The sequence below is a fragment of the Benincasa hispida genome, chromosome 12 (genome assembly GCF_027475165.1).
Source record: "Benincasa hispida cultivar pf3 chromosome 12, pf3_genome.v1.1, whole genome shotgun sequence".
NCBI lineage: Eukaryota > Viridiplantae > Streptophyta > Magnoliopsida > Cucurbitales > Cucurbitaceae > Benincasa > Benincasa hispida.
In genome coordinates this window covers 45,888,543-45,960,631 of record NC_143489.1, presented here as the reverse complement: position 1 = coordinate 45,960,631, position 72,089 = coordinate 45,888,543, and the positions used below count along the sequence as shown (strand labels likewise).

Genomic DNA, 72,089 nt, shown 5'->3' with positions numbered 1-72,089 from the left:
GTTGATACATTGCTTTAATATACGTGTGAAAGTTCTGGGGAAAAATGTATGATCATGCCAGGAATAACCAACGGTAAAGCTGGGGATGTTTACTTTAGGTGATGACCAGCGGTCAAGCTGGGGTTGTTTGTTTTAACCATCAGTTGAGTTGGGGATAATCCAGCGGTCTAGCTGGAGAAATAATTGTGAACTTGTGGTAATGTTCTTGTTGACTATGCATTGATTTCCAAAAGTATATTTCTGTAGTCAAAATTATTTGTTATCTAAAGGCACCACTCACTAGGCTTTATAGCTCATGCTTTCCAAATGTTTTTCTTCCCCCCTCCCTCACCCCCCTTCCCGGTAGCGGAAGGTGAGGAGTTCCAGGGTGCTGCTAAGGTTAAGGTCTGTCACAAGCCACAATTACACTTCTAGAGGGTTTTAAAGAGCTGTTGATTGTAAACTTTGTTATTAAGTCGAGTTGTATAAACGTTTCATTGTTATAATAGAAAATGGGCCTACCTAATCAGCCGTTGTTTGCCTCTTTGACTTAATCAGTTGATTGTTGAATTTTTTTTCATTGGTATCAGAGTTATTTCCGCAAGAGTTATTAGGCAGTAAGTGTCAACAAAAGGGTCGATAACTGCTGCAGTCACATCCTTTCCTAGGCTCAAAGAGTAGTCTGGGGCGGGGTGTGACAATTTTATCTTGCACCCTATGTCCCTAGCTATCTATTCGGTCTTATCCCCAAAATGGGAGGCTTATTGAGTAGAGACGTTGGTCTACTCTCACCGTTTGCAAATCAAAGGATAATCCCAAACAAACAGGAGTTCATAGTTAGCTTAGGATTAAGGTCAAGTTACCTAGGTCATCGCTTTGAAATATTTAGTCTTAAATAGTAAACAACGTTATAAAGTAAGAGTGACTAGTTTCGTGGTCCGATCTTGTACAAAACTCATTTGTACAAGACGCCCCCACTCCTTATGTCATAACATGCACGAATTAGGATCACTTCATACGTAGTAGTTTACAACTCTTTATAACAACTACAGAGTAGGCCGCATCCAATAGCGTTACCAGAATAAGGCACCCCATCTTATACATATACTATAGATCATTTTTTACTATTTACTCGAACCTGATCCACTTGTATGTCCCTACATAAAGTTCAAGTTAGTCAAGGGACTTTTAGGTTTATTGGATTTCTAAAAAACAATATATTCAATAACATCTTATTGAATTTTCAGAAGAAGTTCTATTGTTTACAAACCACGAATTTTAGGACATAAAACCCAACACTCGAGGCTCGGCGGGAAGGGGTGGCAATATACTAATATCTAGTCTAGGGGGCACAACAGTTTAATTTAGGTACAAATTGAAACTTGATTAAGGTTCTCTCATTCTCACGTATAGATCTGTTTGTTGGGATGAAATGTAGGTAGTGCATGGCATGACATTGAAATATAAGGAAGAGATCACTTCCCTGCGTAGAGTATGAATCTACCGCACATTAGGCATGCTAAAAAAGTGTTGAAGGAGAAGCTTCCTTGTCACAATTGAGCATGGAAGCACCATCTTCAGACATTTGGTTGAAATATACATGGTGTTCAATATAAAGGGATTGAATCCTTATGCGGAAGCGTCTTATCGCATTTGTCTTTGAATTAGAATAAAGAATTCTGATCGAGACTGAAAGGACGTCGTAAACCTTTCGATCCAAATCAAATAAAAATTTATAATCTCACAAACCGAAAGCACAAGTGGTAAGTTCAGGTCAAACCACAGGTAAGCACAAAGATTAGTTCTTCAAAGTCCTTTTTTAGTTAAAGTGGTAAATCGGGGGAGGAGGGTTGGTGTGGATTGTGTTCAGAGCTAAGTAGGTGTCGTTAGTTCTACCTAACTCGAAACAAACAATATTTGTAAAGCTCGAACAAAAACCTAACTAACTCGTAGTTAAAGTGGAAGTAAGAGGTTGATCCACAAGGAAATGTTATTTAATCTTTTCTTTAACCAAGCTTAACTATAAAAGCTATAAAATGGGATTTTTTTCTATTAAGACAAGAAACATGCAAAAAATCAAAAGATAAATTTAATCCAAGTTAGACGTTCATTGCAATTCTCATCATTGAATTCAATAAATTTAATTCACAATCGGATTAAGCACGCAACTACTTACTTAACGAGATTAAACTAGTCTCTACAAAGGCAAACAACTAGCAATAACCTAGTCAAGAAAGTGTCCTAAAATCAACTATTAAGGTAGGATAGCCCTAACCCTAATCTATCTACATGCTACTACCTCTATTAGGTTTGATAGCAGCCATATAGAAGAGAAAACACATGCATTAATTTCTAGGATTCATTTGCGTCGATTAATTGTTAAGATAGCTTACTCAATTAACCGAATTTTCCCCAAATCTAGTAATTATTATGTCCTAGGATAGCCATTCAACACACAATTACTATTGCATCTTGGAGATTTTGGCTAGACATTCTATCGAACACATTAAAAGCAACGTATTCAATCATGAGTGCATGTGACAAAATCAAGCATCTAGGCTAAACATGCTAAAGATATAGATCATTCAACATGCACCAAGAATTAAAATCGGATTCAAGAATGCCCAAATTCATATTGCTAATGATAAAGAAAAGTAGAAAACTCAAAAGAATTTGCAAGAACTTTCAAAATAGAAACAAGATTGAATTACTAAATCCATAGACAAATTCATGAAGAATTGCAAGTTATTGATTACAATCCAAAAAGAAATTAAAATCTAACACCCTAGGTACGAAACAAAATTACCATAGAGACTAATTGATATAGAGAGAAATTCTAGCCTCTATGGAAATCGTGCTTCCTTTCTTTAGCAAAAATGAAAGAAAACTATTTATACTTGCAGACATAGCGTTGCGGCGCCAAGGTCAGCGTTGCAATGCTAAATCATAAAAAAGTCAAGAAGCGTCGAGCTAAAGTTGCAATGTTGCCCTAATGCTTGGTTGAGCAAGGCGCGCAGGATGAATCACGTCAAAATCTGGAGCGTTGCAGTACTATAAGGAGCGTTGCAATGCATCGAGTTTTGCAACAAAAGCAAGCATTTTTTCTTCAAGCATTTCTCGATGCTTTTCCTAGGGTCGTGATGCTAAAACTTGATGGTGAAACTCGATACTCGATGCACGATGGACTTTACTCGATACTTGATACTCGATGGCATTTACTCGATGGCCTTTTTGGTAATTACTCGATGGTACTTGATGCTCGATTATACTCGATAGTATTTTGGTAATTACTCGATGCATTACTAGATGAAAAAACAATAAGAAGAAACTCGATAGTACTCGATGGGGCTTGATTACTCGATGGTTAATTATACTTGATTATAAAATTATCATTTAAAGCAAATAATCAATACTATTTTGGGGGAATTAATATAGAAAATATACATCCTTTAAAGGCCTAACGGAACACCACCAACTTAACTCTTGGTTGTCTCAATCAAGTTTAAACTAGAAATATGCATACATTCATGCAAAACCATGAATATCAAATGTGCATTCATTCAGAGAAGTCATTCAAAAATGTTAATATGTTCATGTGGTTTACTAAAAAATTTGATTAATATCTCTCTTTTCAACAATTAAGCAATACAAATGGGCATTTAAACCCTTAAAATTTTTCTAACAAAGAATTGAAGTCTATTTTTGAAAAGAAAATGTCTTTTTCTTGTAAAGCCATAAAAGAAAAGACTACTCAGTTTTTGTTTATTTAAAGGCTAAAACTAGTAAAAAGGCTATATCCAACTCTTAATTCCTCTTCTCCCTACACTGACTCAATTATCGATCTAAAGTATACCTATCTTGCAAAAACAGAGAGACAATTCTAGGACAAAAGTGCCTTTTTAAACTCACGCACACAAAATGTAAATGACATTTCTTTTACCTAGAGGGATAGCTTTCACACTCACGTCGCAAGGATCCTATTGCTCTTTTCTCGCAGGCCCTAACTAACATGATAGAGGTAGCTCTTTTCACCTTTATCCATGCACACACACACACGTTAGTGAAGGTTAAGAGAATTAAGCAAAAGCAAGCTTGCTCTTTTTTTTTTGTGCTAGCCATATTTTTCTTTTATAAATATTTTTTTATTACTTAAAACACTAGGCCCTTTTTTATCCTCTTTGTCTAGACTTATCTCTAAAATAAGATGGTTGTTCTTAGACCAAAATTTGTCCTATCAGGGTAACAAGAAAATTAAGTAGATATGACGTTTCTAAGAGTTTTGAGATTCTAAATAAATCTAAAGACTAAGTATTCAATTTTAAATGAAGTTAAAAGGAAAATAAAGCTTCTTTTGAAAAATGAATTTCAAATTTAAAAAATTTTAAGAAGTTTAAAATTTGATTTGTATCATTGCTTGAGAGAATGTGTCATCAAAATTCATTGATAAGAATCAAAAGATTAATAAAAACAAATGATCATGACAAACGAAGTGAATGTTATTCTTGAATGAATGAACATGCTTAGTAATGAATCATGCATTGAAAGCAAAAAATGAGTCATATAAAAAGGAAAAATGATGCCAAATGATGATATTCTGTTTCTTAAGAGAATAAAAAAGAATGCCATAGAAATGTAATAGAGCTTAATCAAGATAAATTTCATCAAGATCATAAAATCCACATAACCTAAGCTCAGGTGCTTAGGGGATTCAGACATGCAAAGATGACGGAGATAATGGAGCAAAAATTTTTGTAAGGCTCATTTTTACGACCCCCCCCCCCTCTAAAGACTAAACATTGTCCTCAATATTTATAAAACTAAGATCCAGGATCTAGAAGCTTGTTTTAATCCATAAATGGATCGATTATGTTAGGATTGGTGTCCTAATTCTCCCGGAGTCTCGTTGTTTTGTAAAGATAGACATTGTTCAATGAAGTGTTATTTAATTCTGGCATTTACTCATATTCAATAAACAAAGCTCCTTAGTTATCTTATGTGAACTTAAGCATGTATATGTGATATACAAGTGGATCATGTCTTAAGTGATAACCTAAATTGGTCTGTAGTATAAGGATTAAGGTGGGATACCTGATCTTGGTGACACTACAGATACGACCCGCTTTGTAGAGGTTTGTAAGTGTTGTAAACTACTACAGATGGTTGATTCGGACCATTCGTGTGGAGCCGTAGAGTGGTGGTGTTCTATACAAAAAGTTTGTATAAGACCTAGACCACGAGATGACTAGACTCTGTATATAACGCCATTGATACTAGAGACTTGCATCTCACCTAAACGACCATAGGTGACACGACCTCAATCCTGAGTGTTTTGTGAACTTCTGCCTTTGAGGGCGGTCCTTTGATTAGTGATGCGTGGAAATTGGAAGTCAATTTTACTCGACAACCAACTTCCCTTGGACGCGGTATGCGATGCATGTTCCTAAAATACGCGTTGATAGTCATGCGTTGGAATGAAAAATGCGTTAATCGAATGTATACGATGACCATGCGTCCTGCCACAAGTTTTCTTACATTCACGCCAAGTATAACATGTACGCAAATTTCTCGGGTAATCCGAGGTCGAACACAGGGGCTTATACTATATGTTTGCGGTGATTGTGCATGCGGCGGTTGAATAAAAGAATGGAGGGGATGTTGCTATGTTAATTCTACTCCTACTCCTATCTATCAGACAACGCAATGAGAATATGCATGAAAGGTAGAGATACGACAAACCTTGACATGAAATAAATGTATGGGAAAGTAGATAAAATGCGGAGATGTTTTCATTGCAACCCTTAAGAGTGACCGCAAGGGCAACCCTAGTCAACGCAAACTAATGCGATCATGCAACACTCATACAATAGTAAACCACCTCTCGGTGCGAATGCTACAGCTTCTAATGCTAGAACACATGCGATGTATGTGCAGGGGTGTCTATAGGGCCTACACATAAGGCTCTAATTCTTGTCTATGCGATGATACACAAACAAGGCGACCACATATCATCATTCATATTCCTAGGGTGCATGCAATGCAGTGTTGACAAATAGAGCTTATCTCTAAGTCCTTATCTCTTGCTTATGCCGATCTAATCTCGCTCTCTCGAGTCTAGATTCTAACCTAGCTCTCTCGAGTCATTAGGTTCTTTCTTTAGACTCTCTCTTGAGTAGCTCTAAAGGGGTGTTGGGCACAACATAAGACAAGACAAACGCATGAACTTGGTTGATGCAAGGTTGTTACTATCCCTAGTGAACAACGCACACATTGCTTAATGCGACCAACCACTTACCCTCCCGGGCAGTTGGTTGTTACTGACTTTACTTATAGACAAGCATTGCGTTAGCCTATAGACAGGCATTACCGCAGCTTTACACTAAGCAAATAAGGTTACTCACGCACTCACGCAACGCATACCTCTCGGTAGGTTGCTACATGCTTCATATCTATAATCCACATGACTAAGTATGTAATACCCAAGCAATCTCACTAAGTGTTGCAATGAAAGTAAAGATGCTAAGCAAAGAAGATGGAGATGGAGTCGAAGGAACAGAGAAATGCATTGTATTAATTTCTTAGATCAAAATGTCATACAATATAATATAGGAAAAGAAAGGAAAAAGAAATGATCGGCTGGAAGCAAAACTTTGCTTCCAGCGGATGCGCGTCAAGGCTGCCGGTGGTGCCATGGATGGGCGGAGGAGCTGACTCTCTCGAGATCTAGCTCTGATTGTCACTCGGAATGGATGAAGGAGGTGAAGAACTCTTAGCGTCTTCTCACGCATTTTGTCTGGATCATAAGGATCCGCCCTAAACGAACCTTAGGCGAAAACCTTGGATTCAACCTTGGGCGAAAACTCTGGATAAAATGAATTTCAACTCATCGGCTTATATTTATAGAGCTTGGATCGCCGACAGCATTAATTGGACTGCTCTAAGTCTGACGTTCGACTTGTCCTTTTTGAACCTCTGCCACTAACGCCGTGGTAGGTGAAATGTCAACCTCAGCTTTGGATTTTCTCGAGGTAGATGCGTTGATGCGTTCATTCCACCTACCTTGTGTTGATCCCATTAGAATGCATTGTCGGTTGCCGCAATCATTCAATGGTCGCATTCTCTTAACACCGCAACTCTACATGATGACCGCAATCGCTTGATGAGCGCAACTCCCATACGATGGACGCATACGGCTGATTACCGCAACATCCATGCGTTGATCGATGCATTTGGCTTGCGATGGAGTGTTTCTTCGCATGCAGTCGTCTTTGCGATGGTCCGGTTTTCGCGTTTGCGTTCATTTTTTGCATTGGCTACAAAAATAGAATATTGAACACATAATTAACGCAAAGTAATGGGTTAGCTGAGATTCGACATGCTGATCGACGTAAACTCTTTTTCTCATGAATTCGTAGCACGATCGATGCAATTTTAGCCTAACAACCTTCATAATTCTAAGTCAAAGGACTAAGATGGCATGCATTTTTGCATGTCATCAATTAGCATGGGTGAGAGTGGCCAGATTGCCAACTCAACATGCCTACCTTTTTGGGGACTTGTCTGATATGGGAGATGGGAACTTAATTCACAATATGGAATTCACTCCTTTCCCGAAGCAGGGATAAGTAGAGAGATTGCTCCCTTAAGGGCTGATTCCGGGGCTTGAACATAGTGACCACAGTTTTTCATTGGAAGAGAAGACTCAGTCATAGTAGGACTATGATTTATGTTCATTAGAGGGATCGGCGGTACTTAAGGAGACAGATGTAACTATAGGGGCATAACAGTTATTGGCCCAGCTATACTTATGAGCGATCTATGAAGGATTGTCGCACTGTTGATTGGTTAAGATGGACACTTAATATATCTGTAATGAGGAGGGTTCAACTATCGGTCTTTAGTGGAGTGCTGGCAGTTAACGGATGGTGGACCCCATGACTAAAGAGTTTAGTCAGTTATTCACGTACCGTTGGAGCTTCGGATCTACAGGTCTATGAGGTCCCCTTGGTAGCTTGGATTCATGTTGAAGTATCAGTTTTTGGTGTTGATTTGAAATGTTCAAATTGACAAGAGGTATTTTCATTATATATGATATAATCGGTATGATGTATAAGATACATCTAGTGGAGGATTGATGTAAATGAGATTTACATTAAGTACCATGGAATAGAAAAAGAACTATGGTTTATATGTTTCATGAGATGAAATATTAAAACAATAGGTTATAAATATAGTATGTTAAGTTGGTTATCATTTATATTTATAATAATATTAATTATTAGATAATTAATACTTTTTCTTTTTAAATAACCAAATGTAGAGGGTGGTTATTGCATCATGGTAACCGTGAGTATAAAGGAAAGTGGTTTCCTATTTTGAAAGAAGAAGTTTTTACAAAAGTTTGAAAAAGAATTTTGAGTTCTCTCTCCAGCGAAAAGAAACTCATGGAAGTCGTCAAGTAATTACAGATTTACTAAATGACGGCTGGACTAGGTAAACGATCGTGCAGGTGCTAGCTAAACGATCGTGTAGTGTTTACTAAATGATCGCATAGCTTTGTTAGACGATCGCTGGCCCAAGGTAAATGATCGTGTAGATAGTCCAAGCTAAATAATCGCATAACTTTTGCTAGATGATCGCATAGTTTTATCTAAACGATTGGGCATCGACCTATACGATAGGTCTCTGACTTCTCCCATTTGCCCAGTCATATACGCAATCGTTGTTTCCTTCCTACGTCTGCCTCACACCAAGTCTGAACAAAGCCCACCCTCTAGATTCTCACACCAAGAATACCAAGGTTGCCTTATTGGTGGTACCAGACTTAACTCGACACCGTCGAGGTTTTCTGGAGGTTGTTCCTGGTGCTTTAGAGGAGTCCGTTCATGGTGTTGTGGAGGAGTTCATGTTGCGGAGGAGATCGTGACCAAGGAGATCTTTGAGGACGAGCGCGAAGAGTTCGTGCTGTGTTCGTACGGTGTTGCGATCGTGTAGATTGAGCACTCGTGGTTGTTGTTGTTCGATCAGAGTGCACATCAGAGCATGGAGACGCTTCTGTCATTGTTAGTACAGTTTTTCCCTCTGTACATTTGATGTTTCATGCTGTAATTTCTCTGTAAATTGTATAACTGCTTGTATTGAAGTTGACTATAAATGTTTGTTGATTCATGATTGTAATTTGGAATAGTCTTGTTCCGCTGCTCACGAAAATCATCGTTTCGATTTTCTTCAATTGGTATCAGAGCCAGGTTCTCTGATATTCCAAATTACAGATCTGAATCGAACGGTTTTTACAGTCGCGGTGGGTTTCTGCATTTGTAGTTAACCGTTTTCTGCATTTGTGGATGAATGTGATGAATGTTTCGGGTTTAAATTGCCTTTTTATTAAAGCTTTCGGTATTACATAATATTAATTTTAAAGGCCCCTGTGTTTTTGGGCGAAATTAACTTAGCAATTGAGTCTGTAATTCGAAAAGTTGAGTTCATCGAGTCGTTCGTGATGAAGCTTCGGCGCATGGTGATGCAGTTCTCAATGAAGAAGAAGATCAAGCGTTGATCAGGTCATGTAGCCTTAGGTAAACGATCGTAGGGATTTTACTAAGCGATCGTTTAGATATTTTATTCTAGATGATCGTGTAGTATTTTCTAATCGATCGTTTAGCTAATTCTAAGCGATGGGGTAAACCGTTTACCATATCGCGTGGCATTGGTTGCGCGATCGCGTAAGCGCTGGGTAGACAATCGTAGTGGGAGCATGTGATGCTCGTCGTTTAGTAGAAGGTGCGCACTAGATGATCGTGTAGTTAGAAAGCTTCATCGCTTAGTTACTACCTATGTGATTGCACGTATGCGATATGGATACGCTAGCTAAGCGATTGCTTAGGCGGTGGTGATTCACGCATCGTAGTCGCTTAGACAATCGCAGAAGGTGGGTGTCGTGCAGAGCGCACTAAGCGATCGTGTACTTTAAGCTTCATCGCTTAGTTAGAGTACATGATCATGTTATAATAACTAAACGATCGTTTGGATTTGTCTAAATGATGGTATAGTAATGCTAAACGATCGTTTAACTCTGGGAGTGTTAGTAAGCGATAGAATGAAGGGTTTGTTTTATCGTGTAGACGATCGCGGGGTGCTTAGTACACGGTGGATGGTTGAAGAAGCGATGCTTTGTCGAGCGGTTCAAGACCAGGTTCGCTTGTTTGAACCGAAGACTCCTTGTCTTTGTAACAGTTAGCTTTCCTTTTGTGTTTAAGGTAATTTTACCCGGTTCATCAATTTTTATTGCTTATACATGTGATGTATGGTGCTTTTATGCCAAAGTGTTTGTCATATAGTTAAAAACCCACCTTAGGTTGTGCAATTACTCATGCATCATGTATTATAAATGTTACAATATTGCAAGAAATTACTTGAAAGCATGCACATGCATCATGAAATATAGGAGTTATATTTTGCATGCATTGAGCATTATCATGCATCATCCTTTTATTATAAGTGTTATAGTCTAAGGGTGAATGGAAGCATGTCTTGCTTGTTTCATTGTGTTTTTTGTATAAGTGTTATATAAAAGAACTAGTAATGAATGGGCAATGCATTGAGCATGAAACTTAGGCTATTTATAGTCGTTATGAATGCCTTGCATGTGTTAGCTTTGCATTGTGGTTGTTTCCGTTTATAAGTGTTATAAAGGAAATTAGACCTAAAAATCGATAATTCAGAGTTTCATGCGGACTTAAGGTGAACTCAAGTTTTTTAAAAGGGTTTTAAAATTAGATTGAGATAGACTTAAGTTCAAGTGGTTCTAAAGAGTTTAATAACCTAGATTAATCTTTTAAAATCGGATTAATAGGATTAAATTGGTTGGAATAAAATATTAAATTTGTTGTAAACCTATCTATAAGGGACCTTTTGTCTAAGGCGGGTTCTGGCTAGGCTGGGGTTCTTAAGTTGACGGAAACGTAACATCCCTACCTTGGAACCTACCTGGATAGGTGAATTAGATAGATTTTCAACAATCATGTGACGATTTGGTCAAAGACTTCGTTAAAGAGTTTAATGGATGATGATCAAAAGTTGTTCAACTATCCAAGGTAAAAGTTACTCTTGGGAAAACCTAAAGTCACTTAGTTAAAATCCTTAGTCGTGCTTTTCCTAAGTAAACTAAACCCTAGGTTATAGATACTCAGTGGGAGGAGGAGGCATATCATATATGTCTATGATTCCATTCATGTTTCTCCCTGTATGTTCACACTGTGAGATTCATGCTTGGCCTCGAGATGCCACAGAATGCATCCCCCTTCGGATGGTGTTTGCATGAGTCAATATCAAGGTGGACGGAGAGAGTGTTTATAATAAGTGTGTAAAGGGTGTGTGCCAACACGTCCTATGGTCTCTATCATTGGTTCACACCGTGAGATCATTCTGTACGCCCTCGTGCGCCTTCGATGCGGCCCTCTTCGGTTGGGTTTTGTGCAGTTGGTCAATATCAAGGTAAACTCCATAAATGGATAGGGTCACTTTAGGTTTTTCCCCAATCGGATTTTTTCTTTCGGATTGGCCTTTTGGGACGGACCTTTAGGGCTTAAAATGGCGGGTCACACTTACGGGAGATTGTTAAGTAAGTTAATGATCTCTTGGCCAAATCAATGATGGCTAGTCGTTATAGGAACAAGAGTTGTCCTAGTATTAATGACTAGTGAGTTCTTCTCAATTCAGAGGAGGGATAATTGACCTCCCTTCTACGGCTTTTGTCCTAAACCTTTAAAACATCATTGCGAAACTAGATGTCACATGGGGTTCATGTTAGTTTTGCTAAAACCTTATTGGATGTTTTTGTTTTACAACGAGTATTTGCTTAAAACCTAACGTAGGTCAATGTGTTTTTATTTTCAACAACTCGTTAGTATTTCCATTTAAAGCTTTTAAAAATGACCGATTTATTACAGTGGAAAGAATCGTGTGAAACAAATTTCGTGGCAAACAACCTCCATCCCACTATTCTCCAAAAGAGGAGACAAGATAGTAAATATGATTTATTGGTCTTGGAGACATGTCTGGTAGAGAATGATGATTTTGCCTGGATCCTTGATTCAGGTGCTACCAATCATGTTAGTTCCTCTTACCAAGGATTTAGTTCCTAGCAAACGTTGCCACAGGGAGAAATGACTCTTCGAGTCGGTAATGGTGAGGTTGTTTCAGTTGTTGCTGTAGGCAGGCTGAAGTTATTTGTTGACAAGAAACGTTATCTGTTACTGGATAATGTTTTTGTAGTTCCTCATATTAAAAGGAACTTAATCTCAGTTTCTTATCTCATTGAACAAGGCTATACCGTCTTCTTTTCCAAGAATAAAGTGTTTATTTTCAAGAATGGAATGGAGATTGGTTATGGTTCAATGGAAAATAACTTATATGTACTAAGGTCGTTAGTCATAAAAGCCTTGTTTAACATTGAAATGTTCAGTACGGCAACAACAACTAAAAGACCAAAGGTTTTTCCAAAGGAAAATGCCCATCTTTGGCATCTAAGGTTAAGTCACATCAACCTCAATAGGATTGAGAAGTCGGTAAAAAGTGGACTTCTAAAGAGTTTAGAAGAAAACTCCTTGCCGATATGTGAATCATGCCTTGAAGGCAAGATGACCAAACGACCTTTTACTGGAAAAGGTTACAGAGCCAAGGAAGCTTTAGAGCTTGTACATTCAGACCTTTGTGGTCCGATGAATGTTAAAGCTCGAGGTGGGTATGAATATTTCATCACTTTCATAAATGATTATTCAAGGTTTGGGTATCTCTTCCTAATGCAACGTAAGTCTGAAGCTCTTGACAAGTTCAAGGAGTATAAGGCTGAAGTTGAAACTTGTTAGGTAAGAAGATAAAAACACTACGATCTGATCATAGTGAAGAGTATATGAACCTCCAATTCTAGAACTATATGATAGAACATGGGATTACGTCCCAACTCTTGGCCCCAGGTACACCTCAGCAAAATGGTGTATCAGAAAGGAAAAACAGACCTTTTGGACATGGTTCGGTCTATGATGAGTTATGCTCATCTTCCAGACTCGTTTGGGTTATGCAATGCAGATTGCATGTTATATCCTGAACAACTTTCCCTCAAAAAGTGTTTTTGAAACACCTATTTAGTTATTAAGAGGTCGTAAAAGTAGTTTACACCACTTCAGGATTTGGGGTTGTCCGGTACATGTGGTAGTGACTAACCCAAAGAATTTGAGACCGCGTTCGAAGGTTTGCCTCTTTGTGGGCTACCCCAAGAAAACGAGAGGAGGATACTTCTATGATCCAAGTGAGAACAAAGTGTTTGTTTCCACTAATGCTATCTTCTTAGAAGAAGATCACATGAGGGATCATAAGCCATGAAGTAAGCTCGTTTTACATGAGATCTCTAGTGAGATTGAGACTGCTGAGGGTTCAACAAGAGTTGTTGAACAGGCCGACAGATCAACAAGAGTTTTTGAAGTTGGGATGTCTAGTTAACCAACTCAAGATAAGAGACTACCTCGACGTAGTGGGAGGGTTTTAAACCCACCAGATCGTTACATGGGTTTGACTAAAGCCCAAGTCTATCAGGATTCTCCTGTCCATAGCCACATTTTATGATTATAAAATATGGCAAATAGACGTCAAGACTGCCTTTCTGAATGGTAATCTTGAGGAGACCATCTATATGACTCAACCAGAGGGGTTCATAGTTCCAGATCAAGAGCAAAGAGTTTGGAAGCTTAATAAGTCCATTTATGGGCTGAAACAAGCATCTCAATTTTGGAACATCAGATTTGACACTGCTGTCAAGTCGTTTGGCTTTGACCAGAATGTTGATGAGCCTTGTGTTTACAAGAAGATCATCAACAACTCAGTAGCTTTCCTGGTACTGTATGTGGATGATATCCTACTCATTGGGAATGATGTAGGATATCCCAATGATGTAGGATATCTAACTGACAGTAAGAGTTGGCTAGTTGCCCAATTCCAAATGAAAGATTTGGGTGAGGCACAGTATGTTCTCGGGATCCAAATCATTCGGGATTGCAAGAAAAAATGGTTAGCCCTGTCTCAGGCATCGTAAATTGATCAAATGTTGATCAGGTACAGGATGCAGGATTCCAAGAGGGGTTTGTTACCTTTCAGGCATGGAATCGTATTGTCTAAGGATCAATGTCCTAAGACACCTCAAGAGGTTGAAAAGATGAGATAGATTCCCTATGCTTCTGCTGTAGGAAGCTTGATGTATGCAATGTTGTGTACTAGACCCGACATTTACTATGCAGTAGGGATTATCAGTCAGTATCAGTCTAATCCAGGATTTGATCACTGGACGGCGGTCAAGACAATCCTCAAGTATCTTCGGAGAACGAGGGACTACATGCTTGTGTATGGAGATAAGGATCTGATCCTTATAGGATACACGGACTTTGACTTCCAGACCGATTGAGATTCTCGCAAATTGACATAGGGGTCAATGTTTACTCTGAATACAGGGGCTGTAGTTTGGCTAAGCATCAAGGAAGGATGCATCGCAGACTCCACTATGGAATCCGAATATGTAGCGGCTTGTGAAGTAACTAAAGGGGCTGTTTGGCTGAGGAATTTCCTTACAGATTTGAAAGTTGTTCCAAATATGGATTTTCCTATCACTCTTTATTGTGATAATAGTAGGGCTGTGGCAAATTCGAAGGAGCCTCGGAGTCATCATTGGGGTAAGCACATTGAACAAAAATATCACCTGATCAAGGAGATTGTGCGTCGCGGTGATGTGATAGTCGAGTAGATCGCATCGGAGCACAATGTTGTTGATCCCTTTACAAAGGCCCTCACGACTAAAGTGATCGAGGGTCACCTAGAGAGTCTGAGTCTGCGAGACATGCGACATCTTGTCTAGGGCAAGTGGGAGATGATATTGGGGTATGCCATAATTTATTGTATATTGTACATTTTTATTGTATTGTACATTAGTCTCCCGAGTCATTAGGACAAGTGGGAGATTGTTGGGATTGGTGTCTTAATTCTCCCAGAGTCTCGTTGTTTTGTAAAGATACACATTGTTCAATGAATAAAATAAGTGTTATTTAATTCTGGCATTTACTCATATCCAATAAACAAAGCTCCTTGGTTATCTTATGTGAACTTAAGCATGTATATGTGATATACAAGTGGATCGTGTCTTAAGTGATAACCTAAATCGGTCTGTAGTATAAGGATTAAGGTGGGATACCTGATCTTGGTGACACTACAGATACGGCTCGCTTTGTAGAGGTTTGCAAGTTTGTAAACTACTACAGATGGTTGATTCGAACCATTCGTGTGCAGACGTGGAACGGGGGTGTCCTATACTGTGAACCCTGAATCCTAATTTCTCTACTTGAGTATGTTCCCTACTAAGACTAGTGTGATGAGTAGGTTGATGTGGAAACTAGTGTGGAATGGTAGAGGAAAAAGTGGAGATTTGAAGAAAAGAGGAAATTTGGAAGTTTAACTTTTGGGGAAAATTTGGAAATTTGGCTAAGTATAGAATTTTGTGTGTTGATGCGTTGGAAGAATGGTTGGTGTAGGCATGCGGCTGAAGAAGGGAAAAAGAGATGATGCGTTAGAAGGCACACAAGTAGGCGAGGCATGCATGGAAAGGCAGCCCATGAATCGAGCAGCCTCGGTCAGACGCCCTGCCAATGCATCGAGCGGGCACGCCAATGCGTTGAGTGCCCTGCCAAACAGCCATGTCGTGCGTCGAGGTGCCCTGCCATGTAGCCAAGCGCGCAACCCATGCGGCCGAGCAAGCGAGCGATGGCCAGCATATGCCGCACGCTCATGTATCAAAGCAGAACGCCTATGCGTCGAAGCACCTAGCCAAGCATCAAGGCGTTGCACGCAGCCCATGCGACCAAGCACGCCCAATACATCGAGCGGCCGGCACACCCATGCGTCGAGCGACTAGCCTATGCAGCGCACCTATGCGTTGATGGCCAGCACCATGCGCCCATGCCAAGCAAGCCGTGCGATGCTACCTAGTGAGCCATGCGTCAAGGATGGACGGTCACCCTATGCGTTGGCGATGGTTAGCTTCTTGCGATGGCTAAGTTGAATTGTAATGAGAGTGAATTGGCTTAGTATGCGTTGATGATAGGCTATGCATTGAGTATGGATTATGTGTTGAACATCCAAGAGTTGGACGCATACAAAGGATGAGATCAGCAGAAAAACATCATCAAAACCATGTGTCTTCTTAGGAGGAAATCCTTAAGCCTTAAGGATTTGAGATAGTGGCATCAGATTGGAGCCTCATGCATTGGCAATGTGGAGGAAGACATTTAGCTTGCGATGATCACAACATTGCGTTGATGGGGTGAGAATGAGACACTTGGCCATGCGACCAAGTAGGTGGTGTCAACTCTAGAGAAGGTTTGAATGCTTATAAATAAGGCCAAAAGACTTCCTTTTTAGATCACAATTCAGAAATACAATAAAAAGAGTGGGAGAGTTGAGCAAACATTGCGTTGGAGCCAAATCCATGCGTTAGTCATAGAGGACGCATTGGACAGTGATGTCTTGAAAAGGATGCATGAACTTGGGATGAAGAGTTCTCCCAATTTACTCGTGCGTTTGGAGTGATTATAAAGCCACCTAAAATCTCTGAAAGTCTAGTTTTCAGGGTAGGGTTACCAAAGGAAAAGCTCGAAGGGATCGGGCTGGAAACTGAGAAGAAGACAGAAGGGTCAGGCTGTCGGATTAGCTTGGGCTAGTCTTGAAGATTCTGTGATTCCGGCCAAACCATGAGAATTCCTGAGCTCAAATGTTAGGGTAAGCTTTCTGAGAAATTTTAGAATATGTTTGTAGAAGGAAGTATCTCAAAATAAGGTCTATAACTATGAGTAATCTAAGCTAAAATTTGAATCTAGATTCTAGGGGTGAAAAGGGAGCCCGAGGTAGAGAAGGGAGCTACTAAAGTGAAAAGCTCCTAAGCAATCAAGGTGAGTGGCTAAAACGTTTTGACTAAAACATTTGCTTAAAATGTTTGATTACAACATGTTATAGAAAGCATGTTTAAAAGAAGATTATTCTCATGCCAGCTAGTTTTACAAAGTAATTCCAAGCAAACCATGAGTTATGTTTTAAACGCATGCATGTGTGAGAAATTGTTGAAAAGCAATTTATATGTGTTAAATATACTCAGCATGCGTTAGTACCTTTAAAGCCATGTTTTTATATGTGTTATACTTTACATGCTTTAAAGAGAAAGTCATTTATGACTAGTTTTACTTAAAACACGATACAAAATGACATTTGAGAAGGTATCTGCCCAACTAGGTACTGAAGGATATTTGAGAAGGTATCTATTGGTACTGAAGGACGTTTGAGAAGGTACCAAACCAACCAAATACTGAAGGATGTTTGAGAAGGTATTTGAACAGAAGTACCTAAGGTATGACGGTACTTAGTATGGCCACATGCACGTAGGTAGTTAGAGTCAGAGATTGAGCAAAAGGGTTCTCTCTTGACTAGTTGGTGTTGGGATTGTTTTATCCACAGTAAGGGTTATTCTCAAATGAGAAATAGTTTTACTGTTATATGATTAAAATAGTTTTATATGTTTTATGCTTGGAAAATGTTTATACTATAGTACAAGTACTGTAGAAGCTTATATTTCAGTTAAACTCTTTATTGAGATTTTGCATGAGAATCAATTATCTTTCTTAAGTCACTCACTTGGTGCAAGCTTACCCCATTTTCAAATGTTCCCCCCCGCCCCCCCACAGGTAGCGGTCAAATCCTTTGAAGATAGCTCTATATCTGCTCTGCCACTAAAGGAATAAGAGATTTGTGACCCGTCGGTTTAGGTGGTTACTGTTAATATTGTACACATGTTACTGTTGTTCATATAAGGACTAAGGTTTTTGGGTTTTGGGACTTGTGAATCTAATGTTGTAATGACTCTAAATATGTTATGTTTCTGAATTAATAAATTTTGGCCTAAAGACATTCCACTGTATATAGTTTATATTTTGGTATCAGAGTTATTCCGCAAGAGTTATTAGGCAGTAAGTGTCAGCCAAAGGGTTGATAACTGATACAGTCATGCCTTTTCTCAGGCTTAGAGGTTAGTCTGGGGCGGGGTGTGACATATACAAAGAGTATGTATAAGACCTGGACCACGAGATGACTAGACTCTATATATAACATCGTTGATACTAGAGACTTGCATCTCACCTAAACGACCATAGGTGACACAACCTCAATCCTAAGTGTTTTGTGAACTCATGCCTTTGAAGGAAGTCCTTTGATTAGTATGGGTGAGAGTGGCCAGATTGTCAATTCAACATGCCTACCTTTTTGGGGACTTGTCTGATCTGGGAGCTAGGAACTCAATTCACAATATGGAATTCACTCATTTCCCGAAGCAGGGATAAGTAAAGAGATTGCTCCCATAAGGGCTGATTCTAGGGCTTGAACATAGTGGCCAAAGCTTCTCTTTAGAAGAGAAGACTCAGTCATTGTAGGACTATGATTTATGTTCATGAGAGGGATCAGCGGTACTTAAGGAGACAGATGTAACTATAGGGGCATAACGGTTATTGGCCCAGCTGTACTTACGAGCGATCTGTGATGGGTTGTCGCACTGCTGATTGGTTAAGATGGACACATAATATATCTATAGTGAGGAGAGTTCAACTGTCGGTCTTTAGTGGAGTGCCTGGAAGTTAACGGATGGTGGATCCCGTGACTAAAGAGTTTAGTCAGTTATTCACGTACCATTAGAGCTTCGGATCTATAGGTCCATGAGGTTTCCCTTAGTAGCTTGAATTCATGTTGAAGGATCAGTTCTTGGTGTTGATTTGAAATGTTCAAATTGACAAGAGGTATTTTGATTATATATGATATAATCGGTATGATGTATAAGATACATCTAATGGAGGATTGATGTAAATGAGATTTACATTAAATACCATGGAATAGAAAAAGAACTATGGTTTATATGTTTCATGAGATGAAATATTAAAACTATATGTTATAAATATAGTGTGATAATTTGGTTATCATTTATATTTATAATAATATTAATTATTAAATAATTAATACTTTTTCTTTTTAAATAACCAAATATAGTGGGTGGTTATTGCATCATGGTAACCGTGAGTATAAATGAAGTGGTTTCCTATTTTGAAAAAGAATTTTGAGTTTTCTCTCCGGCGAAAAGAAACTTACAGAAGTCGTCAAGTAATTACAGATTTACTAAACGACGGCTGGGCTAAGTAAACAATCATGTAGGTGCTAGCTAAACGATCGTTTAGTATTTACTAAACGATCGCATAGCTTTGCTAGACAATCGCTGGCCCAAGGTAAACAATCGTGTAGATAGACCAAGCTAAACGATCGCATAGCTTTTGTTAGACGATCGCATAGTTTTATCTAAATGATTGGGCATCGACCTATACGATAGATCTCCAACTTCTCCCACTAGCCTAGTCATATATGCGATCATTTTTTCCTCCCTGCATCTGCCTCACACCAAGTCCGAATAGAGCCCACCCTCTGAATTCTCACACCGAGAATACCAAGGTCGCCTTATTGGTGGTCAGACTCAACTTGACACCGTCGAGATTTTCTGGAGGTCGTTCGTGGTGCTTTGGAGGAGTCCGTTTGTGGTGTTGTGGAGGAGTTCATGTTGCAGAGGAGATCGTGACCGAGGAGATCGTTGAGGACAAGCGCGAAGAGATCGTGTTGTGTTCGTGCGGTGTTGCAGTCGTGTAGATCGAGTGCTCATGGTTGCTATTGTTCGATCAGAGTGCACATCGGGCCGTGGAGACGCTTTTATTATTGTTAGTACAGTTTTTCCCTATGTATATTTGATGTTTCATGCTGTAATTTCTCTGTAAATTGTATAACTGCTTGTATTGAAGTCGACTGTAAATGATTTGTTGATTCATGATTGTAATTTGGAATAGTCTTGTTCTGCTACTCACGGAAATCATCGTTCCGATTTCCTTCAGATTAAGCTTGCAAACTTTTTCTCTTGACCCTGTTGTATAAACCCTTCTGGTTGAGATATATAGATACTCTCTTCAAGATATCCATTTGGAAAAGCTGTCTTGACATCCATTTGCCATATTTCATAATAAAAAAATGTGGCTATGGATAAGAGTATTCTAATAGACTTTATCAGGGCAACTGGAGAGAAAGTTTCTTCGAAATCTAACCCCTCTCTTTGGTAAACCCTTTTGCCACTAGTCTAGCTTTATAGGTCTATACCTTACCAGCTTGGTCTCGTTTTCTCTTTTGATCCATTTGCAACTGATGGGTTTTACCCCTTCCCGTTGATCTATAAGATCCCAGACAAAATTGAAATACATAGATTTCATTTCAAGCTCCATGGCTTTAATCCATTGGTCTTTGTCCACATCGTTCATTTCTTGATTAAAAGACAATGGATCCTCTAACCAATCATTTGGTATGATGATTTGAGTTTCAGTTAAACCCATGTACCGGTCAGGCTGTTGCACAACCCTCCCAATACAACAAGGCATTCTAAACTCTTGAGAAGGATGTGAAGTATCAGTTTCATCAACAACTCTGGTTGACAGACCTGCTCTATCAACAACTCTTATTGAAGGACCTACTCGATCAACAACTCTTGTTGATGCATTTGTCATTTCTCTGGACATTTCTTCTATTACTAGATTACTATGAGGTTGATGGTTCTTTATATAATCTTCCTCTAGGAAGGTTGCACTTGTCGATACAAACACTTTACCTTCCTGAGGATCATAAAAGAAACCACCTTTTGTTTCTTTTGGGTACCCTATAAATAGACATACTTTTGAACAGTGTTCCAGCTTTTTAGGATTTTGCACCAACACATGTGCTGGACAATCCCAAATCTTGAAGTGACATAATTTTCCTTTACGTCCCATCCAGAGCTCGTAAAGCATTTCAAAAATGCTTTTCGAGGGAACTCTGTTCAAAATATATACCACAGTCCCAACTGTGTGCCCCAAAAAGAATTTGGTAACTGAGCGTAACTCATCATGGAACGAACCATGTCCAATAAGGTTCTATTTCTCCTTTCTGCCACACCGTTCTACTGAGGTGTGATAGAGGCTGTGAGTTGAGACTGAATTCCATGTTCCATCAAATAGTTCTGGAATTCTATATCCATATACTCACCACCTCGATCCCATCGATCGAAGTGTTTTAATCTTTTTACCTAATTGGTTTTCAACCTCAGCCTTATACTCTTTGAACTTTTCAAAAGTTTCAGACTTTTGGCGCATTAGGTAAACATGCCCATACCTGGAATAATCATCTATAAAATTGATGAATATTCATACCTTCCTCTTGCTCTACATTTAGAGGCCCACAAAGTTCTGAGTGAATAAGCTCTAGGGGTTTTTTGGCTCTAAGACCTTTTCCAGAAAAAGATCTTTTTGTCATTTTACCCTCAAGACAGGACTCATATGGTGGTAATGAACTGTCTTCCAACTTGTTTAGATGACCGTTCCTAACCAATCTCTCAATCCTGTTGAGATTTATGTGACCCAGTCTCAAGTGCCAAAGATAGGCATTTGGAGAAATCTTCCTCTTCTTATGAGTCCCAGCAGTTTTAAACATCTCTATGTTCAAAATAGCTTTGACCTCAATTGTTTTAACATGTACAAGTTATTTTCTAATTTTGCATAGCAAATCTGTTTATTTCCCATTTTTTTTTATGAACACTTCACCATTTTCGAACTTTATAATTTTGTTTTAGCAAACAAGAGACAGATATTAGATTCCTTTTCATAGAAGTAATATACATTTTTCAAATAAATGTACTTATCTCCTATAAATAACTTCATATCTCCCACTGCTTTGGCTGAAACAATCTCCCTGGTCCCTACCTTAAAGACTGTTTCACCTTCTGTCAATTGTCTCCAAGAACTTGTTTCCTGTGAGATAGTACATACATGATTAGCGGCACTTGAATCAATTATCCAGATTTTATCATTTTTCACTAAACATGCTTCGATAACAAGTAAATCATATTTATCTTGTTGTTCGAATTCAACATTCTCATCTACATAATTTATAATTTTAGATGAGTTGGGAGATAGAGGACAATCCTCTGTTAAAGCTCTGTTGGTGTAATCAATCGCTAGTAATTTGTTTGTTGATTTGATTTTACTATTAATAATATCGGAAGTGAGTATTCTAGAATTCGACATGCTGATAAAATTCAAACAAATTCTAATTAGCAAATTGTAACTAAATCCAAAATCAAATTTTTAGCAAAAAGTAATAATGTACCCATAACCATTATTTATTTGCAATGATATTTTAGTGAGTCAGAATATGTGCTACTATGGGGCAGTCAGATACTCCTTCACTAAAACAAACAATTTTAACCAAACACTATCCCCGGTATAACTCTTGTTCCCATAGTTATTTAGTTATCTTTTTCGGTCAAGATCTTTACTAACAACTTAGTACTTCTTGTAAGTGTGACTTGCCATTTTCATATCTTATAGAACGGTATGAACTTGCCTCCAAAATAGAAGACAATATCCAAGACGAAACTATAAAACCTTATTAATTTTACTAAAGCCTGTGTTGTTCCGAATCCTACGTTACAACCCTCCGAGGGGATAGTCGTCGCTAAACAACTAGCAAAGGGCTGCCTAAAGCAAACCAGTAGGCGCAACATAGAAATCTCACGGTTCAGACTAATGGAGAAGACCATAGGATATATTGATATATATCCTTCACCCACTTACTATGAACTACTTCCTCCATTTCCCTTGATATTGACTCATACAAAAATACTTTCCGAATGAAGGCTACTTTCAGGGTGACACGAATCGTCATATAAATCTCACGGTATAAACTAAGTGGAGACGTGGCAGTTGAAATCTATATATCGAATAATAGATTTATATTTGAACAACTTCCCCTTATTCACCGAAATCTAGATTTAAGCTAAAAAAATACTTTCCGAATGGAGGTCACTTCCAGGGTGACATGAAGTATCGCTTAAATCTGGATTGTGAACTCATAGAGACGTGAGAGCTAAAAATAACATATCGTATATGTTATTAATCTCCCATTGAAGTTTTCTAATAACTCTATCATATAGAAGTTATTAAACTGCCACTGAAGTGTTCAATTGGGTATATTTATACTTAGGTTCTTTTCAGCTAATAAAACAACCCCAGGTCTATGTGGTTTATCCAAGTATAACTCTTATAATTGGATTTTAACCTACGATGTCTAGGTGATAAACCATTTTATTACCTCACATCACTCACGTATGCTCATAAAATCGGTTACCAACGCTCAATTATTCGGCCATAATCCCCAGGTAGGAGGTGTTTCGTAACCCATCAACTTAAGTACCCCCAGCCTTAGACAGGATTATATACCGATTGAGTTTGTAACCTAGGTTTTATAAGTTTTAACAATTAAACAGGTGGTTAACTCTTTCAACCAACTTCTTGTAACAACTACAGAATGAGTCGCATCTAATAGTGTTACCAGGATGAGATACCTAATTTCATCCATATACTTATTAGACCATTTAGGCTATATACTGTCAACTTGATCCTGTTTATGCCATTTATAAAGTTACAACATTCAGACTATAGCCAAGGATGCGTTTATTTCATAATAAGATGCAAAATCAACAAGTCATTTATTGATAAAATAGAATGTTTAACATGAATTGCGAGTTTTAGGACATTCCCAACAACTTCGTGGTTAGGCCTTATACAAACTCTTTGTGCAGGACGCCCACGCTCGCATGTCCCCCCACACGAATGATCAGGATCAGACCATTTATAGCAAGTCACAACACTTGTAACCATTCCACAAAGCGGGTCGCATTCGTAGCGTTACCAGGATAAAGTTTCCCTCCTATATCCATATACTACAAACCATTTTGGTTATCACTTAAGACATGATCCACTTGTATATCACCACATACATGCTTAAGTTACATAATGACAACCAGAGATTTTAGTTTATTGGTTTGTGGTAAAGCAAATAAAACATCTAATGTGCAAAGTCAAGAAGTGAAGCAAATATCATATATTTTACATCACAAACGTTTATACAAACTGTTTACAAACTACAGGACACGAGACTTTAGGGCATCATCCCCAATAGGTCACACACTAAGAAAAGTACATAGAAAGCAAACTAACTAGCAAAAGGAAATACATAAGATGAAAACATAGTAAAAAGTGGTGGAGGTGGATATGCGGCTATAGGCAACATGCCTTGGACAAGCATGACCGTGATATTCTCTCCACTCAATTGTTTGATGTCCCCGTCAACCTACTCTGCTCGAACTCAGCAAATTGTTGAGCAATTGCCTTGAGGTCTTTTGCGCGCTCCCAACGAACTTATCTGTCTTGGAGGCTTTTCCGCCTCTCCAGGAACTCTTCCCATCTTGGTCTTGGTCTTTCCACTTTTTTGCTTCTCCCAGCAAGTCTCTCATTGACTTATTCCTCTATCATTCTCTTCATCGTGGAAATTGGACGGGTCACCACCCTACATCGCTCCTAGCATGGTCGAGATGATAGGGTTTCAGTCTACTTACGTGGATGATGGGATGAATCTCCATCCATGATGGTAACTGCACCCGATAAGAGGCTTTTCCAACCCTTTCGATGACTTCCACCGGTCCTCTAAAGTTTCTCATGAGGCGAATTCTCTTTGTCCTCGACTTATAAACTGTCTTAGGCATAAGTTTACCCGAACCCTGTCCCCTGATAGGAACTCTCGGTGTCTGGGCTTCCTTCTTCTCATTCTTCTGCTATTTAGAGGCAGGGACTTATGTGAACTGTCTAGCTTGACAACACGACACTTCTCTAAGACACACAAAATGTCTTGGAGGGCCATTCTCTTTCGTGGTTTTGACTGGCTCGTGGGAAAGGTCCTTCTCCAATTAGAGAGTCAAGATCATCTTTATCCCCTTCTACTGTTTGATCCTAGCATGCACAATGGTGGGCGTGGACCCTATGATCACTAAACATTTGGCGAGGGGGATTGGTATTACCTTATGTTCAAGCAAGAACTCCATCTCCAACACCACATCAAAATAATCCATTTTAACGATCACGAAATCGGTAAGGCCACTCCAATCCTCCAACTTCATGACTGTTCTCTTTGTCATTCCTGTAATTGGCAAGGCTGCAGAGTTCACAACTTTCATTTTACCTGCGCTTCCTTCCCAACCGAGATTCAACCGTCTGGTTTCTGTTTCGGACATAAAATTATGAGTGGCTCCTGAGTTGACCATGGTACTTTTGGCCAATCTATGGTTGACCCAAGCATCTACATACATCAGCCTGCCCCTTTAGGGCTCATTTGTTTCTCCCGTATTCTTCTGGAGGATAGCTAAAAATCTTAAGGTCCTGACTCGCAGGGTCTCATATTCTTCGACTTGTACCTTCTCATCCTCTACCTGAATAAGTTTGCCTTTCTAGTCCTGCTAATGAGACTTGAAAAGCATTAAAGGCTGCTCGTTTCGAACATTATCTCGCCTTGTGCTGTCCCTTGCATATATAACATGAAAGGGGCCAATAGAAATTCTGCTGATTCTACCCCCGCCACGTATTTCCAATCGTCTGCTGAAATGGTTTTCCATCCCCACTAATGTATCTCTCTCCCCCACTATTCCTCGATGGGCTCGAACCATTTCTCTTTCTCCCCCTATTAGGGGATCTTGAGTGTTGCCTCATCTCTTGAGATTCATTATTAAGTCGAACAATCGTTCGGCCGTCGCGTATGCGGCTGGGAGATCCTGTATTCTCTATTCATACAGTTTTGTCTTTGCCCACGGTTTCAGACCTTCGACAAAATAGAAAACTTTGTCTTTTTCGGACATATCTCTTATGTTCAACATCAACCTGGTAAATTGTTTCACATAATCCCTAATGGTGCCAATATGTTTCAAGTCTTAGCTTACGTTTTGCCAATATCTCAACATTTTGTGGAAGAACTGAGTAAGCGACTCTTGTTTCAGTCTCTCTCATGTGTCGATGGTGCACCGACCCTCTTGGACTCCATGAAACGAGACCTCCACCATCATTTGGCATCCTCTGCTAGATGCACCATCACTAGGGTGATCTTCAACTCTTCAGTCGTTGTGTTCGTAGCTCTGAAATACTGCTCCATGTTAATGATAAAAATTTTCTAGCGCTTTTGCATTGTAAGCCCCACAGAAGGGCTTAAGTTCGAGTACTTTTACCCTGTTGAATTAGACTGCCCCTATCTGGGGCTTGATTTCCCTTCGCTTTCATGGTGAGGTTAACTCTTGCACTAATGTCTGCAATCTTTGCCCGAATGACATCAATGATGGATCGAAAGTCTTCAGATAACTTGGTCACCATCTGAATTAACACTTTCTATAAGTTGTCTAGTTCTTCCACAGAGGCAACAGAGCCCGATGAGCCATCCCCTTGCTTGCGAGGGCCAGTTCTTGTAGCTTTTGCCTTTAGAGTCTCAACTTTTGTCAACAATTCCCTGATGGGCATCCCGTCTAAGTGGCTAGCCACTGCGTCGATCTCATCGGCCTTGTCAACAAATTCTTATAACCAAGTTTCTAGGAACCGAACCTAATCAGGGACTTCTATTAGATAGAGTATTTGCTCTTCTATCTCGACCAACTGGTCAACATAGGACTTGCCCAACTGTTTTGTAGCAAACATGATCACAATTTCTCAACTCCGCGAGCCGACTTGGCTCTGATACCAACTGTCACAATCGCACCTTCGATTGTACGACACTTATTCTCGCCCTCGAATAAGTCAGCCAATCTAAATCCAAATAGCCAATGGCACAATGGGAGTTTCAAACAACCTCCACCCCCCGTTCTTCATAAAAGGTTTTGGGAAAGGGTTTAGAGGAAAAGGTTTTCACAAACATTTGAAAGCATGTGTACACAATGAACATTAGTCGTACAACTCGAAAGCAATAAACAACAACACGACTTTATAGCATACAACTCACTGGTATGAGGATATACTGATTAGTCTTACCCACAAATAATACATTCTGAACAAAAACACATTCGTCACCCTTGCATATGGAAATGGGCGAGTGGTCACATACTAAGAAAAGTACATAGAAAGTAAACTACCTAGCAAAAGGAAATACATAAGATGACAGCATAGTAAAAAGAGGTGGATAAGGACATGTGGCCTTGGGCAACACGCTCTGGACAAGCATGACTATGACATAAGGCAGCATTGCCATGCTGCCCAAGAGCGTTGCAACGCTAAGAAGATTAACGGAGTGCCACGAGCGCACATGGGCAATGCAGCATCGCACCAAAGTCGCAAATGCCACCTTGATGCTAGAGGGCTAGATTGACAAGAGCATTGCAATACTGTACTTATTTTTATAAATATTTTTTCTTCATTCTAAGGTCAATTTCTATGCCGATTTTGATGGAGGCCGAGGAGATGCCTAGTTTTCTTCCTTCCTCTCTATTTTTTGAGCATCAATAGGTTAGATTTTTATTTTTCTTTTGGGTTGTAATCATAAATAAGATTTTCTTCTCAAATTTGTCTATGAATTTGTGAGGTAATTCCTGTCTAATTTTTGTGAGTAAGAGGTTTCATGTTCAATTTCTTGAGATTTCTTTAACTGGATTTAATATGCTTCAATTCTATGCTTTCTTTGAATTTTGATATAATTTAGATTTGCATTTATGTGTTTGACGACCCTATCATAATTGCATATCTTTGTTAGTTAATTTCGAGCTTGTGCATTTCCTTGTGTTCATCTATACTTGAGTTTACCCCGATAACATAGGATTGAAGGTGAATGGTTTAATTTATAGGTTGGCTTGAATCTTAGTAATACATATTTAACCTAGGTTTAAATTAATTGAATAAGGTTGTCCAATCAATTATGGGACACAATTGAATCCTCAAACTTCGTGTATATGAATTTTATTGCAATAGAATTAATAAGCTGGCGCTTCTTGCATCCGACCAAAACGTCACCCGCTCTGGTATCTCGGCTCGGTACCACCAAAACGTTATCTTCTATTCCTCATGCTAATTGCTATCGTTCGTTATTTCAAAGTTTTTGCAGAGAATGGCAATTGGCGCTTCGCTCGTTCGAGTTTCATCATTGAAGCTCTCTTCAGTCTCACATGGTGATGATTTCTCACCTTCGTCAAAGTTGGCGTCCTTCATGGGCGCGCCGCTTAATTTTCTTCCCTCTTATCGCTCTGGTATGTTGGTCCTTCTATGAATGTGTGAACTACCCTCAAATGTTGTAGCCTGTTTGCTTGTGGATTATTTGGAAGCTTTACGACTTCTATTTGTCTTTCTTATCATTCGTTTCAGTAACGAATTGAGCGCATAGGAACTATTTAAGTTCATTTTACGTGTTAATGGGTCGGTCTGATCTTGTTTCACTTCACTCATGTTCATCTTAGTTTTTTCGTTCTATGCAGGGAAACAAAAGAAGTTTCATGAGAATCTTGTCGTTGTATCCAAGAGAATATCGGGTCTGGAGGAAGCCATGAGAATTAGGAGGTACAGCAGACTCGCGGGCTTTAAGGCTCTTTAAACACGTATGGGACTGTTTGATTTTTCTTTGATCCTATACGATTTTCTCTTATTGATTCCGGTCGAATACCCCGCATATATACATAAGTTGCTGGTTCATAGGCTGCTTGATGCCTTGATGGCATTTCTTTATAGTTGTGCCCTTTACTAAGTTATACATTTTATGATATTGTGGAATCTACGTTTGTGAATCTTTGATAAAGAAAATAGATTGCCACCTCTTTATTAGAAATCTTGAATGGTTATGAGAAACCCCAAAAGTTCTGAATTTAAATGAAATTGGTCCTCTATATGTCTCTCCAGAAGATTCGTTGAATGATACGAGGTGTTCCTCTCATTTTTAGAAGCAGTATAGGAGAATTAAGATGACCAATCATTTGACACAAGGAACTGATCAACAATATGATTGAAAAATGGTTGTCTCCTCATATTCAGCAGTGAGAAACAAGAAACGGAAACATTGTTTAGAGATATAGATTACTTGCGAGTAAGTTGAGATAACCCATACTGCCAGTAGAAGTTCTGTTTCCTACAAAAGATTCTTCAGAAGCCCACCTAATGTCAAGTGAAGTCACTTCTGACGCACCAACCATTAACTAAATAGACCATAAGTTCTTTTTGTTTATTTATTATTTAATTATTTAATTAATTATTTTATTTAATTTTTAAATTTTAGTTGTTAGAGATCATGTTTTAAAGTGGAGGTGTACTGGTTTTGAGATAGCTTGGAGGAGGAAGGGAAGCTGGGTTTAAGGGAAGAGAGTCTCTTTGAAGGTGAAGGTTGATCTTGAGAACCAGATTTGGAGGGTGGATATGAGTTGGAGACAGAAAGCCAAGGTTAAATGGGCTAAGGCAGGGGATGAAAATTCTTCCTTCTTTCGTAACTTTCCTCAAGAGAGGAGAAACAAGAAATTGAATGAGTTTCTAGACAATGGGGATATCTAGAAGGAGGAGGAGATCATCTCTTTCTTTTCAACTCTCTATGCCCATTTGCCCCTAGCTCTTTTCGGATTGGTTGGATTAGAGTCCCATCTTTAATAGAGAGAAAGGGTAAAGTTGGAAGCCTCCTTTACACCTGGAAGGAAATTCGGGTGGTGGTCTTTGGGTTTGGCAGAAACAAATCCCAGGGGCCTAAGGTTTCACGATGGCGATCTTTCAGGGTAGTGGGAATGCATAAAGGAGGATTTTTGGAATGTCTATAGCAAGTTTTACGAGGGGGCCTGCTGCTATGAATGAGAGAGTTAATGAAAACCAGGTGAAGGATTTTAGGCCGATTAACCCTGTTACGAGTATGGCTGATCATTTGTAAAAGCCTATAACTGTTAGGAAAGTTCTTCCTAGTACCATTTTCAATTCTCAGTGAGCTTTAATTCCTGGTAGGCAGTTCATTCTAGTATCATTTTCGATTCTCAACGAGCTTTTGTTTTTGTTAGGAAAATCTTAGATCAAATGTTGATTGTAATGAATTCTCAAAATTAATAAAATCTCCTTTTAATATTATTTATATTATTAAAGGTAATTGCAATGGGTAGCATTTTTAGCGACAATAACCAAGTGTATAACAATGTTTTAAAAAAATTGCAAATATAGTAAAGTCTATTAGTGATAAACGTCTATCAATGATATGCTTTATCATTGATAGACTTCTATCAGCGATATGGTCTATCACTAATAGACTATCTAAATTTTTGTCATATTTGTAATTTCTCTACATTATGCTATATCTGCTAATACTTTGAGATTGACTGCTATTTTTGTAACCATCCCTATTATTAAAGCCTTAAAGGGGGTGTATATACAACTACAGAGGACTTAACAAGATAACATCAATTAACCAAGTGATGGTTAAAAAATATAACTACCATAACAGAATATAACAGCCTCTCAATATATATTATTATGCCTCCTCAAACGAAGGATGATGAAGGCATGAGTTTGGAGTGCAACAAAAGCAATCGACCAGTAGACAAAGTCTTTGTAAAAAGACCAGCATGCTGTTGACTAGTAGAAATATATTGCAGCTGGCGATCCATTGACTTTCTCTTGAACGAAATGAAAATCAATCTCAATGTGCTTAGTTCTTCCATGAAAGACAGGATTTCATGCAAGTTCTAGAGCTGATGGATTGTCACAAAAAAGAATGCAAGCAGTAGGTAAGAACAAACACAAATCCTTGAGGACTTGATGAAGCCACAAAAGTTCAGCAGCAACAGTAGTAAGTGTTCAATAAATAGTCAGCTTTCGTGGGGCTTCTAGAAATTGTAGCCTGCTTCTTAGACACCCATGAAACATGATCGTTACAAAGATAAGCATCAAAACTAGTAGTTGATCATTGATCCAAATGACCCCTTGCCCAATTAGAGTTAGAATATTAAAGAAGAGCCAAAGAACCAGGTTTAAAGTGCAGACCAGCAGCCAAAGAACCCTTTATATCATGAAAAATACGCTTAACAGCAGCCAACTGAAGCAAAGTAGATGAGTGCATGTATTGAGACACCTTACCTACAGCAAAGGAGATATCTGGTCTTGTAAACGTTAAGTAATGCAAAGCTCCAACCATACTTCGAGAACACAAGACCTCCTGGGCCACTTGCTAACACCTCCTTATACGAATTAAGATCAACCAAGAGAAAAGGATAGAATTAGATTACCTTTTAGATCGAAGATCTAGAAGCAAGATTAAAAAAATCTTGTTCTAAATTTAGTCACTCCACAATCCAACTTGATCAAGGTTAGATTGAATGGCATAGATGCATTCTATCACAAGAATTGTAAATTTCTAATGAAAAGTCTCAAATATGAGATCTCAGATTTCATTCATAAAATTTCTGATTCCAATGAAAGAATAGGAGGCTTTATATAGTTTTTTAGAGATTGAGAACAATTTAATGTAAATAAACCAAAAGTCAAAATAACTATTGGGACACTCACACTTCTTCATGGTTCATCAACTTCAGAAGAGCCTTAAAGGAAGATGAGATCCTAGAGTTCCAAATCTTATTAGCTTTGTTGGTTAAGCAAGAAATAAACAGTAGGCAAGACACTCGCTTTTGGTCCCTTGAAACTAATGGCTCCTTCTCAGTTAAATCACTGGTAAACCACCTTTCTACGGCCCCTCCACTTTCAGCTAGCCTTCAAAAGGGTCTTTGGAAGACCAACAGCCCTAGGCGAGTTAATATAACAATTTGGATAATGCTTTTTGGAGCCCTTAACTGCTCCTCTGTGCTGCAACGGAAGCTGCCCTCTTTTTATATCTCCCCCAATTGGTGTATCCTATGCAAATCAGCTGAGGAAGATCTCCAACACCTTTTCTTCGATTGCATTTTTGCCAGGAGAGCATTCCTCAAATGCTTCACCACTTCTTGGGTCTTCAACAATTCCTTTAAAAACAATGTACAACAACTACTTTCTGATCCAACTCTCAAGAAAAACTCAAATTTACTTTGGATTAATGGGACAAAAGTAGTGCTGGTTGAAATTTGGTTTGAAAGAAACCAAAGGGTGTTCAACGGTAAGAAAACTCCTTGGTTTGCTCGATTTGAGGCGGCAAAACTCATTGCTTCTCTTTGGTGCTCCCTATCTAATTGTTTTGAAGCTTACTCCTTACAAGATATAAGTTCAAATTGGCAGGCATTCATTCAATTGGAAGCATAACTGGCGGCTCTCCTAGTTCAGTTGTTTGATGTGGCAGCAACTTTAGATTTTTGTCATTTTGGTTGTGATTATTAACTTTGTTGTATTCTTGGTTTTGTGCAGCTTTAGCTTGTGAAGCTTTTAATTGTTTTCTTTTCATTGTTGTTAACCTTTTTGCTAGTTTATAAGGTTTCATCAGTTTTGTTGGATATGATGAGGGCGCTATAGGAGTGTTAACCTAGTTGAGATGCCTGGGTGCACCTGCTGATCCTTTGGTTTCAATCTTGGTTATTTGTATTCGCCTTCATTTTCAAGTACACATCTCTTGTACTATATCTTAATGATTAATAAAGGTCGTTTCCTTCTAAAAAAAAAAAAAAAGAAAAAAATAGAGTCAAAATAACGCACTAAATAAGTCCTCTTCTCAATCTCCATCTTTCCAACTACAATCTTCAATGCATCCTCATTAAAAGCAACTTCCATCTTTCCAACAACCATCTTTAATGCATCTCCATGATTACTAAGACTTAACACTTAAAAAGCTAGAAATTAATTAAAAACAACAAAAGTTTATTAACGGAAACTCAATGGTCATGATTCATATCATTCCAAGTTGAAATCAGGAAGAAAATAGTGTAATATTATTCTTCTATATTATGATAAATCAAATACAAGGTCTTCGACCAGCTACCAATAAAGAAAAAAATCTTACAATCACAAATGATGAATATACACTTAATAAACAGCTAATATTACAAGAGATAAAAGAAATCCAATAGATAGAGTATAAGAGAGGCTTTTACATTTCCATTTAAATGCATTGTTCTATGAAAAATAAGAAAAGAGTAATCACAAATCTATATCTAATATTAGGCTCTTGCATAATTAGTTGGTATAGATGAATGTTGTCATTACTTTTTTCCCATTGGACTGTAGAATCCAGAGCCTTTAGTTAATTTTGACTCTACCACAAACATCAACACGAAGTGAATGTTGATAAAAACTTATGAAAACATTAAAACTCAACCTCCCAATTTAGTGATGAAGTTGGTGTGTAAAAGCTTCTTTATACGTCTTCCAGACCAGTTATGATGGGCTGTATCAACATTAACTGTAGGGTTCCAAAAGAAATATGTAAATAATGAAGCAAGAATTTCATGCAATTGTGTAAGTTATAGGTCGATAGTTCCCAAATTCCCAACTATGGCAAAAAGTTCAGTTTTGAGGCAATGTTGGATTTTTTAGATAAAGGAAACATTTCAATGATAAACGAAATTCGGAGATAACCCCAAATATCTAGAGGTGATTACATAATAGTGTCAATTATTGACAAAAAGGATAAGGAAAGGAGAAAAGGGTGCTTTGCATTACACCAAGTAAAAGGAAAAAACAAGGTCCATAAAACAGTTAAGGGGGGAGAGTTGCACAAACACCAAAAGAAACACCACAACCAACTAAATCATTTTCTTTGTACCACTAAAAAGGCCCACCAACAAGGAAATCAAGAAGGTGACTGATTGGCAAAGTGAACATTCCAAGTAAAACCATCATTGATGAGTTGTTGCATCCTCTCTAATAGCCAAGGTGGCTGATTTGTCATAGTGAACCAATGTGTAAAAGCCTTGTAGTTCTCTCTGGAGCTTCGTCTTTTTGCTAGTTGTTTGTGGGCTTTTAGGTCTGGAGGGAAGAGGGATGGATGGGATTGCCATAACACAAAGTCCATGATTTGACAATAAGGAAGCTAAATCCCGAAGACTAAATGGCAATGATGATGAAACTAAAGATGGCTATGAGGTGAAAGTCTTTGTAGATGAATTAGGATTCTTCTCAATGTCAAAGGGATTGTGTGGGTAGAACTAAGGTCAGATGGGAGAATACAAGGTGCCAGTTTGTGAGATTCGTCTAGTTGGTCTCCAAAGGCATCTCCATCAAGAGGATACTTGGAAAATTCTGCCTCTTTGGTAGGGCTAGATAGGTATCCTTCCATGTTAGAACCAGCAAAAGGAATATTTGTCTTGTTGACAAAGGTGGAAAATTGATTGCCAATGTAGAAGGTGGTAGGTCTTTCTCGGAATGTGACCGTGGTGAAAGAGGGTTATGAAAAAAGAAGGCGAAGGCCAATTGATGGTGCTAGGGTTTTGATTTTGGAAACTAAAGGATACTGAAGGCTTAGTTTGAATTGGTAAAGGTTGTGGGTCCACCGTTTAATTTGTGGCAAAGGAAGTCCCATATTTTTAGGAGAATCGATCAAAGGAGCTGAATATGTGGAGGGTTGTGAAAATGAAAGAGAAGCCGAATTGTTGGGGCTAGGGTTTGGATTTTGGTTTTGGAAACTAAAAGATAATGAAGGCTTGATTGAATTGGTAAAGTATGAGTCCACGGTTTGATTGGGCAGGGAAAGAATATTTGATTGCTCCATATTTTTAGGAGAATCGATCAAAGGAGCTGATAATGAGGAAAGAGAATGCACAACCAAATTATTGGAGGAGGAAGCAAGTGAAATACCTTGATCACAGTCCGGAGAATCAAGGGGATGATCGGCCAAAATATGCGATGATGAGGCATGAGATTTTCCAAAATCCCGTAAATCATGGGGATCCTTATTTTCAGGAACCGCATTAACAATCTTTCCATGTGACAATTTCCGACGGCCACGAGCTCTGATGGTCATGGGTTGGATGTGGATGGTGAGATCAACGCCGGCCTAACTCTAAGGGTAATCGAATCTCATGTGGAATGAAGCCCCACTCATTTTCCTTGACCTTCATGCGTGCATATGAAAGATTCAAACCTCTTTCCGTTTGATTTGATGGTTGAAGATAGCCACTACAAGAGTCACCAATAAGTTTGAAGACCGTTTTTGATCGAAGTGTCATTGGTAGGCTAAAAATGTCAATCCAACCACCATTGGAGGCCACATATGCTGCTTAAAAGATAAAGGGCTCATTGGAGTAAAGAATCTCAATTTGTGTTGGTCGATAACTATCCAATCGGTATGAGCACATAGAGTATTTGAGATTTCTGAGTTGTAGACACGTAGCAAGGCTTTTTCATCTGAGATGGGGTTAATAGTGCAGCAAGTAGAGCGAGATAGATGTATTGATTCACAAATAGATGGCCAAGAATCATTGGCATTGTAGCGTTGAACAATCACCATCGCTTTCCAGTCTAATTGTGGGTGAGTATGGGATGCAGATGGCATGGGATTGATTTGATTAGGTGGGGTTGCAGCTTTGTTTAACAATGGGGGTGAGCAGATTTAGGTTGGATAGCAGCCCTCAAGTTTGGGGTTTTGGGATGGTGTTTAAGGTGATGGAAGGACTAGGACTACTTGGGTAGTCGGAAACCAAGGAGAAGAAGGAGAACCATACCATTTTGTTCTCCATAGATGGAATCAGGATGTTGGTATGTCGGCCAGATTGCTCCAAAAGGTTGAGTTCCGCAACAAAACCATTCTTGTTATTGTGTTTTTCAAGCCACAAGGTATCACTGTCATCATTCAATTTCCCGAAGAACATATGGTTGCAAGGATCTTTGTAGAGAGAATTGAAAGATGAAGCAAGCCAATCAAGAGTCTTCCATGAAACAAAAATTGTGTGTGTGTGTGGTCGGCTCTGTATGGTTATCTTGAATTGTTTCCGTGTTGTTGATGTAGTCGGGGAGAGGGGGAGAATTTTCCGATCAATGTGTATTGATAGGGTGTTGGTAGAGGTCGAGGTTGCGGCGGAGGAAGCATGGTTGACGGAGCTAACTATGGAAAGGAGTGTTGGATCAACACCAACACGTAGCGAATGGAACAGGATCCATAAGCACTCTAATTTATTAATTTTGGTTGAGAAGAAACATGCTAAAACAGAGTTTAATGGGTTTCAAGAACATATCTTGGCAGAACCGTTGAAATCTCTATTTCCAGTTGCAAAATCCTCCAAATCCTTGTGTAGACCACCAAAGATCTTCCCTACTACCCTCTTGTGCTCTAGATTGAGTTGTGGGACTCAAAATAAGCTGGAATCAAAGGGAATATGGAGAAAGCTCACTGAATCAACCCATTGAAGAACACCTTCTTCATCCGAATTTTTCAGCAAAAAATCAATTGGTTCATCACTTAATTCTTCACTCTCATCTCTTCAATATATTGCAGACTATCATGCAAAGAGATGTGCTGCATGGGATGCAACTCATGCTTGGAGTAAATCAAGGAAGAGGTGGTGGGTTCCTAGTGAGCAAGTTGAAGATGAACTTGAAAAACCCATTTTTCAAGTTTGTGTAATTTTTCAATTTCCAAAAATCCAAAATTGATTTTAAAATCATATTTTATTTCTAAAATCAAAATTTATTAATTTTACCAATTAATTTTCTAATAAAATTAATAAATAATTATTTAAACAATTTAAATAATTCTAATTAATTTAATATCCAATATTAAATTAATTTTTACACAAATTCATCTTCATATATTTAAATCATATTTAAATATATTTTCTCCAATTCCGTTTGATTCTAATTTGAACATTTCAAATTAACTTATCACGCTACTCTAGAGCTAATCCATTTCCGAGCTAGTAGGGGGACCTCATGGACCTACAGATCATGGACTCCAACGATCTGAGATTAATCAGCTAAACTCATTAGACCGATCTAACTCCTATTCGTTAACTAATGGATCACTCCATTAAAGCCCATAGTTGAACTCCTCTCGCTGTAGATATATTATGTCCACTCGATATGATTAGTAAGTTAACCCTTCACAGGTTGTTCGTAATAACGGTTGGGTCAACTCTCTGTTTTACCCTCGAAATTACCTCTTGTTCCTTAAGTCCCCACTGATCCCCTAATGAACAATTGTTTTGTGATCCGATCAACAAAACCGAGTCCTTCTCATGCCAAATGAGAGGGCGGGATCCCTTGTTCAAACCCCAGAATCAGTACTTAAGGGAACAACCTCTCTACTATCCTTAAAACGGGTAGGAGTGAATTTTATCTTGCACCGTCCCCAGTTATCTATCCAGTCTTACCTCTGAAATGACAGTCTTATTGAGCCGGCGCTGTTGAGCGAACCCTCACCTATGTAAATCTAAGGGTAATTCCAGATAAACAGGAGTTCATAGTTAGCTTAGGATTAAGGTCAAGTTACCTAGGTCATCGCTTTGAAATAGTCAGTCTTAAATAGTAAACAGCGTTATAAAGTAAGAGTGACTCATTTCGTGGTCCGATCTTGTACAAACTCTTTTGCACAAGGATACCCCCACTCCTTATGTCCAACATGAATGAATTAGGATCACTTCGTTTGTAGCATTTTACAACTCCTTGTAACAACTACAGAGCAGGCCGTATCCAATGGTGTTACCAGAATAAGGTACCCAACCTTATCCATATACTATAGATCATTTTGACTATTTACTTGAACCTGATCCACCTTTATATCTCCACATAAAGTTCAAGTACTCATCCGATAGTCAAGGGACTTTTAGATTTATTGGATTTCTATTCAAGCAATAGATCTATTCAATAACACCTTTATTGAATTTTCAGAATAAGTTCCATTGTTTACATACCACGAATTTTAGGACATAGAACCCAACAAGGAAGATGATTTATGGGAGAGAGGAAAGAGCCATCCCCACCCCCCCCAACTTGGGTAATGTTGAGGCAACGTCGGATAAGGTTCCAGTCTACTCACCTTCCTTCCCAAAACTTAGTCTACCATATTTTTAGCCTTGCAACAACTTTGTTTGTTTGGAAAAAGGCGTGAGCTGTGAGACGAAAGAATTGCAACCACCATACTGCAATGACTGGCGTGGTGAATGACTAGGCTTGGACATAACAATTATACGGATAGGGCTGGTTGGAGAATTAGAGAGAATATTTAAAACCATTTTTAATTAATTTTTTTGCCAATTAATAAAAGAATTGTTATGCCAATCAATCTACATAAGTAGATAATGATCCAATATCATTCCGTTAGGTTCACATATGCCCATGTGTTGTCTGTTTCTGTTGAATGTGTCTGATACCACCACTTTACTAAAAATGGTGTAAGCATGCTTTCTTGTCCTATCTTTCTTAGATATGTTCATTTCATTTAAACAAGCAGTCTTAGTATGCCTGAACACAGTTCAATTATTGGTGTATTATGTGGCCATATAGGCCCTTTTGATTGTAATCAGATGTCATTTCCTAAAAGTCGTTGCTTTTGTTGTAGTTTCCATATTATTTTATTATAGCTCTAGCTACTTTAATAGTTTATTTATTTTATCTTGTAGAGAGCGAGAGCTTGAAATTGTAAGAAAAGTTAGAAAGAGACAACCATTGAGGCGTGGGAAGGTATCTCCACGTCTCCCTGTGCCCGATCATATACAAAAGCCTCCTTATGTTGGTTCTTCTATACTGCCAGAAATTTCAAGTGAGTATCAAATGCATGATTCTGAAGGAATTGCTCAAATGAGGGCTGCGTGTCAGCTTGCCGCTCGTGTGTTAGACTATGCTGGAACTCTAGTTAGAGTAAGTTGTTGGCTTCTAGGTTCAATATTGGTTGCTTTATCATCTAGTACATTGGTATTGGAACCCTGGTTATAAATAGTGTGTAATTGTTTCTGATTTAATTTTGTTTAGACATCATGTTTGGAGGATGTGGATGTGTTAAATGTTAAATGACATTTGAGTTGCTCTTGACACACGTTTTTTGTTTCAGCCCTCAGTAACAACCAATGAAATTGACAATGCAGTGCACCAGATGATTATTGATGCTGGTGCTTATCCTTCACCTCTTGGCTACGGGGGATTTCCAAAGAGTGTTTGCACATCAGTTAATGAATGCATGTGTCATGGAATACCAGACTCTCGTCAATTGCAGGTTCCATATTTGTATATCAAATACTTACATAAAATTCATGTTTTTTACACTAACAATAACTCTTTTATGCAGAGTGGTGATATAATAAACATCGATGTGACGGTCTATCTAAATGTATGTTCTTAATTGTTCCTCATTCTAGATTTTAGTCCATCACCGTATATGTTTCCTTCTTTTTTTCGTACATATAACATTGTTTGTTGTATAGCAGTGCTCTTTTTCCCCTTAGTTTTAGCACCTCTTTGTTCTAGAATCTACTTAAATGTTTGATTTAGTTAACTCTACCTACATGCTGGAAACCTCTATTCTGAAAGCTATGTTTATTTCCCAATTCAAAGATGAGGCGGATTAGAGGGGAGAAAAAATTGTTGAGTGAAATGTCTAGTCTCTACTGTTTAGTCACCATAATACCAAAACCAAATAAAAGCATGAATCTTAGTAGGGTTTCCTTTAAACCAAACCAAGCAGGGAGATTCAAATCTTGGATTAATAAATTATTCACATAATGATAATAAGACTGGCAATATAATGTTTCATTACCACCATTGAAGGGACGATAGTAACTTGAATAATGGACATGAAATACTAAACTCTTATTGGCTGTTTGGCCCAAGAAGTTGGAGTTGGGGTTAACTTCACTCCTTGTTTAGTCCAAGGAGTTCGTGTGCCCCACAAATGAAAAACATCAATTTCACGCCCTATTAACTCCTTGCATTGTGGGTCCTACTACTAAACAACTCCTCAAATTTCACAACTCCACTCTTTGTCCCAAACACCCTCTTAAAGATTTGAAGCAACCTGTAAATGAAAGATTCCAAATTGACTTGATGATGAGAAGGAAAAAAGGAAGGAGATAGTGGCAATGATCCAATTGCAGATCAAAGGAAATAAAGATGTAGAAGTGAAATACTAAGGGGAGTTGGGGGGTTGGGGGAGTGAAGTTGTCAACTCTCCTCCTCGTTTGTCCCAAGGATTTCATGGTCCCACGACTAAAAATATCAATTTTATGTCTTAACTCCTTACACTGTGGGCCCATGATTAAACAACTCTCAAGAATTCACAACTCCACTCCTTGTCCTTGAACACCCTGTAAATATCTACCGGTACCGGTAATTTAGTTTTGATCAATTAACAAGCGTTTCTATTTTGATAACCCATGGGGTCTGTTTCGTTTTATAATTACTAAAGGTCTTGACCATTGAACTTGAGCTAACATTGCATGGGTGGCTATCCCAGCTTGTGATAAGGCAATCCTAATCCTCAACCCAAAGATCCAAGCTTTCGTTGAAGCAAGAACCCATGAAACTAAGAAACTAACTGATGCAACCTGGATTTATTGAAATGTAAATAGTAATGGAACTATAAGATAAACCAAGTTATTTGAAGTACTTGGACCCTCGAGGTTCTTTCCGGTACCCCCTTCTCAAATTCCTCCTAACTTCTCTTCTTTATTGAAAAATGTGGTTTAGTTCTTGGACAAATATCTCATCATTCTCCTGAAGCTAAGTTTTCATATGCAAATTTATTCCAAGAGATGAAATCCTGAAAGTTGGTTAACTTGGCAGATTAAAAGGAGAAAGACAGCCTCGGTTTTCTTTTCTTTGTAAAGGAATCTCTGAAGATCTTAAAAGATCTATTACAAGGAAAAGAGCGTGGATTGAGATAATCTTCTGCGTAAAAGATTGGAGTTTTCTTTGCTCAGTTTGAAGTTTTAGTATCTATTTTTACAACCATAAGCTTTATCTCCTTCAGTTTCTGTCTTGTGAAGATTCCTCGTATGGACTTTGTTTTGGAATGTGCGAGTCTTCTCAACAGATTTTTGAAGTTTTGGGTTTGAATTCAGAAGATTTTTTTCCTCTGCAGTTTTGGCTTCTAGTAAGGCTGTGGTATGCATTGCAGGCCAGCTTTTCATGCTTCGAGTTCATGTTTTGAATACACATTGAACACCTTTTAATTCCCAAAGTTTCATTTGAAGATTCAAGTTCAACACTCTGCTGGATGTCGTTCCAATTCCATATTCTATTAATTATGGTCTCTTTGATTAGCAAAGCCTTTTTTCTTTTAGATGGATTAGCCTTTCAGTTCTTTCATTGTATTTTTTTTTTTTGTTCTTGTATTTTTTTCACTTTTATTTTTGTTTAAGCTTCTTTTTGTATCTTGTATTTTGTATTTTGAGCATGAAGCTTATTTCATTATTTCAATGAAAAAGTCTTGTTTCCATTTTAAAAAAAGGGGGTATTTGGACCCTCCCAATCTTGAGATCACACTCAAGCCTTAATTCATTCACTAAATATTCCCTATCTTCCCTATTCTCCTTATCTCTATTTATAACCTATTGGATGATATAATATTAAATTTGCTTTCACCCATCAGCTTAAGCTTTTGGGTCAATTGGTGATTTAAGATGGTATGCGAGCATCTAATGTTTTAACCCTAAAAACCCTAATTTTCTGAAAACCAAAAAACCCTAGCTACTGCCACTTCCACCGCCAGTCATCTCCAATCGCTTGTTGCTGCTGTTCAATCACATCTCTGCCAGATGTTGGATCTCAGCCATCGATCAATCACCTTTTGCCCCGATGTTGCATCTCAACCACCTGGTTCGTTCGTTTGTCGTGATGTCTTTGGATCTCGTCAGTTGTTTGCGAGTTGTCACTGTCGGTCGTCCTTGTCTGTCGTTGGTCCCTGCTATGCACTGCCCACCATTTCTTTGACTATTCTCCTTCATATTGCAATGAAGAAGTTAGAATTGCATATGATAAATTTTCACTAATTGCAGGAGGAAGCATTACGTTAATTAAAGATATAACTCTAAAGTTTGGCCTCTATGTTCCTAAATTAGCCTGTAACCTCTTATCTGTCAATAAACTTTCAAAAGATTCTAATTGTCATTTTACTTTCTTTGAATCCTAATAGCTCCCTAAAAGAGCTATTTTTTCTAGCCTAAATCGGGCTAGCTTTTATAAATTTAATGTTTAAATGTGTTTTAAGGAGACTTTCGAGACATTTTGGATGCAAATCGGGCCAAAATAGAGCAAAAAACGACAAGAAAAGATCAAAATGATCAGAATGCCCTTGGTTGTATTGCCACACTATCATGCGGTGCTGAAGGCAGAGAGTAGCAAAATGGAAGGACAACGCTGCAACGCCATTCACCATCAAGTAGGTGATGCACGTTCGCGATCGGCGTTGCACACAGAAGGCCCCAGATCACGTGTGCAATGTTGCGGTAAAAGGTCTCAGCATTGTAGCACCACCCTCGACGACGACGCCAATTTAATGTGACCAAGAATGGACCTGTCGTGGAGTCCTCGATCATCAAATACATTTATCAGTTATAATTACCGATCCTTGCAACTAGCCAACTACTACTACTAACGGGTAGTATTAGCGGCAAGAGTGGGTTGATCTGCAAGGAAGTGCGAGATTTGTTCATTAAGCTGATTCTTTAGTTAAAGTGGTCTATGGGGGGTTGTGTGTGGTTATAGAGAAATAAAGTTCGGAAAATGAAGGACAAAAAGGTAAATGTTACATAAGATTGGATTAATTTAGTCTAGGAGCAGGTAGTAATCCGATGGGATTTGATCAATGAATCTCATAATAAAACATACATTCAATTTGCAAGCACAGAACAACTTACTTGGCTCAACGAACTTGTTTGCGCAGCGCCAAGTTGTTGGAAAAGCCAAACATGCGCCCGAACCATCAATTAAGACTAGCATCCTAATTAAACTAGATGATTTGTCCTATTGGGTCGATAGCATTAGTATAGATTATAAATGTATGCTTTAAGGTTTATGGTTCCATTGAGACGATTAACTAATTGGATTCTAATTAACCAACTGGTTTGTTCTTTGAAGTTGAACTTCGGTTGAGCATGCAAGCAAGAACTATGGATAGCCTATATTTTTAACATACATGGATTGAACTTTTGCCACTTAGGCGATTAAAGCGAAACAAAACATGGGAGGAATCATTCAAGCCCAAATCTAAAGTTAAGGACATGCATAAGGGTCCAGGGCGTCAATCCATTCACAAATACATATTGAAATAAATCAGAGTTCAAAGATGCAAGAAATCTCAATGCATTAAACCATGTGTGAATTTGAATGGAATATAATATTTTGTATTCCGTTGAATAATTGTAAGATACATAGCCTTCTTATATAGGAGATAGGCTAAATACATAAAAGGAAAAAATTATAATGAGAATAAAATAAAATCTTTGGACTTTGGTGATATTACAACTAATTATCTTATTTACAACCAACACTCTTCCTCGAGCTAGTTTAAATATATCTTCCATTGCTAACTTGGAAACCATTTTATCGAACTATAATTCTCGTAGTCCTTTAGTCAACACATCGGGAGTTCAGTACTGGGCAGATATGGAATACATATCACACCAGTTTCAAGTTCTTTCCTTTTTCCTGCCCTAGCTTCATCTTACAACTCAGATGCATAGTGACTGATCTTCTTTGCAATCTTTGCTTCTTTCTTTGTTTCCCGACCTTATTCTTCATTGTTTCTCCTCTTTCAGTGTTGGCCTCTACCACAACACTTTGTATAGCATCTACATTTTCTTCTTTAATCTATGTGACTTCTTGAGGAGTTGTATCCTGAAAAGACTGGAATATCATCTTCATGTTCTTCCTCATCTCCAATCGATCCATCACCTTGTCCAACCGTTCACAAGCACTCTTCACTATTTCTTCACATAAGCTCTTATTGAAATCAATGGTCAGAATTGAACGACTCTAATACCAATTGGTCGAACCCAGATATATTGAAATGTAAACGGCAAACGGAATTACAAGATAAACCAAGTTATTCGAGGTACTTGGACCCTCCCATTCTTGAGATCACACTCAAGTCCTAATTTACCCCAAATATTGCCTATCTTCCCTAATCTCTTTATTTCTATTTATAACCAAATTCCAAAACCAACTCCACTAGCTTATTACCAATATACCCGTGATATCTCTCTAGCACCCTAATACCATTCCTATCATTGTTGATAGAATCCAAATATATTGAGATATAATCGGTAGCAAAAATACAAGATAGACCGAGTAATTCAAGCTACTTGGACCCTCCCAGTTTTGAAATCACACTCAATCCCCAACTTACTCACCAAAATATTGCCCGTCTTCCAAATTCTCCTTATCTCTATTTATAACCAAATTCCATAACCAACTCCCCTAGATAATTACCAATATACCCTTTATCCATCTAACACCCTAATGCCATTCCTATCACTAACACCTCCATATACAAAATTTCTCAATCAAGAGAACAGACTAGAATTACCTCTTAGTTTGAAGATTTAGAACCAAGATTTGAACCTTCTTCTAGATTGAGTCACTCCACAATCAAACTTGATCAAGGCTTGATTGAACGGTTTGTATCATTCTATCACAAGAATTGCAAGAAGAACTTAGAAAATGCAAGGATAGTTACTGAATACTGAGTATAGAGACTCAAACTTGAGTAATGGTTTCATTCTTTACATGCTAATCTCGTGGCCTTTTATAGCCATCACATAAAGATAACTCCCAACCCTTCCAATTTCCAAAAACCAGATACAAAAAGACATGGCCATCATTGACAAGTTTTTTAACCCCTAAAATTAATTATCTAGACAATTTAACAGTTAAAAGCTGAAAGTTAATTAAAGACAACTAAAGTTTATTAATGGAAACTCTATGCTCTTGATCCATATCAGCTTGGATTCTCCACGATTATGATAATTACTTCTAGCTTTAGGAATAAGGTTGCAAGGAACAGTCTATGTGCATGACTATGTTACTCACCGTCACTGGGAGAATCATGCGAGCAGGGGTTGCGAAGAAGAATGTTAAAGGGAGAATGTGGAATCACTGATTTAAATTTAACTTTTTCTTAGTATCTATTTTAACGAAAAAAGTTGGATTTAACATTAAAATAGTTTCTTTTACATTGATGTAATTGTTTCAGTCTAAAAGGATTTAAATAGGGTATAGGTATTGTTGAAAATAGGAATATTTATTTTTTGTAATTACTAGTTTTTTCCTTTGCTGTAATTTCCTTTTGTGCATATTTAATTCTTTTGATCTTTCTCCTCATTGTACCGTTGAATTATTGCCTTTTATGATTTCTACCTCTCTTTAAATTTAGGGTTCTACCTTTGTATAGGGGATGAATAAGAAAAATTCTGTCTACCAAAACTTCATGGTATCAGAGCATTTTTTTGAAACCCTAAGCTAAGCTTTGCATCAGGAGCCATAGTCTTCAAGAACAATTTAAGTTTCGCGCCAGAGGCAATAATCTTCAAGAAAAAAATCCAACTTCGTGTCAGAAGCTCTTAAGTTCATTCTTCAGCATCACGTCAGAGCCTCACCTTCAGCTTTGCATCAGTTGGCAATTTGAAAGCATTGGTCATAGGCAAAGAGGAAGAAGAAGAAAAAATAAAAAACTGGAAAATCATTGCTGATCTAAGCCTTTCTTTTTTCTGACGAGGAGGAAGAAATTTTTTGGGATTTTTCTCTCATCGTGGGTTGCATATTTTCTGGAATTTCTGAGACCTTCTCATGCAGTTTGTGGGTTGCAGACCTCTCTCTCATCCAAGCTTGTAAGCTATATTCTGTCCGTGGCAAGCTCCTTTTATGGGTCAGTTTCTCAGATTACTTGCAAATTTTAAACTTGTCTGAGCAATTAGGTTAGGCCCAAATTTTATTTTGCAATCTATTCTTTTCTAGCTTAAACTACAAAAAACAAAGCCTCTTCATCAATGGCATTTCCACTCACAACAATCTTGAGGGAACCTTACTTCCAATCGCAAATCACAAATTAAATGGGAAGAATTATCTCTCTTGGCACACTTTGTTATGATGTTTATTTGTGGAAAAGGAAAGGAAGATTACCTATCAAGCAAAACTTCTATCCCAGACAAAGATGATAAACAATACAAGGTGTGGAAAGCTGAAAACAATATGGTCATGTCATGGCTAATCAATTCCATGACAACTAAAATTGGTGAAGGATTTTTACTCTTCTCAATTGCGATTGAAATTTGGGAAGCAACTCTTGAAACTTACTTCGATCAAGAAAATACTTTGGAATCCTTTGAATTAGAAGGAAAACTTCATGGCTAAGGCAAGGTGATATGCAAGTTACTCAATACTTCACCCAACTTTCTCGTCTATGGCAACAACTTGATACTTTTGAAAGTCATAAGTGGGAGTGTACTAAAGATGCAACTACATACAAACAAATTGTTGAAAAGAAATGGGTGTTCAAATTCCTTCTCGGTCTCAATAAAGAATTAGATGAGGCATGGTTGAATCCTAGCTTTTAAACCCTAACCTAATATTAGAGAAGTTTTTGCAGAAGTAAGAAGAGAAGAAAGCAGAAAAAAGCTAAGTAGAAGAAAGCAGAAAGAAGAGAAGAAGGATTCGCCTTACTTGTTTGAACTCTTGGTAATGAGGTCCACACTCCAAATACAAGTTTCCATGATAACCATTATAATCGAAATTAGAATTACAATGGAAATGAAAATCGACCACGAAAGCCAAGGCCATGGTGTGAGCATTGTAAAAACCCAGGGCATACCAAAGATATATGTTGGGTCTCTTCATCTTGATTGTTCCCAAGTCTCAAGTTAAGGAGTTAGGTGTTAACAAATCTATTTTTGTTGCTTCTAAAGACAATTATGATAGTAGAATAATGTTATGGCATAAACGTTTAGGCCATCTCAATTTTATGTATTTGAAACGGTTTTTTCCAAACCTTTTTAGTAAATGTTCTCACGTACAATGTGAGTTGTGTGAATTGGCTAAGAAAACTCGATTTTTGATGAAAGTAATAGGAGAAAAGTAGAAAAGTGCATGCAGAGTTTACGTGGAAAACCGTTGAACAGGGAGAAAAAACCATGATGTAGAACACTTTCTATTATTTTCTAATACCACATACGAGAGAGGACACTCATATAAATAGACTAGTAGGAAACCCTACTATAGACTAGGGCAAAGGTAAATTACTAAAATGCCCTTAGGGCTAAAGTCCTCTATTTTCGACACTCCCCCTCAAGTTGGGGCATAGATATGAATAAGACCCAACTTGTTAATACAAAAATCGAAGCTTTGCCTGAGTAACCCTTTTGTGAGGATATTTGCGACTTGTTGACCAGATGGAATATACGGAATACAAATATTGCTATTGTCGAGTCTTTTTTCGAGGAAGTGTATCGATTTCCACGTGTTTTATCCCATCATGTTGAACAGGATTATTTGATTTGCTTATTGCTGCTTTATTGTCACAATAGAGCTTCATTGCTATCTTGACGAAGATTTGACAGAATTTTCTTCAATCAAATTTCTTCACATATTCCTAGACTCATAGCCCTGAATTCTGCTTTAGCACTGCTTCTAGCAACCACCTCTTGTTTTTTATTCCTCCAAGTAACAAGATTACCCCTTACAAAGGTATAGTACCCAGACATTGACTTTCTGTCTACAATCGAGTCTGCCTAGTCAGAGTCGGTGTACGTTGAAATGCACCGTTTTTTAGATTTTCTGAACATCAAACCCTTACCAGGAGTAGTTTTCAAATATCTCAGAATATGTTCCACAGCCTTCATATGCTCTTCGTAAGGTTCTTGCATAAATTGGCTGACTGCACTGACAGCATAGGATATGTCCGATCTAATATGGAATAGGTAAATTAATTTCCCAACAAGGCGCTGGTATCTCTCTTTATTGACTGGAACTTTGTTAATAGAATCACCAAGCTTAGTATTAAATTCCACAGGAGTATCAACATGCTTGCATCCAGTCATACCGGTTTCTTTTAGTAAATCAAGCGTATATTTCCGTTGAGAAACTGAGATCCCCTCTTTTGACCGAGCTACTTCCATTCCTAGAAAATACCTTGGTTTTCCATGGTCTTTGATCTCAAACTCCTCAACTATTTTCTTTTTTAGCCTGATAATCTCGGTGGCATCATCGCCGGATAAAACAATATCATCTGAGTACACAATAAGAACAACAATCTTCCCTGACACTGACTTTTTTGTGAACAGAGTGTGATCAGAGTGTCCTTGAGTATAACCTTAGGATTTCACGAAGGTAGTGAGTCTGTCAAATCACGCTCTTGGAGATTGTTTCAACCCATACAGGGACTTCCTTAGTTTAAATACTTGGTGATCAAATTGAACCTCGAAACTGGTGAAGGACTCATGTAGACTTCTTCTAACTCCCCGTTAAGAAATGCATATTTTACATCAAGTTGATGGAGAGACCAGTTTTTGCCTATAGCCATCGACAGGAAAGACACGAACGATATTTAGCTTTGCTACAGTAGAGAAAGTCTTTGAGTAGTCTATTCCAAAGGTTTGAGTGAAGCCTTTAGCAACCAACCTAGCCTTGTACCTGTCAAGCGTCCCATCAGACTTATACTTTATGATGAACACCCACTTGCATCTGACTGTCTTGTGCCCTTTAGGAAGAGAAACACGATCCCAAGTATTGTTTTTCTCAAGAGCTCTCATCTCCTCCATAACTACAACTTTCCACTCAAGAATCTCCATTGCCACATGTATACTGCTCGGTATCGTTACTATATTCAGGCTCGTAGTGAGAGCCTTGAACTCAAAGGACAAATTACAGTTAGACAGATAACTGCGCATAGGGTATTTAGTGCAAGATCTGGTACCTTTCCTTAAAGCAATGGGAATATCAAGGGAGGCATCATGGCCTTTTGTTCTGTTTGATCCTTCATCAATAACACCACATTCAGTCTCCTGCTGTAGAGTTCCATTTATTGAAACTTCTTTCACACACTCATCCTTACTTACAACAGTATCACCTTCTGGATTTGTTTCCTCACAGCTGTTACTTTCAACAGCATCAACATCACACATGGTGTCCTTGGTATAGTCATCAGTACTGTCGGAAGTTTTCTCATTCTCACCCACATTACACAAATCATTTTTAGTGCAAACATCAATATCATTAGAGACAGAAATACGACTACCTTGAGCTGATGCTGGTTTGACTCATGGGCCAAAATCGGAGAAGCAATAGGTGATACTATTTCCTTCCTGAGATTCTTCCTGTAGTATGTTATCCACGAGACTTGTTTGATAGGAAGGCCAGTATTGTTAATAGACAAGATAGGTTCAGGTTCAGGAAGTAAATCTAATGAGATCGAAGATATGGACTAATTAGTCTCTTCACTAGAACTCTCCCCCTGAAGATGACTAATGGGAAAGAAGGACTCATCCTCGAGAAAGGTAACAACCATCGAAATGAAATACTTTAGTGATAATGGGTGGTAACACTTATATCGGCGTCGATGAAGGGGATATCTAACAAAAACACATTTCTGGGCACGAGGGGTAAATTTGGTGCGATTAGGACCATGAGCATGAACGAACAACACACCCAAACACCCGGAGAGGAACGTCAGGAATGAGGCGTGTGGTTTGGTATGACTCTTTAAAACACTCAAGAGGAGTGAAATTTTAAAACACGTGAAGGCATGTGATTAATAAGATGGGCTGCGGTTAAGACCGCATCCCCCCATAAGTAGAGGTAGACAACATGAGGGAATGAGCAACCTCAACCAGGTGGGGATTTTTCCGTTCAGCCACCTCATTTTGTTGAGGAGTATATGCACAAGCAAGAGCTTTGATGAACAATCCCTTTAGACGATAAAAATTCACGAAAAGTATTATTGAAGAACTCTCGCCTTTATCACTTCGAAGAATGACAATTTTGGCATTAAACTGAGTTTCCACAGTGGTGTAGAACTGTTGAAACACTAAGGACGCCTCAGACTTATTAGTAAGAAGGAAAACCCAAGTAAGCCGAGTGTGATCATCAATAAAGGTCACGAACCAACGTTTGCCAGTAGAGGTAGTGATTTGTGAAGGACCTCAAACGTCACTATGGATAGTGAAAGGTTTAGACGACTTGTAAGGCTGGGATTGAAACGAGACCCAATGTTGTTTAGCACGAATACACATATCACAAGCCAAAGAGGAGATATCAACATTAAGAATTAAATGTGGAAACAAATATTTCATATATTGAAAACTATGATGCCCAAGGCGAAAATGCCATAACATAGTCTTTTTCAAGATAGAATAACAGGAAGAAACAAACTAGCCTTACAACAGTTCCTAGAGGAAGCATCAACATTAAGGAAATAGAGCCTTCTATCGTGCCGGGTAGTGCCAATCATCGTCCTCGAGCTCAGGTCCTGAAATAAAACAGTGTCAAGTGAGAAAACAGCTTGGCAACCCAGATCTCTCGTAATCTTACTGATAGACAATAAGTTGTAAGAAATTTTGGAACATGTAACACATCCTGTAAAGTTAAACCCTTAAATAGTGAGAGATAGCCTTTTCCAGCAACAGGAGCAAATGACCCATCTGCAATCGTAATCATTTCATTACCAGCACTTGGACATTATGAAATGAATTGATCAGATGAGCCTGTTAAGTGATCCTTAGCTCTCGAATCAATAATCCACGGTTTTTTACCATAGACACTAATAAAACCAAAGGACTAAATCGTACCTGACTGAGCAATGGCACCAACAGCACTCAGATCATTCTGACTATTTACTTGAGGTTGAGAGCTCCCATTTGTTGAATCACTCACAAGAGCTCGTCCAGAATTTGACTTATCATGTGACTGACGCCGTCTACTATTTGATAGTCTCCCATGCAACTTCCAACACTAATCTTTAGTATGCCAAGGCTTCTTGTAGTGTTCACAAACCGGAGGTGGCTTACTATTTTGCTTATCACCTTCAAGTCCAGATGACTGCGCATTAAACACAGCAGAATCTGTTGAAGAGATAAGAAGATTGTTCATGGCACTGGACCTATATTCCTTGAGATGAACCTCAGAGCAGACTTCCATAAGAGAGGGTATTGGTCGCTGTCCCAATATCTGACTACGTACCATATCGAATTTAGAATTCAAGCCAGTAAGAAAATCATAAACTCGATCTGTTTCCTCAATTTTTGAGTACTGTACTCCACCACAAGGATAGTCCCAGACAACTTCACGACACAGATCCATCTCCTGCCAGAGCAAAGACAACTTGTTGAAATAAGACGTCAAATCCATAGTTCCCTGTTTGCATTCATGGACTTGTTTACGTAGCGTATACAGTCGAGAAGCATTCTGTCTCTTTGAGTATAACTTCTGAATTGCGTCCCAAATATCCCGAGCCATCACAGCATACAACAGGGGTTTGCCTATCTGTGGTTCCATGCTATTTACCAACACAGACCGGAGTAATGAGTCATCTCCTTTCCAGATGCGTTCTTGAGGATCACCAGGCCTAGGTTTCGGTATCTCACCCATTAAATACCCGAATTTATGACGTCCCTCAAGAGCCATCTTGATAGACTGAGACCACGAGAAATAGTTCTGACCATTCAATTTCTCTCCAGTAATAAACCTTGCAAAATTTCCCATTGATCCAGACAAGAAATTCGTTGTGGGTAAAGCAGGGAAAGAGGTTACCGGATTTTCTGAGGACATCGGCAGGTTAGAAGAGAGATCTGTCTGGATGTTCATGGTTGTCCCAAGGGCTGTCTCGAGAGCTGCTATTTGTTGCGGAAGATGAGTGAACTGTTGTTGAACCTCTATGGGAGATAGATTTGCGGAGCCTATTATGCCTTGACCCCCTGGAATAGAGTGCATAGGTTGTTGTCCGAGATAGGGTGACGAAGACTCCCCAACCTCAAAACTACTCCGCTTGTTATTGTTGGTGCCACTGTTCAATGTCGTCGGAGGATAATTTCTGCCGCTTGGAGCTGTCGGAACCAGATAATTGTTGGTTGAATGCGGATGGTGACCAAACCTAGCTGGATCAACAGATTGAAGCTGAACCGGCGTGCCAGGAGTAATATGAAGGCTAGGTTGTGGGTTGTGATAACTGGTAGAAATACAAGTTATTATAGCTCAAATAAGTAAAAACAATGAGAGAATGCGATGACAAAATAAGTAATATCATGTTCGAAAGTGCTAAACTGATAGGAATTGCGATCGCAAGCGCTCATCGCATAAAAGCGGTTAATTTACTTATTTTGTGTAGGAAAAATGCGATGGCGCAAGGGAAATTGCGATCCAAAGGAATAAGGCGTCAGTGCGCTTGAAGGTTGCGATTTATGAAGCACAGACACAGATATGGCTATACATACTGATACGATCGGATATGGCAATTTGTCAATTTCTAAAAATCTAAGATACGGATACGTCTAAGGATGTGTCATTTTTTTATATATATTTTTAATATATATATGTCTAAAAAACGAGGATACTGATACGTTGAAGATACATCTTTTTTCTTTAAAAAAGTCTAGGATATAGATAAATTTAGCATACAAGTTAATAACAATAGCACAAAATAGAATACAAACACAGAAATACAATACAAAAAAAGCAACATCTAAGATGTTGAAGTACAATAGTTAATAAAATGCAATAGAAAAGTGACTCATGTTGCAAAGAAGAAGAAGAAGAAGATTAGAGAGAGAAGTATAAAGAACTTATTGTTGAAGATATCCAAATGGTTTATATTTTGGTGGACTTTGTGGGGATTCAAATGTGAAGCTGAAGATTAGATGATTCTAGTCTAGGGTTTGGTCCGTTATTATTATTATTTTTTTAAGTTTTGAACGCGAGTTGTGAGCTTTTTAAATAGGTTGTCTAATTTTAGATTAGGAAAGATTTAGATGAGTTACTTGTCTTTTTTCTTAAGAAAAAATGTACGCATAGAAATAGATACGTCAAATCGCATGTCAGATACGTATGAAAGTATAGATACGTCAAATCGCGTGTCAGATATTTATCTGGGAAGTATCTGGAAGTATTGGTATCTGATACGTGTCTGATACTGATTCTTTGCCTCACATATCTGTGCTTCATAGGTTGCAATCGTGAGAAGCTTCTTAAAAAGGTGGTCGCATAAAGACTGCGCATCAAGGTGACAGCATAATAAATCACGATGGGACGGAAAGCTAATAACGGTTGAATCCGAATTTAGTTGACAAGCCGTTAAAGCCACACTGTAGCAGGTACACTCAACTTTTGGTGACCACTAATCGGCGCATTAGAGTAGGGGAATTAATGACGTCCATCATTGCAATCATTAGTAAGAAAGGTTGCTTCACCTTGAGCTCTATAAATACTAAAGGCCATCAGTGTAAAAGGGTTAACAAGTTAAGAAGTTAGAGAGTTAGTAGTCTGTCACGCACATACTCATACATATACTTAGAGGACGGAGAAGAGCAAGGAGACGAGGAAGTCGAGAGATCATTCCCAGACAAATCGAGAGACTACCGTTTGTTACTGTTGCACCAATAGTAACAAGCAGAGTAGTCTTGAGGTTAGGGAGTCTTCGTCACCCTATCTCGGACAACAACCTATGCGTGCTAGGAGTAATATGAAGGCTAGGTTGTGGCTGGTGATAACCGGTAGAAATACAAGTTTAATTATAGCTCAGATAAGTAAAACAATGAGAGAATGCGATGGCAAAATAAGCAATATCATGTCCGAAAGTGCTAAACTGATAGGAATTGCGAACCCGTCTAGAGGCTTGGATGGCTCGGCTCGATTGTGGAGAAGGCTGGCTGGACCTGTTCGAAGAAAGTCGGCTGGAACGAACCCTCTAGAGGCTTGGACATGCTGGTAGTGCTCCTCTCGGCTGGTTAGCTCCAGTAGGGCCAGTCGGCTTGAGAAGGTGAGGAAGAGCAGTCTGAACATACCGTTCTACGACGGTGTGCACAACAGTGACTATGTTGACAGTGGTGGCACCACTGTTGCTGGCTGGTGGTGATTGTGACTCCCCTGGTTGATTTTCATTGATAACGGCTAGGGTTTCATCTCCATACTCTGATACCATGATGAAAGTTAGGAGAAAAGTAGAAAAGTGCACACATAGTTTACGTGGAAAACCCTAGAACAAGGAGAAAAAACCACGATGTAGAATACATTTTATTATTTTCTAATACCACATACAAGAGAGGATACTATAAATAGACTAGTAGGAAACCCTACTACAGACTAGGGCAAAAGTAAATTACTAAAATGCCCTTAGGGCTAGGTCTTCTATTTTCAACAATTTTCATACCTTATAAGTAACTACAAAACCCTACCATCCTTTTTCAATGATCCATAGCAATGTGAGCAGGGCTAGTAAGGTTAAAAGCATAACAGGAGCTACACCGTAGGAAAAGAAAACACATTTGTTAATAAGGAACAATATCAAAGATTCGTTTGGATGTTGATTTACTTAACTCACACTAGATCTGATATTTGTTTTGTAGTAAGTTTTGTGAGTCAATTTATGAACAATCTTATGAAGAAAATATGCAAGCTGTTTATAGGATTCTCAGATACTTAAAAGGAACTCTTGGAGAAGGATTGTACTTCAACAAATCAGAAAAAAGAGACGTTGAAGTCTTCACAAATGCTGATTGGGCAAGTTCAAAAGTCGTCAGAAGATCAGTTACAGGATATTGTACCTTTGTGTGGGAAAATTTGGTCACTTAGAGAAGTAAAAAGCAATCAGTTGTGTCTAGGAGTAGTGCTGAAGAAGAATTGAGGGCTCTTACTCAAGGAATATGTGAAGGAGTATGGCTCAAAAGCATCTTATCAGAATTAAGAATCATGTTTGAAGAACCAATGAAGGTCCAATGTGACAACCAAGTAGCAATAAGTATTGCTAAAAAAACCTTGTCCATCATGATCGCATAAAACATGTGGACATTGATTGACATTTTATCAAAGAAAAAATCGAAAATAAAGCATCTCTCTTAACTACATACCCACCAAGATGCAGACTGCAGACATACTTACCAAGGCTTTATTCAAAAACGTCTGTGATGCATTAAAGACCAAGTGGGATTTAATTAACATCCACAACCCAGTTCAAGGGGGAGTGTTGAAAATAGGAATATTTATTTTTTGTAATTACTAGTTTTTTCCTTTTCTGTAATTTGCTTTTGTGCATATTTAATTCTTTTAATCTCTCTCCTCATTGTACGATTGAATTATTGCCTTTTATTATTTCTACCTCTTTAAATTTAGGGTTGTACCTTTGTATAGGGGATGAATAAGAAAAATTCTGTCTACCAAAACTTCAGGTATCATATATATTCACACACAAGGATATATATAATGCATTTATATTAATAGATAGATATATAACAAAACTTGCTTTCTCCTTGCACCCCTGATATGTTGGACTTCAAATGAAGTACAGCACAAGTTAGGGTTAAATCGCCCAATTGTCTGGTAATGAGGTTTCAAGTTCCCAGTGAATTTCTTTAAGTTAAAAAATTTGCATGCACAACTTCATGCGAGACCTGCCCTAATTCATTGAATTTTGATTAGTTGAAATGCAGTATGTACGTGTTAGTTTTTTTCACAGATGGCTAACATTTTCCCCTCAAATGTTCAGGGATATCATGGAGACACATCAAAGACATATTTTTGTGGAGACGTAAGTGACGGAATGAGGCGTCTGGTGAAGGTACTTTTTGTTAATTTCGGAATAAGTTATTTTATAATGAATGGCTTAATATTGAAGGTTGTTCAAAGTTTATAGTGTAATCATCGAATGCATCTCCTTTGCCACTTCTTTAGTAGGCTTATCGTTTGCCTCTTTTTCATAGTTTTTGGGCAGCCTCCCTTAATCCGATCCCCTAAGACGTTCCTTATTGATTTGATTATATCTCTGTTTCGTGTAAAAGAGAAAAGAAGAAAGAAAAAATCTCTTTGAATAAATTGTTCATATCTTCTGTACTAATTTCTTTCTTTCTTTTTTGTTATTTTGAAACAATCTTGTGTACTAATTTCAGTTCTATACTAATCTAATCCTAGTATTCTATCTTATAGTATTTATTTTCTTTTTCCCCTTTATTTTTTAAATTCTTTTGGTGTTTCAGGTTACAGAGGAATGCCTCGAGAGAGGTATCGCTGTATGCAAGGATGGTGCTAGTTTTAAGAAAATTGGGAAGAGAATCAGGTATTTCATATACTCTCAATTTGTTTTATGGGTGGAACTACTACTTGTCCGCTGATGGAGTGCCAATTCTTCACCTCTCCCTTTTTTAATAAAAAATAAAAAAATAAAACGAAATTTCTTCAGAAAAAATTAATACTGTCGGGTCATTCATTCAAAACACTTGTGTCAATAGTTAAGAAACAGAGGATCATGGAAGATTTTCTCCCCCCATTAATCATCTCTTTCCAAGTTTTTCTTAGCACTGTTAATGAAGTGCCGATATGAACATCAACACCCAGAAGACAAAAAAGAAAAACTGCTGATAAATTCATAGGGGAAGTTGCTCAATTTTGTTAAGAGTCTCCCAACTATCCACTCCCTCGTCAACTATTTCCCAAGAAAATATATGACAGTTTTCTGATTCTCAAGGCTCTTGATAGGAATTCTAAACACAAACAGGCTCTTTTATAGCGCAATTTTAGTAAAATGATGAAATGTACAACAGGAAAACTCCAATTCAAAGGAATAAAACCACCTTCTAATTTTCACATATCAGGGAGAGTACTAGTACAAAAAGAACTAAGTAGGCACTTTGAAAAATGGCCACAAACATACTAATGTCCCAAAAATCTCTTTTGAAAAAGTAATGTCCCGAAATCCTAAAAAATACTACAAGTTCTTGAAAGGCACCAGTTCTTCTGGAACCATAGCTCTTAATAGATAGGCCCACCACATTTAGCGATAAATTTCTGCCTTGTTCCTAAAGGGTGGATATAAGGCATGACAAAGGGGAGTCCCCGAGGCTGCTAGGAAAAACCATGTATGTATGTATGGGATATACTAAAAAATTTTAAATCCTCTGCCACACCTTGAGAGTAAGAGATGAGCTACTGACTACCATGAAAAAGAGAGAACTCATTTAACTCTATTCCTGGTTCAATTTTAAGTGGACCTAGCATTTTCTCTATCCTGAATGGCTTACTAATGTATTCCAATAGTTCACATGTTTACACGTTTATGCAAGTGTATATATTTGATCAGGAGGCGATAATTTTTTTTACACAATTCACTTAATTGTCAATTAATAAAGCTGTAGATTAACTGTCCTACTAATTATAATTCAGTGTGGTTATCATATATATAAGCAATGTGCTCCCGCTGTCAACTTCATTACTATGATGCCTTTTGTTAATTTTATCCTGTGTTATGTTAAAAGATCGATATTTTTCTACAATCTACACTGTTTCAAATGATCTACTATGCACAATTACCAGTGAGCATGCTGAAAAGTATGGCTATGGGGTGGTGGAGCGTTTTGTTGGTCATGGTGTGGGATCTGTATTTCATTCTGAACCACTTATATATCACCACCGTAAGTTGTCCTCTCTCTCTGTCCTTTTTGGGGTATCCTTTTGCTGCATCTTACCTAAATGATTCTGTTTTTTTTCACTTTGTAACTCATTGTTATTTGGTATGGCCAGGCAATGAGGAACCTGGACATATGGTTGAAGGTCAGACGTTTACCATTGGTGAGTGGTCGCCCTTATTGCTCTAAAATCAATATTGCCTTTCTGGCTAAATTCAGCTATAGAAGCTGTTGCTAACTTTGATCTTTAGCAAATTTAATGTGTTCGTTAGACGAAGGCGTAATTCTGTTAACATGGGCACTACATTGAATTATCAAGAATAAAAAAGGAGAAAAATTAATTTTTCACTGGACCGCAATTTAACAAAATGAATACATGTGATGTTTGTGCGTGCTGAATTTATTAAAATTTATCAAAGGGATGTGGCATATATTATTGGTTGAAGAAAACTAATATATATTTTATAATGTCATTTACTCGTAGGAAATTTCTTTTTCTACTCTTTTCTGCCTCAGAAAAAAAATGGAAAGAAAGAAAAGTCATCATTAAAGGATCAAATATAGAAGATAGGGAAAACTAGTCCTTCTGCAGAAAATCCACAGGAAGAAGGTCCTCCGATTGCTTTGAATATATATATATATATGTATATAGCTAGCATGAGTCAAACCTTTCATTGATAAGATGGAAAGAGAGACTGTTGCTCAAAAGATATAAACTCCAAAAGGAGTGAAAAAGAAGTAAAGAGAATATAAAGAAACTGCAACCTAACAAATGATAGGCTTAAAAACTTAACAAAGAATTAATCCATTAAATTGAATCAAGAGAATTAACATCAAACTGGCCATCCATCGAATATGGACAAAGAATCTCAACCTTCCTTTTAAGTAACTTTATTTGATAAAGAAGCTTCTTCTTGCGAATTCTATCTAATTTATTGTCGATATTCGAGATGTGAGCCATCCAAGCTGAAAAATTAGCATTAGATATCGAATGACTCCATAAGAAATGTTGAAAATCAATATCAAAGAGAGCCAATGAAGATACAATTCACAGATCTTGAAAAGGAATATCCAGAAAGGAGAAATGCCAAAAAACTTTTTTTGAACTTCCAAAAAGGATTCAGTTTTCTCGAATAATGAAGGTCAATAAAGAATTCGAGAGAAATTATGCTAGGCCAAAGAATTCATCTATGTTATAACCCATTCTAGACCATCCCTCTCAGTATAATTACTTCAAAAGCTCAGGTTTTGAGCTTGCTCGGCACTCTATATATATCTTTTATAGCATTCCAATGGCTGTCAGCCACAGAATAGTTGTGTAGTTAATCTAGGATCGAGTATGCGGAAGGCTAGCAAGCTCTCCAAGTATCCTTAGAAATGAATCCTTCAGTCTAAACAAGTTCTTGCCCTTTGTAATATGAAATCATGTTACAACTCTAGCTGAATCTGCAATAACAAGTAAAAACCCCCCTGTGGGCATCAGTTCCATGCTCTCAATAATCCAGTGATGCCCTTCAGTCTCCGCAGCCATTTAGAAATAAAAGCTAGTTCTTTGCTACTCTGAATATGAGGCTCTTCGCAGTTAACGTTGTCAACAGAGTGCTGAGCAAGCTCGAAACCTGACATAGATAACACCCACTCTCCCAATGACAAAAAAATTAGTTACTCCTCTCCTTATGTTTGTTTTTGGCTGTGACATGGTTAATTATGTGCTGTGGTGAATAAAAAACTACTGCTCCATCTAAACCCGACCTCTTTCATTTTCAATCCTTCCAAGACACTGAAACTCCTTATGTCTCGATAAGTTATTCTCTATTTTCTTATCTAAGGAGTATGTACTTTCCTCTCTGTAGTTTGATAGGAAGAAGAAACCACTGTGCACAAGTATGTAAGGTTAAATCTGTGTGCATGATTGCATGTTTAATAGTAATTTTGAAATAGTTAAAATCATTTTCGGCATGCTCAAAATCACCCTGAAATACACATTGAATCACTTCAAATTAATTTAATATTTAATTTTACGCTTTTGAACCCAATTTTCATTTCATAATAATTAGTTTTTGAGTCATTAAAAACATGTTTCATAATAATTTTAAAATTGACAAGTGATTTCAAAACATGTTTTATGATGCGGTGATTAGTAAGGAAATTACCTTTACATAAAAGTTCAAACATGGAAATAGAGGAAAGATGACTATTGAAATTCTGGCTGTTTCTCTTATGAAACTTTTTTGAGGGAGGGAGGGGGAGTGCATGCCAATTACGTGTTAAGCTTGCTTTAGCCTCTCTTATGGAACGAAAATGGAACATGAACCTAGACCGACCATTTTATTTCAACCTTATATTCGTAGTTTTAATTTGTTGATTGCAGAACCAATTCTTACGATGGGAGGCATTGACTGCATTACATGGCCAGATAATTGGACCACTTTAACAGCTGATGGTAGTCCAGCTGCTCAGTTTGAGCACACTATTTTGATAACTAGAACGGGAGCTGAAATTTTGACCACCCCTTGAAATTTCATGTATCTACGCAACTAACTCTCTATTAGCTGTGATATATGTCTACCACACATCCATTAGTCCATTGCACATATGATTTAAGCAGCTCTGTCGAGAATTATGCGCCATACATAGGGTAAGATGGTATTGTTGATTGGAACTTATTCGAAGTCATCATGCCACTCGTGTTCTAGGTGACATGAGAAGATTCATAGTACTACGATATTACAGTCTTTCCATTCGATATTTATCACATTATTAGATGATATTTTATTTCATCTGTTGCATTGTTAAATGCAATTTTTTTTTAACGAAGAATTACACAAAAAAAAAAAAAGAAAAAGAAAAAAAAGAAAAAAAAGAAATATCCTGTAGTAATAAATTAAGGGTTAGGAGATAAACAAAAAGGGCTCCAAACTTCCAAAAATATTTTGGAAGATCCAAAATAAATGATATTGGTATTTACTAGCAACATATAACGAAGGAAGTTCAATTGATACGATTGATTCGACAGAAATAAGGAATACTGTTACAAATGTCAATTATGGAGAAAATTTTCGGCTTTAGCACGACTCAAAATCCTGTAGAATCTTTATTCCATATTTACTTTTAAGTTGCTAATTTGTATATTTTAATGACATATATCGGACTTGATATTTTTCTTGTTTATTAATAGATATTTAGAAAGATAAAGAGAATTATAGGTAGTTACAAAAATCACAATGGATATTGTAATTTAAAGATGGCTTGAAGGTCAAATGGCGTCGACATTGATAAAGTTGATATTCTTTAAGATTCTGGATATTTTCTAAAATATAGGTTCGAAATGACATATTTTTGCAGTTAACCCTTGATTCAAATCCAATATTTTTATTGGGATAATGTCCTCGTTGAATAAATTAAAACTCATTTTATAAAAGTCATTACTTTTACTTGGACGGTTGGTTAATTTATTTTTTCTACACTAGTTTTAATTCTAGATCTATATTATACTTTTGTTTTTAACATTTAATTTATTTCAAAAACAGGCCAATAGAATACAAATTTTTACTAAAATTGGTGTATATTTATCATTTAGGTCTCATCCACATTTTTTTTTTTATAAAACAGAAAAATTAAAAAAATGTTTGATTCTCTCTTCCTCATGCACAATCTTAGGACTTCACGTCTATTGATGTTTTTTAGAAAAAAAAAACTATTTGGGATCTTCTTCCTCCTCCCTCATCCTTATTCTTTCTTCCTCCTCCTCCCTCCTTTATTCTTTCTCCTCCTCTTTTCTCCTTCTCGACAATGTGATTGTAGACGGACGGCCTCGCCCAAGGCAAAACTTCCAATGTCGGGCAGGAATCTGACACAGGCTCCAGCAAACGATGATGTGGTTGCAGGCAGACTGTGGGAGGTGGCGTGGTGCGAGAGCGAAGCTTCTGGCATCGGGCGTGTGCAAATCTGATATGAACTCGGGCAGATCTAGTTGAGGGTGGCCCAAGCTCAAGTAAACAGATGGTGTGAGACAACATGGCGAAGCTTCTGGCATCGAGTGCAATCAGATCCATGTGCGGACTCGGGCAAATCCAGGCGACGGAGCTAGGCAAGAAGATCTGGTTAGGGGGAGGGGGTGTTGGATGAGATGAAGATGGGAAGAAGAAGAGATGATGAGGAGAATTGTTGGACACACAAAACAAGAACAAATGTATATTCATATATACTTTGATATATATAATCATTTATTTTATATAAATGATGACGATTTTTGTATTTAGATTTCTTGTTTTGTGATATATACGCTTATATATATGTTCCGTGTTGAACACTAAGCCCATCTGTGTTTTTTTTGAACTACTTTGAATTTATGATATATGATATCATTTGTATATATGCTATGAAATTTATGTTCTAAGGTATATTTAAAAATAATCATGAATATTTGAGTAGATATTAAATATATTTATTAGTATATTTCATATATTTGTTTAGAATGTTTCCAAATAAACAATGGAATATACTACATGCACAAGTGAACAAACAATGGAATATTTCATATAATATAAAAAATCAACATGAAAAACGAAATGATGATTTATGTCAAGAATTGAATCAATTTCTAATTTATATATAGTGATATATTTCTTATATTTGTTAGAATATTTTTAAATATCTAACAAAATGTTCTGAGGTATATTTTATATAACCATGAATCCGAAAAAAAAATTACGTGAAACCAACAAAAATAGAAAATAAAATTTCATTAAATGCATTTTCTCTCTCTGATTAAATTAAATATAAATGTAGATTTTCTCTCCATCGTTAAGAAAGCTTCGTAAAAGGATGATAAAGAAAGGTAAAGTTGTCCAAAAATAATACTAAAAGCCTTTCTTGAAAAAAAATTGAATTTAAAGACATTTTTGAAATATATGGCCTAAAAAGGATGTTTTATGTAAAAATATATTTTAAAAAAGGAATAAAAAATTTTTGCACAAAAAATTATGAATGGAGAATCTAGTGGGATACAAAAATTAGATGCTACCCAGTTGGAAAATTTCTAGTACTCTCGTAGTGCCATACTTCCGGCGTTTGCATTGGAAACTTGTCCTAATAAATATTTGTGGACTCCACATACATCAATTCGAGTGCTCCCATAGTGTGGAAGATTTTTCTACCTCTTCCATCAAATGGGTGTCGTGTGATTTCAATGTCATTTCAATTTTGATATATATATATTTTTATAGCTAACTGGGTTAATTGGAGAATTATGGTGCCTTTTGTTGTTAATTTAGAAAAAAAAAGTTAATTTAAAACTATTTATGATAAAGGAGTTAAATTTTTATCCTTATTAGAATGCGTCTATTAAGGAGAAGCATTCTACACTATACATACACACACACATATATATATATACTTTAACTTGTCAAAACTGAATGCATCTCTTGAAGACACACATTTAGTTTAAAAAAAAAAAAGGAGAAAAAGCGACGCTCAATATATCTATTGAGTATACGCATTCAATATACCAAGAAAAAAATTGATAAAGATGGGTCTGTCTTTTTTAATGGATTTTTAATTCTTTTAGAATAAAATGAACCATCTTATTAGCTTTGTTTTTTATAGTGATAATAATGACTCATTTTAATTTGATTTACACAATAATCTTACTTTGATTAAGAATTTCTATTCTTTCATTAATTTAATATACTTGATATAAATTTCTTGTAAAATAATGTTCAATTTGTTTAATTCCAAACTATTGTTATTGTGTTTTATATAAAAAAAAAAATATAAAAAATAATGTTCAATATCTTTTCCCTAAACTTCTTCTTCTTCTTCTTAAACCTCTTCTTCTTCTTAAACTTCTTCTTCTTTGATAGGAATTTATATAAAAACATTGATACTAACTTTCAACAATTGCATCAATAATTTTGAAGGTTCTTTAATATGCTGAGATATTTGGATGTAGACTAAAATTGCATTTTTTATACTTGAATTTCATTAATGAATTTGATTACAAGTACAATGTTCTTATTAATTAGTAGAAGAAAATCCTCTATTACACCTAAATCGATCTTGTTGAGTCACAAAGTATCCATGATCACCACGACCTTTTACACTTTGTGATTGGCCCTCCTTTGTAAAATGTACCCCCTCGCCATGATGTTTGTTTGTCACATATTGATCATGGATATCTTGACGAACATCTGAAGTTTGTCTTTCTTCCATACTTAGCATAGTGAGGGTTTTTGGAAAATTTCAAATGTTGAAGGGGATGACATCATGGAACTATGTGTAAAATAATCGAGTAGGGTTACTGGATATTCATTTTAGACACTAGGTCGAATAGGAACATCTTGATGTCTTGTTGGATTACCTTTTTCTTCAATTGGAACATCATCATTGAAATATCGCACTCGATATATAGAGGTGAGTCTACGCAAAGTAAATACAACAAGAAAACCCAAAATAAATTTGATATTCAAACATTCAATATTTCTAAAAATCAATGATGAAGGTAATTTAAAATATGTCACACTACTACACACCAACATCACTGTTGATTTTATTTATATTCTTAGTTTTTTTTAACACAAATCCCCAAGGTTTTTCACAACGAAGCAATGTTGTAATTATTTCTTAGAAAAAAAAACAATATCCAATATTAGACCAATGTAAACAATAATATAGGTCTTTTGAAATAAAAGCAAATAACTAAATTATAACCTTTGAATAATCGTTTGTAGAAATTTTCTCGTAAATAATATCCATTGTAAACAAAATAATAATAATAAATAAAATAAATATAAAATCATGTTAAACTTAATTTTTCATATATAAAAAAATATATTAACTTATCAAAAGAAAAATGTTGCACTAAAATTATTATTGAACTGATTAAAATAAACGAAACAAATGATGAATATGAAGAAGATGAGAGTGATAGTTTGAAATAATGAAATGGTAAGAAATAGAGTATTAATATGAATAAGATGAGGAAAATGGTAAAAATTGAGATGGTTTTCGGATTTGGGGGGAGAATTATGAAGAAGATGGTAAAAAGATGGCTGTTGGGGGGAGAAAATAGGAAGGAGATGGTAAAAAAAGTTGGTCGTGGGCTTTGGGGGAGAAAAGATGAAGAAGATGAAGGAAATGATGAAAATGGTTGGATTTTTAGGAGGGAATGGAGGTGGAAATGGACAAAATCGGTGAAATAAAGTGGCACCGTCAATGAGGTTAGCTTTTGCTGCAGATCTCGAAAGTTAGCAACTGAAGACGTTTGTTCAATTCTTTAATAAACTGAATGTGTAGACATTCTAATAAGGACAAAAATTTAACCTATTTTTCCTAAATAGTTTGAATCAATCTTTTTTTTTTTTTTAATTAACTTCAAACATCACCCTATTTTTTCAATTAATCCAGTACTCTCTCTCTCTCATTTAATTATCTTATTTTGCAGATGAGTTCCACCTGATTGTGACTCGATTTAAACTTACCATTTACCAAAATTGCCAACTTTTCCCATTCTTTCATTTTTCTTCTTAAATTTAATTTCCAAATCAATTTCAATGCTTCAACACTCTTTAGTCTTTCATCTCCATCTTCTCTAGTCTATACTTTTTTAAGTTTATTTAATTTATGATATTTAGCATCCATTTTTATGTTTTATGTTTTATTTTATGCTACTTAACTCATTAATATATGTAGGTAATTAAGTACGTAACAAGTAAAACCAAAGTATATAAAGGTAAATAAAAGAATTATTTAATTATTCAAATATAATATAATAAATGAAAAAAAATATTGTTTGCATGAGGTTTCAGAGAAACTTGTTTCGTAGAATTTGAATTTGTGCTTGTGTTGATGTTGATTTGATACAGATGTGGTTTAATCTCTAGTACTTGATTATCTGATTCTCTCTCAATTGAATGCGTACACTTGATGTATGAAAGCAGAGCATGTAGATATTCTTGAGCATGAAGTCTTGGAAGAATGCTTGTATCTTCCAAGGATTTCAGTCTTCAAGTATGGTCAGCTTCAAGAGTTGAGTTTTCTAATTGTTGGGAGAATTCTCTCTAAGTCTTCTAGAGTGTAGAATTGTCGATCCCTACAAATGAAGAGAACTCCTCTATTTATAGAGTTTTGAGGTCGGCTTCGTGGGCTTGGGCTTGGTCCGTTCATGGGCTTGACCCAGGCCCAATTAGTTGGATTTGGGTCTAATTTGACATTTGGGTTAAATTCAGACTATTTTTAGGCTTAAATGGACTTTAACCCAAATAATAATATCAAATTAGACCAAATCAATTTTATCCAATTCAACAGTGTCATGATGAAAACACAAATTGGTAGCTCTTTACAAGACCTATCAAGAGGGCTAGATCATTTTTACTTTAGAGAGGGTCAGGTCATCTTCTTCTAGAGAAGGCTGGATCATCTTGTCCTTAGTGAGGGCCGGATCACCTAACCTTGCTAAATCATCTCGCCCTTAGAGAGGGTCAGATGATCTTGCCCTTAGTGAGGGTCAGACCGTCTGACCCTTAGAGTTGGTATAAGCTTGGTGAAACATCGATGGATCTTCGGGTGTAAGCTTGGTGAAACATCGACAGATTTTCAAGCATATGCTTGGTGAAGCATCGATGGATCTTCAACATCAGCTTGATGAAGCATCGACGAATCCTTCGCACTTAAGCTTGATGAAGCATCAACGAATCCCCAGCACTTGAGCAATGAAGCATCAACGAATCCTCCGCACTTGAGCTTGACGAAGCATTGACAAGTCCTCTACACTTTGAGCTTGACGAAGCATTGGCGAATCTTCCACATTTGAGCTTGGTGAAGCATCAACAAAATCTTCGAACATAAGTTTGATGAAGCATCAACGAACTCTTCAGACTGAAGTCGATCTCGCATTCGAGGTGAAGCTCGACGGATCGGACTTGATCTTGTATATGATGCAGAGAAAAGTAGACTAGACTTAATCTTGCATACGAGGTGGAGCCAGGAAAACTGGAGTTGATCTCGTGTATAAGGCGGAGCTAGAGAGCCCAAACATGATCTCGCGTATGAGACAGAGCCATGAGGATTTGGACTTGATCTTGCATATGAGGCAAAGCCAGACGGACCGAACTTGATCTCATATATGAGGCAGAGCCAAGAAGACCCGATGTGATCTTGTAGATGAGGCGAAGCCATGAAAACTAGACTTGATGAAGCAAAGTCACTTCAGACTTGACTTTCCGTTATTTGTATCGGACTTGATTTTCCACCCTCCACATTGGACTTGACTTTTCATCTTCCACATTAAACTTGACTTTGTGACTTAAGCATCAAGATGACATTGCAAAGCCTCCAATCTTGACATGAAGATGGAGTATCGATGAAACCTATAAACTTGAAGATGGAGGAGAATCGATGAAGCCTTTGAACTTGAAGATTGAGAAGCATTGACGAAGCCTTTGAACTTGAAGATGGAGGAGCATCGACGAAGCCTTTGAATTTAAAGATGGAGAAGCACCAACGAAGCCTATGAATTTGATGATGGAGGAACATCGACGAAGCCTCTGAACTTGAAGATGGGGAATCATCGATGAAACCTCTGAACTTGAAGTTGAGGAGCATTGATGGAGCCTCTGAACTTGAAGATGGAGGAGCATCGACGGAACCTTTGAATTTGAAGATGGAGGAGCATCAATGGAGCCTCTGAAGTTGAAGATGGAGGAACATCGATGAGGCCTCTGAACATGAAGATGGAGGAGCATCAACAGAACCTCCTAACTTGAAGATGAAGGAGCATCGATGAAACCTTTGAACTTGAAGACGGGGGAGTATTGACAAAACCTCTAAACTTGAAGATGGAGGAGCATCGACAAAGCCTTTGAACTTGAAATAAATGATTGACAAATCCTTTCAAACTTAAATTTAAAGAAGCATCGACGAAGCGTCCTAACCTGAATTTCAAGAAGCATCAGAAAGACTTCTAAACTTAATCTTAAAGAACATCTATAGCTGAAGATAAAGAGTCGAACTATAGACGAGCGATGCTTCAAACTTGAAGTAAACAACGCCCAACACTGCTTATTTATTTAAGTGAGCGAAAAGATGATTAAATTTTCTAGTGATAACCTTATTGTACACATCCAACTTATGTAGCATCGTGTAGACAACATGCGTCTTCAATTTGTTGTATTACCCGTAATAGGGATGTACATCTTCGATTCTCAGTTGGGATGAACATCCTCAATTTTTTGTCTTGCCCCTAGTAGGGATGAACATCCTCAATTTGTTGTGTTGCCTTCAGTAGATATGAACATCTTCAATATGTTGTGTTGCGTTCAATAGAGATGAACGTCTTTAATTTGATATGTTGCCCCACCAGTAGAGATGAACAACATCAATTTCTTTCTTTCTTTTTTCTCTTTTTTTTTTTTTTGTGTGTAGTGCCACATGTAGGGTGATTATGCCACTTCTTTTTGATGCACTGAACTTAAATTTCTTTAAATTACCTACGTACCCTTGAAGAAAGAGATCAAGTCATGACATAGTTCATGAGAATATTTTTTTTCCCTTTTTGTCTAGACTGAACTTAAAGTTTCCTTCAAATTGCCTACGTACCCTTTACAATGATAGGAATCAAGTGATAACATAGTTCAAAAGATTCTTTTTTTTGTTTTTTTACTAGTCTGAACTTAAAGTTCCCTTAAGCTACCTACGTATCCTTTATAATGATAGGAATCAAGTCATAACGTAGTTCAAGAAAAGTTCTTTTTGGCACCATCCACCTTTTAAGCTCATGCAGGCAAGGAGCAACATCCAGTTAAAGCTCTTGCAATAAAGAGCTGTAAACCCCATACTCCATTTTTCCTACATAAGTGAGTAATGAGTATGTTAAAGTAAAGTTGTGAAAGGAAGTAAATAAAGTAGGAAGATGGAGGAAGAAAATTCTAAGTAATGGAAAAACCTAGTCTTGGGTGAGTTTTAGATAGTTTAACAAGTGGAAAATTGGCTAAGTATGGAAGCCAAGAATAGGCATGCATTGGTATTGAGAAGTATGGACGCAGGTTGTATATGTACCAACTAAGGCTTGTAGAGGTTATGCGAGGCTAAGTGTTGAAGCCTAGAAAAAACAATGCGTTGGAGCTAAGGATGAACGCATGAGTTGATGGATCTTGAGCATGATGCCTTGACAAGCTAAGGGGCTTGCAAGGTTAGTGAGCTTACGGGCAAGGTAGGCTGGGCGTTAGTGCAAGGCTAGGCGCTGAACATAGCGCACGTGTACAAGGGATGCATTGAGGCTTGCGTGATCGTGTAGTGAGGAAGAAGCTGGAGCCTATGCACTACCGAAGAATAGACTTGATATAATCAATCGATTGCATAAGATATGCCAAAACCACTTACTGGTCTTTCCAAACGGAACATCATAAAGAAAAAAAAAAGACCCCGTAGCTACTTGTACTAAAAAATAAGTAAGCGTAATTCCTCCGTCCATCGTGCAACGAGTAGTCCAGAGCGAGCGAGAAAGCGCTCGGTTGTGCATGACCAAGGCGCTGTATGTTGAGGCATTGCGTGAGGGTAATCGCATAGGGCATGCAGGGCTACACGATAGGTGCTAGATGATAGGCATTGACCACTAGACGATGGGGTATACACTGTGTGCAGGGCTAGACAATGAGCGAAAGGTGCTGAGCGTTGAGGCTGGACGTGCGTGCTAACCAGTGTGCGGTGTTAAGTGCAAGATGTTGATACTCGGTGCACGCTAGAGTTATGCGATGGAGTGAGTAAGTATACGATAAGGTAGGCAATTGCACTAGAAGGCTGTGCGATTGTTTAGAAGCATTGGCAATCTTTGCGTGAGGTACATGTGGCATGCGATGTGATGCTGGGTGGTTGAATGTTGAGAAAGGCTTAACGCTTGATTGATGGTATGTTAAGACTAAGCTATGCATAGGCTGAGACATGCATTGGCTTAAGAGTATGTGACCATAAGAATGGCGTGATAGCCTCAAGGTGAGCTATGTGTTGGCCAAGTTTGGCGATGCATGGTTTGAAAGAGGCATACGACCAAGAAATTGCAAGCATTTTCTTAAGAGTTGACCCTTCCATTGATGACCAAGAGGAAAGGATTAGCTTAGTGATCGAGTAGCTAAGCCAGCTGTCATGCCTAGGTTTGTTGTTATCTCTTTAAGGATGAGTTGACAGCTTGACATTAAGGGGTTAGCATGTAGCTGCTAGTATAAAAAGGGAAGCTTGGCTTTGAAGAGAGGGTTTGAGTAATATACTCGTGCAAATGGAGTGATTCCAGAGCCATTCAAACCCTGAGTATGTCTAGTTGCTGAGGTTGAATTTTCGGAAGGAAATTCCAGAGGATTCGAGCTGGATAATGAAGAATTTGGATGAAGGTCGAGCTCTCGGGTAAGCTTGGGCCAGTCTTGATGATTTGAGAATTTCAGCCAAACCACAAGGAATTCTAAGCTGAACGTTTAAGGTAGGCTTGCTAAGACATTTAGGAAGAAACTTTGTAGAAGGAAATGTCTTGAGAAAAGGCTTGAAAAATTAGTTATTAAAATTCAAATTTGAATTTGGAATCTTGAACAAGCAGGCAGCTGCTTAAGTTGAACAAGCAAGCAACTTGAAGGGCCAGACGGTGATGCTGAACGCATGCGTTGAGGGCTGAGTTACATGCAAGGGATATGTTGGCGCAAGGTTACACTGAAGCATGCGACATGCGACTAGGTAAACGCATCGAGCATGCGTTGATGTGCCACAAGTTAGGCACATGGACTAAATGGTTGGCACAAAGGAATAGCTATGCGATGGGCCATTCGATGGGCTGTAGGTGTGGGTTGGACACTTGAATGCATATGAGGCTTGAATGCCTAAGGTAAGACATGGAACATGGTGAAGTTGTTTTTGACTAGTAGAGCTAAGACAAGACCGTGAGTGACTCTAAATGTTTTCTAAAAGCTTTATGAATGATTGTTCAACTTATGTTTATTGAACATACTTACATGATGTTTACTATACATTGACTATGATGTGTGAAAGAATGGCTAAGAGGTTTTGACTAGTCATAAGTAGGCGATAACACTAGGTGCTATTGAGTTACTGAATCCTAGTAGAGCTAAGGTTGTGCCTTAAGAAGTATTAGAGGCTCAATAATGAGGGACCAGAGGAGAAGATACTTGAGCCAAGGACTAGATATGAGTTGGAACTGGAAGCCGGGCCATGAGAGCTTATGGACTTGGACTTGGACAGAGGAGCCATACAACTCAGGTGATGAATAGAGAAGTCACACCTTGAGGGAAGGCATTGGACAGAGGAGCCATACATCTCATGTGATGAACAGATGAGTCACACCTTGAGGGGAGACATTGAACAGAGGAGTCATGTCTTAATTCTAGAAGCCACACTTCAGGTGCTGAACGGAGGCGTCACACTTGAGGAAGGTGTTGGATAGAGGAGTCACACTTTAACCCTGAGTGGACGAAGGCGTCGCACCTTAACCTAGGAATTACTTAGAGGGTTGGAGTGGAGGTTTTCTTCCCTGGTACAGTGAACCAGCAGGGCTGGAGTAGAGAGTAGAGCTTACGAGCCACTCTCAGATGAGGAATAGCCAGTTATATTCTAGTGCGAATACATTGTGATGTATTATGTTGCGCTAATATTTATGTGAATGCTATTTATGTTTTTAGCTAAAGCTTTCAGTATTGATTCCCAGTTTTAATGCATAATTTATGGTTTTAAAATTTAGTCATTCACTGGGCCTCTAGCTCATGTTTTCAAATGTCCCCCCTCCCCTCCTCCCAGGTAACAGTCACTTCCCAGAAGATAATCTGCTACTACTCTGGCACTCAAGACTTAGGTTGATGGAAGACAAAACTATTGTTTTACTTTATGTTTGTACACATGTGTGGGTATTCAGGGACTAAGATATGTTGTTGGGCTCATTGTGTAAAGTTTGTATGTTTTATTGTAAATAGTTCTGTAAACCCTGTGTTATGTTAATATAATAAAGTTCTGGTTAAGTTGTACATTGTATTGAGATTATATGTATTCAAGGTTTAATCAGGTTAAGCAAGTTAGTTAGACAGTAAGTTGCAGCGCTAGGCTGGCAACGGCTGTAGTCATACTCATTTCCAGGTTTAGAGAGTAATTTGGGGTGGGGTGTGACAGGAGCTTCTACATTTAAACTTTAGAAGCTCTTATTTCATCGTGGTTTTGATCATCCTTTTCATTTGTAGGATTCGTCAATATGATGAGCTTTGGCTTCATCATTGAGCCACTTCATCCAGGTCTAGCTTAATCTTCTTTTTGCGAGCTAACTTTAGGATTAGCTCCTTTAGCACAAAACATTTTTCAATTGGGTGATTGACGACCCGATAATATTTGCAATAGTTGGGATCATTGACATTCTGGAACTGCTTTGGATTCTTGCACTCTGACAATTGAATGTGTTGTTTCTCTAATAGTTACTCCAACATGTCTACCACATCAAAGTCAGGGAATGGATAAACTTTCTCCTATCTTTCTTTAAGAGTTGGGTGATGCTTCTCGCCCTCATTATGTTTTCTTTCAAATTTTGTTTGTTTTCCTTTAGAAAAAAATTTCATTGAGGTTGCATGAATGACCATAGATTCTTTGGTGGCACTATCCACGATCTTTTCCAGTGCCCTTGGTTTCATTCTTGTCTTTTCTTCCT

The 72,089-nt window shown here is 37.7% G+C and overlaps 1 protein-coding gene across 1 annotated transcript; it reads left to right on the top strand.

Annotated features, from left to right (window-relative positions):
* Positions 1 to 27,867: 27,867 nt before the first annotated feature.
* On the top strand, positions 27,868 to 60,189 carry MAP1C (methionine aminopeptidase 1B). The gene is made up of 10 exons (XM_039018606.2): positions 27,868 to 28,207; positions 28,433 to 28,514; positions 38,444 to 38,681; positions 38,872 to 39,033; positions 39,106 to 39,147; positions 55,498 to 55,569; positions 55,985 to 56,064; positions 57,318 to 57,415; positions 57,525 to 57,572; positions 59,781 to 60,189. The coding sequence occupies exons 1-10, from the start codon at positions 28,069 to 28,071 to the stop codon at positions 59,924 to 59,926; spliced, it is 1,107 nt and encodes a 368-aa protein (XP_038874534.1). The 5' UTR covers positions 27,868 to 28,068; the 3' UTR covers positions 59,927 to 60,189.
* The last annotated feature ends 11,900 nt before the right edge of the window (positions 60,190 to 72,089 follow it).

Bases quoted from the DNA above. Each gene is read 5' to 3' on its own strand.
- MAP1C (XM_039018606.2), top strand. From the start codon at position 28,069: ATGGCAATTGGCGCTTCGCTCGTTCGAGTTTCATCATTGAAGCTCTCT. The intron at 55,570-55,984 runs GTACTTTTTGTT...TTGGTGTTTCAG, and splicing joins GAATGAGGCGTCTGGTGAAG to GTTACAGAGGAATGCCTCGA. The intron at 57,573-59,780 runs GTGAGTGGTCGC...TGTTGATTGCAG, and splicing joins AGGTCAGACGTTTACCATTG to AACCAATTCTTACGATGGGA.